The sequence below is a fragment of the Clarias gariepinus genome, chromosome 16 (assembly GCF_024256425.1).
Source record: "Clarias gariepinus isolate MV-2021 ecotype Netherlands chromosome 16, CGAR_prim_01v2, whole genome shotgun sequence".
In the NCBI taxonomy this organism is placed as follows: Eukaryota; Metazoa; Chordata; class Actinopteri; order Siluriformes; family Clariidae; genus Clarias; species Clarias gariepinus.
The window spans coordinates 617,400-688,000 of NC_071115.1; the positions used below are offsets into that span (position 1 = coordinate 617,400).

The 70,601-nt window shown below is 41.7% G+C and overlaps 6 protein-coding genes and 1 pseudogene across 11 annotated transcripts in view; 1 reads left to right on the forward strand and 6 right to left on the reverse strand.

Annotated features, from left to right (window-relative positions):
- Positions 1–5,949, forward strand: part of bcl2l12 (BCL2 like 12) — a 9,332-nt gene extending 3,383 nt beyond the window's left edge. The window contains exons 1-8 of one of the 2 annotated variants that reach the window (XM_053514905.1): positions 1,594–1,799; positions 3,448–3,616; positions 3,739–4,006; positions 4,190–4,382; positions 4,489–4,596; positions 4,749–4,822; positions 5,277–5,537; positions 5,761–5,949. In XM_053514905.1, coding sequence (XP_053370880.1) covers positions 1,778–1,799; positions 3,448–3,616; positions 3,739–4,006; positions 4,190–4,382; positions 4,489–4,596; positions 4,749–4,822; positions 5,277–5,537; positions 5,761–5,799 — 1,134 coding nt within the window. In that variant the 5' untranslated portion in view covers positions 1,594–1,777 and the 3' untranslated portion in view covers positions 5,800–5,949. Of the gene's footprint in view, positions 1–1,593; positions 1,800–3,447; positions 3,617–3,738; positions 4,007–4,189; positions 4,383–4,488; positions 4,597–4,748; positions 4,823–5,276; positions 5,538–5,760 lie in introns of those variants that run through there. The other variant, XM_053514906.1, reaches the window with a different exon arrangement.
- Positions 5,950–6,794: 845 nt separating this feature from the next.
- Positions 6,795–10,616, reverse strand: LOC128544908 (sialidase-4-like; annotated as a pseudogene).
- Positions 10,617–14,519: 3,903 nt separating this feature from the next.
- On the reverse strand, positions 14,520–24,764 carry LOC128544651 (sialidase-4-like). Of its 3 annotated transcripts, none has more exons than XM_053514903.1 (3): positions 24,538–24,764; positions 16,488–16,737; positions 14,520–16,386 (listed from the first exon to the last, which is right to left on the reverse strand). In XM_053514903.1, exons 2-3 carry the CDS (start codon positions 16,713–16,715, stop codon positions 15,484–15,486), a joined length of 1,131 nt encoding a protein of 376 aa, XP_053370878.1. In that variant the 5' UTR covers positions 16,716–16,737; positions 24,538–24,764; the 3' UTR covers positions 14,520–15,483. The 3 variants fall into 3 exon arrangements, with proteins under 3 accessions (XP_053370878.1, XP_053370877.1, XP_053370876.1); XM_053514902.1 differs by lacking the exon at positions 24,538–24,764 and adding an exon at positions 17,147–17,304; XM_053514901.1 differs by lacking the exons at positions 14,520–16,386; positions 16,488–16,737 and adding exons at positions 22,243–23,847; positions 23,947–24,194 and having other exon boundaries at positions 24,538–24,762.
- Positions 24,765–29,671: 4,907 nt separating this feature from the next.
- On the reverse strand, positions 29,672–34,989 carry LOC128544581 (sialidase-3-like). 2 transcript variants are annotated; one of them, XM_053514794.1, is made up of 4 exons: positions 34,743–34,989; positions 33,339–33,392; positions 31,787–32,020; positions 29,672–31,694 (listed from the first exon to the last, which is right to left on the reverse strand). In XM_053514794.1, exons 3-4 carry the CDS (start codon positions 32,003–32,005, stop codon positions 30,804–30,806), a joined length of 1,110 nt encoding a protein of 369 aa, XP_053370769.1. In that variant the 5' UTR covers positions 32,006–32,020; positions 33,339–33,392; positions 34,743–34,989; the 3' UTR covers positions 29,672–30,803. The 2 variants fall into 2 exon arrangements, with proteins under 2 accessions (XP_053370769.1, XP_053370770.1); XM_053514795.1 differs by lacking the exon at positions 33,339–33,392.
- A 7,767-nt stretch (positions 34,990–42,756) lies between these two features.
- Positions 42,757–59,084, reverse strand: tspan4b (tetraspanin 4b). Of its 2 annotated transcripts, none has more exons than XM_053514681.1 (8): positions 58,630–59,084; positions 55,274–55,343; positions 52,655–52,846; positions 52,467–52,541; positions 51,947–52,042; positions 51,750–51,863; positions 43,575–43,658; positions 42,757–43,172 (listed from the first exon to the last, which is right to left on the reverse strand). In XM_053514681.1, the coding sequence occupies exons 2-8, from the start codon at positions 55,340–55,342 to the stop codon at positions 43,104–43,106; spliced, it is 699 nt and encodes a 232-aa protein (XP_053370656.1). In that variant the 5' UTR covers position 55,343; positions 58,630–59,084; the 3' UTR covers positions 42,757–43,103. The 2 variants fall into 2 exon arrangements, with proteins under 2 accessions (XP_053370656.1, XP_053370655.1); XM_053514680.1 differs by lacking the exons at positions 42,757–43,172; positions 43,575–43,658 and adding exons at positions 50,549–50,964; positions 51,358–51,441.
- Positions 59,085–62,469: 3,385 nt separating this feature from the next.
- si:ch73-248e21.7 (mucin-5AC) lies at positions 62,470–66,006 on the reverse strand. The gene is made up of 2 exons (XM_053514072.1): positions 65,724–66,006; positions 62,470–64,640 (listed from the first exon to the last, which is right to left on the reverse strand). Exon 2 carries the CDS (start codon positions 64,282–64,284, stop codon positions 62,983–62,985), a length of 1,302 nt encoding a protein of 433 aa, XP_053370047.1. The 5' UTR covers positions 64,285–64,640; positions 65,724–66,006; the 3' UTR covers positions 62,470–62,982.
- A 4,558-nt stretch (positions 66,007–70,564) lies between these two features.
- Positions 70,565–70,601, reverse strand: part of si:ch73-248e21.5 (uncharacterized) — a 2,692-nt gene continuing 2,655 nt past the window's right edge. The window contains exon 2 of the mRNA XM_053514183.1: positions 70,565–70,601. This exon is cut by the window's right edge and continues 2,178 nt beyond it. The gene's annotated coding sequence lies outside the window, so the exon portion shown is untranslated.

The following is a 70,601-nucleotide window of genomic DNA, read 5'->3' on the forward strand; positions in this document are numbered from 1 at the left end:
GTGAGATTATATTTACATTACAATTATAAACCTTTAACAAAGTTTAATGAGTAATTAAATGTAGCGTGTTCTTATAACATTAATTTTCTCGCTTAAAACCCAAGTGCAGTGTTTAAACACTACAAAGTAACTTCAAATACAAGAGTTTAACATTTAACTTCAAATTAAATTAAACACACAGCTACACTGTTACATTCGCCATCATTATTATTTCTAAACAAACTTAGTAAATAATTCATTCTAAACACACGGGATTGAAATGTGGGATTAGTTCAGAGAGCGCCACCTGTAGGATTATAAAGTAATCGCCTTAAATGCCTCCTTCAGATTCATTCGCTTAAAGAGTTTGTGGAGAAAAGCTGATCAAAGACTCTTAAAGCACACAATATTCTATAACGTAACGCCATGTTCGATTGTTTCAGTTATGTATCCTAATTTGTGTGTGTGTGTGTGTGTGTGTGTGTGTGTGGTGATTCAGGCGCTGCCTCTCTAACTCCAGAATGTATGTTTGTTTTGTTTTGTTTTGTTTAGTTATAAAGAAGAGCGAGCTGTTGTAGAAAAAAGGGGGGCGGGGCTCTGAGTGATATTATGGGATGTTTCGTGACGAGGTTACACGCAGGTAGAAACGCTGGAATGTGAACACGCTGGAGTTTCCACGTCTGATTCAGCACGTGTGACGCGAGCCAAGCGTGAGACGCAGCACTTTTACTTTCACTTCCATCCCCTTCCCCCCTCCACCCCCAGGGCTTTGCTCTCTGAGATTTAGCAATCAGCTGTGTGCAAAAGTTTACACACCCTCCGTAGTAAATAAACACTACAGGTAATATTTAAAACCAAAAAATGACTAATTATTTTGACTTTATTTTACCACGTTAGGTCCATAAGCAGCATTACAGTCATGTTGTTGTTTTTTTACACTTTTTATGCAAACTAGGCGTGGCATTGCGGCATCTCATTGGCTTGACCGATCCTGTGATGTAAAAGGCCGAGCGATACGACTAAAAATAGCATCTTATTATACATGTTTATATCAGACATGACAGACAGGCTTCTGAACAAACAGGCAACAAAAACTCTGTGTGTGTAAATAAAGAAAGTAAGAAAGAAAGAAAGAAATGAGAATATAAACACGTTTAATTTCCTGCCTATGAAAAGATGCCAGTTTTAAGCTGAACACTAAAGTACGGTAAGAGAAATCCACTTCCAGTCTTTTGCGTTCATTAATGTTAAATTCTCTTATGTCATATCTACTGGTTTATTCTGGTACCAGTCCAGGTTTCTTGTGCCCAAACGTTCCTCATGAACATCATCTCACTGCTGTTCCACAGCGTCTCTGTAGCTGCGTCGTCGTCTCCTTCTGTCTCACGTGTTTATGAAGAAATTAGAGAGAGAGTGTTCACTGATCAGTGCATTATGTAATGATGCTTCAGTTCCTCTCTAAAGAAGAAGAAAAAGAAAAAAAAACGCGAAGACAATAGTTTGGACATTTAGCAGGAAAAAAGAGAGGAAGCTGTGGTGGGGAAACCACAGAGTTTATTACTCCTCATTATTACGCAGTATAATCAGTGTTTAGCAGGAGTCAGGCTGGGATTTAATCCAGCGTTGTGCAATCAGTGCTCTGTGTGTGTGTGTGTGTGTGTGTGTGAGAGGAATATCATATACATTTCTGAGAGTAAGAGGAAGCTCAGCAGTGTTGTGTGAGAGAAGTCGTCTCGCTCGGTGTCGAGGTGAGACAGAGAAGGAGAGACTGAACGGAGGAGGAGGAAGAGGAGGAAGAATGGCACCGACATACCGCCTGCGTAAGTTCAGCGTTTAGGAGTGTGTAAGGTTTTCCTTTTGTGTGTGTGTGTGTGTGTGTGTGTGTGAGAGACAGGTGTTACAGAGACGACAGGGAGTTAGTCACATTCCTGAGAGTGAAGAATGAGGACCAACCAGCTGCTGGGTGCACAAGGTTAAACCGGGGCTTTAACCCCCCCCTCACCACTATCTCTGGGGATTAAACTGGTTTAAACTGGATCCTGAGGCTCTTGGTCCACAGGAGTCTCCTCTTATAGTGTAGATTTAATTCTGTAACTTAGACGTGGTGCTGTGATGATGATGTAATCCCTACATCCTGCTCGTTTCTGTCACTCTGACTCTTTGATGTTGTTGATGTATCTGGTTACAGATCGAGTGGTTAGAAGCCGATGCACCGAAAAGTGATGAAAACTATTGACAGACGTCCTGTGTGTGCGTGTGTGTGTGTGAGCTAAGCGTGTGGGACATCATCATATGTGTTGTAGAGAACCTCAGAGCCTCGCAGTGTCGCCACACGCGTCGCCACACGCGTGTAGACCGCACTGTTAAATTCTCACGCACTCTCTTTAATTCAGATGTGTAGGTACACACAGAGGTGAAGGTGTGTGTTTTGTTTATCTGCACACGGACAGAAGATTTAAAGTAAACCGATGATGTTCCATCCTGGTGATCTTTTCATCTGAGCTCGACTTACTGTAAGATGGTTTAATGTGTTCTAGAGGAGGTGAGAATTTGTGTGTCTGATAGAGAGAGAGAGAGAGAGAGAGAGAGAGCAGGAACCCAGAGCGTCTCGCTCTTCATGTTCCTGTCCCGCTGTGAGAGAGAGAGAGAGAGAGAGCAGGAACCCAGAGCGTCCCGCTCTTCATGTTCCTGTCCCGCTGTGAGAGAGAGAGAGAGAGAGAGAGAGAGAGAGAGAGCACTCGAGCCGGTTGTGTAAGTGCTGCGTTTTGATGGGTGTTGGATCAAATCCAGAAGAGTTTCAGTCTAAACACACTCCTGAGTGGAAAAGATAAAAGTCAGATCAAAATCTCACACACACACACACACACACACACACACACACACACACACACACACACACACACACAGAGCTGGAGACTTTGAGTACTTTATGTTTTTGTTCTGAAATGTTTATCAGTTTAATATTTAATACGGTGTGTCATGGTTAGAGTTTTTGTACTTCACTGTAAACTCATCTGGAGTTTGTCCTCTGGACTTTGGCACACACACACACACACACACACACACACACACACACACACACACACACACACACACAGGTAATAAACAGGAAGTGATGTAATTGATCAAAAGTGCGATCCAGCCTTTTCCCATAACTCTTGATTATAATCAGTTATTTCTCTCTCTCTCTCTCTTTTCTCTTTATGTGTCTCACTTCCTTATCTCTCTATACCTGGTCCTTGCCCTCTCTGTCTCTCTCTCCCTCCCTCTCTCTGTCTCTCTCTCTCTCCCTCTCTCTGTCTCTCCCTCCCTCCCTCTCTCTGTCTCTCTCTCCCTCTCTCTGTCTCTCCCTCCCTCTCTCTGTCTCTCTCTCCCTCTCTCTGTCTTTCTCTCCCTCTCTCTGTCTCTCTCTCTCTCTGTCTCTGTCTCTTGCTCTCTCTGTCTCTCTGCCCACCCTTCCCCCCTCAGGGATGTCATTTGAGGCGAATGGTCCGCCATCTCCCACTTTGTCGCTCTTCGAGGTGGAAGAAGAGACGCGTTTGGTGTTAAAGAGTTTCCTCCGTCATGCTCTCTCCATCGCTCCTGGAGATCGGCCAGGGAGAATCGGGGGGGAGTACCACGACTCCAATAAGTTCAGGTACACACACATACACACACACTTTGGCTTGGCCACCTCAATGCCCTTTGTCATTTTTCACATTATTAAACCTGTCTCTCTCTCACACACACACACACACACACACACACACACACACACAGTGTATTGCAGAAGGAGAAGAGAGAGAAGCAGAGGAAGGATGATACTGGATGGGACTCTCTGGATGAGAAGATCAGTGCTGCGGAAGAAAAGAAACACGGCATCAAAAACCTGATAAAGAGGCGTTTGAGGCCACGCCCCTCCCCCGCACGCCCCTCCCAGAAGGATGCAGGCACTGACCAATCACAGAACAGCTCCGTGTCCAGCCAGGGCGACCTGCCTTCTCCAGCAAGGAGACCTGAAGCTCTGGGTTCAGGAGGGAACGCTGAGGTGAGCAGGAACTGACTCACTGACTCACTGTTTCACTGTCTCACTGTTTTACTGACTCACTTTCTCACTGTTTTACTGACTCACTGTCTCACTGACTCAGTGCCTCACTGTCTTACTATCTCACTGCCTGAATTTGACACAGGAGGGTTAATTTATCTGAAATCTGCGTCTGTGTTCTGACAGGATGATAAATCCTCTGCATCGGACGAGGATGGCGAACGGAAGACGAGCGAAAAAAAGAAAAAGAAGAACAAATTGAAGCTGGCGGAGCTTTTTAAAAAAAAAAGTTTCAAGAAAGAAGACTCGCGTCCGCAGCGGCCCGCATCACTTCCTCTGAAAGAGAGGAGGGCGTCGACAAAGCCCCCGCTGTCCCCGAGTGAGTGATCTGAGTGTAATCTGTAGTACATGTGAGTGAGGGAGTTAATCCTAATATAATAACTGATCATTTTTTATATCTCATCCCCCACCCTTCCCCCCTCCAGCACACCGACCTGAGTTCTACGATGGCGTGGCCAAGAAGTTGGACCAAATCGCTCAGAAAAGCGTGAGGAGGAAATCCCCAGTTAAACCCGAGCCTGTCCCGCTCACAGGTACTGAGGAGACGCGTTCTGTCCTCTCTTTGTTCTCCATCAGACCCGCTAGACGAGTCCCGCTGCACTCACACTCCGCACAGGCTTTATGTCCTCGTTTTATTCATAACTCTAGTTCTATATCTGGTTTGATCCTGATTGTTTGTTCACAGAAAACAATAAAGAAGCCATCGTGCAGCAGCTCGTCCAGTTACTGACAGCGGAGGGAGACGCCATTAACGAGAAGGTGAACAGGACAGAGTGTCCGGCTGTGACATCATCACTCACTCACTCACTCATAGATTCACTTTCTGAGCAACTCAATTAATTTTCTTCACCAATTTACTCACTTATTGATTCACTCACTCACTGATCAACTCAGAATTGATTACTGATAACATTTCAGAATAATCTTTGGGATTATTGCGGGGCCAGGGGTAGCTCAGTGGTTAAGGCATTGGACTACGGTTCGGAAAGTCCCAGGTTCAAACCCCACAACCACCAAGTTGCCACTGTTGGGCCCTTGAGCGCGGCCCTTAACCCTCAACTGCTCAGATGTGTAATGAGATAAAAATGTAAGTCGCTCTGGATAAGAGCGTCTGCCAAATGCCTAAATGTAAATGTCAGAGTGGGATTATTTTCAGTGTGGGATTATTGTCAGTGAAGGTGATGTGATGATGATGATTATGATGATTCTCCAGATCCAGGCAAATCCCATGCTGCGGAACTCGCTGAACCGGATGTCCTACACGTCCTTCGCCAAGCTGCTTGACTCCTGTGCCAACGAGGCTGTAGACCCGCCCCTTCCTGTGTCTGAGAGCCCCACCCTGCGGCGTGTAGCCATTACCATGGAGATGACCAGGCGGGTCGTCACGGCGACAGGGGCGACGCAGCGTGTGGAGGGGTTTGCTGAGCGCTACATGGAGACCTTCACTCCCTGGGTGAAGAGTCAGGGAGGATGGGTAAGGACTGGACACTCTCTCTCTCTCTCTCTCTCTCCTTCACTCTTTTCCTTTTGCCTCCTCATGATGTTTGTGTTGTTTTCCCACACTTTGGATCTGTATTTATTTCTTGAATAATCTTTATATAATAATAAATACTTGAATGATCACTTCAGTGTGTAGCTGCTCATCTAACCAGCAGGTGGCAGTAAATGACATGTTTTTATGCTCTGTGTGTTTACAGGAAAGCATTGTGCAGAAAGAGGTGCAGGAGTGTGACTAACTGCGCAGTGAAGATTCTTCTGTACCTGTGTGTGTGTGTGTGTGTGTGAGACCTGTGAATATATGCTGACACATTTTTTATCTCTTGTATACACTCCCATCTATTTATGTTTTTAAAGTGGGATGATTGTTTTTAATGTGGTGGGATTTTTAAAATGTAATTTTTTTATACCAAAATGTAAAAAAAAATATAGATAAGTTTTTTTTGTATATTTAAAGTTTGTCTGGGTTTTTTTTCTTTCTTACATATTATTAGTGCGGTGTAAGTGCACACTGTCGCTGCTTCATCAAGCTCAGTTCTGAACATTTATTTATATTTACTGTAGAGATTTTATTGTGATTAATTCCACAGCAGGTCAGTAAACAGCTCTGACTTCCATGAAACACTAAAACAAGGGTTACAGAGATGTACATTTACTAAACACAGATATATACTGTCGGGTCCATATGTATTTGGACAGCAGTGCTTGGCTCTAATTTGTTTTGTTAGTGCAGTATTTTAGTTAAAGCGTTGAATTAAAGCGAAACGTCGACATTTTGATTACTCAATTTATAGAGATGTCAAATAAAGCTTAAGAGACAGTGGATTTAAAAAATGCACACATCATGTCTTTGTAAATAATAATAATAAAAAAATAAATCATAAATGAACAAAAGCTGAAAAAGGGCTATGATTTAAAAAAAAAAAAAATTCTAAAACTCAGTCAGTTCACTTTATTCTTAATTCTCTTCATAAAGTCCATGGCAGTGTCGTGTGTAAACAGAGCTACAGATTTTTTTTATTATGTAGAGAGAAAACTCAGTAAAGCCTTTTACTTTACTTTTATCGGGTCACTTATCTCTAGCGAGATCAGAGGAGATATCTGGCCTGTCAGAGTTAGAGCACAATGCAGGTTGTATATCTGTGCTTGTTATCCAGGCCTGATATTTAATAAACTACAACAATGTTTTCACATTTAATCTTTAAACTACATGTGCCTTTTAATTGTCTATTTTTATGTCAGAAACAGAAAAATTTAAGGCATAAATGATTTATGATATAAATGATATACAGTGGTGCTCAAAATAATAGCAGTGTGAGTAAAAAGTGATTAAAGCTCCATATCCATATAATAACTTGTAATTTAAGTCAAATTAATGCACTGGACTCCCTGCACGTTCTACTCTGAATCACAACATAAAGAAAAAAAGGGGAAAATGGATTATTAGTTTAATGTAAGTGAAGAAAAACAAATATTAGTCTGTTCCAAAAAATAGCAGTGTCATCATTTATCTTTATAAAGTGATAAACAAAATGCCGTTTAAACAAAAATGCTTGAAGTTTAATCTTTCTTCTGCATCTCTGAACTAATATTTAGTTTTATAACCTGCTTTCTGAGAACTGCTTCATATTTGTGACAATCGTCAGGCCACAGGTTTTCTATTGGATAAGGGTCTGGGGATCGGGCTGGACACTCCATAACGTCAATCCTGTTGGTCTGGAACCAAGATGCTGCTCGCTTACTCGCTTGTCGTTGTCTTGTGGAAACACCCATTTCAAGGACATTTCCTCTTCGGCATAAGGCAACGTGACCTCTTTAAGAATTCTGATGGACTAAAATTGATCCATGATCCCTGAAATGTGATAAATAGACCCAACACCACAGTACGAGAAGCTTCCCCATATCATGATGCTTGTGCCTCCATGCTTCACCGTCTTCACAGTGTACTGTGGCTTAAATTCAGTGTTTGGGGGCCTGACAAACTGTCTGCGTCCTCTAGACCCAAAAAGGATGATCTTGCTTTCATCAGTCCACAAAATATTGCACCATTTCTCTTTAGGCCAGTCAGTGTGTTCTTTGGCGAACTGTAACCTCTTCAGCACGTCTTTTTTTCAACATTGGGACTTTGCGGGGCTTCTTGCTGACAGCTTGACTTCATATAGCCGTCTTCTAATAGTAACAGAACTAACAGGTAACTTTAGATGTTCTGTGAGTCAATGTTGTTATTCTTCGATGCTTTCGAATAATAGTTTTCCGTTTTCTTTCACGTCTTTCTGGTTTTGGTCTCCATTTTATTGCAAAAAAAATAATAATTTGGTATCATTTTAGCAGAGCAGCCGATCATTTTCTGCACTTCTTTGTATGTTTTCCCATCTCTGATCAACTTTTGAATTCTCTTCTGTCTCAGAATAGGTGATTTAAAATGTTAAATTTAGGTTATTGTAGTGTGTGTCCGTGTGTATAGCTCCTAATTTGGCATGATATCTTTAAGAGAAAACTTCACAAAAGCTATTTCTTCGAGTTTACTTGTCCCACGTTCCAGGAGACAAGCAATGTGATCCTCCGTGTCGCTGATCCGAGTCAGATCTGAGTACTTGCTGTGGTTGATGATGTGAGGTTCACTCCAACACTTGTCACTAAAAGGACACCTATTCACATAAACCCCGAGATCTTTTCTCTTATGTCGGTCAGTTGGATGGGAAAAAAGCAGCCAGGTCCTGTCTCCAGGTCCTGTCTCCAGATTTAAAGTTCAGCACACTGCCCTGGGCGGCCACTAGGGGTCTCCACCAGTTTATCTGTACATAGAATTATAATAAAACTTTCTCTACTGTTCTCACTACAGGCCTCGTGTCTATGACCGTCACTGACACTCACCAGACTCGGCACATATTCTATCTCCAGATTTCCATGTCTTCCCACGATCAGCACTATAGAGGGCAAATGAATGGGATTTACCTGCACCGTGCTTGAAGAAAGCATAAGCAGGAGAGATGAGCCTGCTGTCAGTCATCTGAAGGCCGTGTCCAGGACTGACACTGAACGTGGCCCAATGAATAACATCATTTTTAATGTCAAGTCTGTAAAGTCCTCCCAAGTCTCTCCACCGTCTGTCCTAATGTAACATAAACCAGCCATGATATGATTCGTACACATCCGCTCTTGCTCAGTGACCTGTTAGTCTTAGTTTGTTTCTCATAGACTGGACATGGACTCATGGTGCGATGTCCCTTTATAGAAGCTTCTGGAATCCCCTTCCCTGGTGAGCATTGAAACGAAAATGTGAAACATCTGTGACTATTTTTCAAATTCAATTAATACTTAGATGTAAAATAATACTTAGAATAAGAAATTTATTGTCGCTAAACGACGCAGAAAAACTAGTTCATGCTTTTATCACCTCTAGGTTGGACTATTGTAATGCCTTACTGTCTGGTTGTTCAGCTAGATGCATAAATAAGCTTCAGCTAGTCCAAAATGCAGCAGCGAGAGTCCTCACCAGAACCAGAAGATATGAGCACATCACCCCTATCTTATCTTCACTCCATTGGCTCCCTGTGAAATTTCGCATTAATTTTAAAATACTACTCTTGACATATAAAGCATTAAATGGTCTCGCGCCGCAGTACCTGAGCGAACTGCTAGTGTCTTACGATCCGCCACGCCTACTTCGATCAAAGGATGCAGGCTGCTTGTCAGTACCGCGTATTATTAAAACTACAGCTGGGGGCGGAGCTTTTTCTTACAAAGCCCCAAAGTTATGGAATAGTCTTCCAAATAGTGTTCGGGACTCAGACACAGTCTCAGTGTTTAAGTCCAGGCTAAAAACCTATTTATTTAGCCAAGCATTTTTATAAATAGATTTGCCATAGGTAAAGGAGCAGATCTGGGGGACTCATGGACGTAGAGTATTATGGTAAACTGGTATGTTTGGATGCTGTCTTCCTCACTCTCATTGATCACTCAGGTTTGCTGACGGTGAGGTGATTGGTTGCTTTACATGTCAGGAAGCCCTCATGTTTGTGTTTCCTTCTGGCTCTCCCTTTTAGTTATGCTGTCATAGTTAGTCCTGCCGGAGTCTCTGCTTGCACGCTACAGTTAATATACATTCACATTATACATTGTGTGACTGTGACCATACCTAACTGCCATCTCTCCTCTTCTTCTCTTTCCCCCCCTCTTTCTTTTTCCTCTCTCCTCCTGTCCCCCCCTTTCACTCTTTCTCTCTCTCTCTGTCGAGCTACACATGTCGTTCCTGAGCTGCCAGTGATCCAGACTCCCTCTGCCCTCCGGACCTGTCTGACCCATCCTGGTGCCCCGCTTCTGGCTGAAGATCTCGTCACATGGATGCCCCGTGTGTCTCTCTGGGATGCGTCTGGTGTCTGGGGATGATTCTCTCTACCTAGAAAATGGTTCTGGCCTTGACTGGTGTTGGCAACTGTTTCTCTGGGGACTTGACAGTTCGATAGTTCATGACTGGAACTTCTTACAAGTCTACCTGGGTCTTCAATAACTACCTGGACTCCATATTAACATCAATTAACATCAGCTATTATAGCTGAACTGCCTCCCACCCTACACACTGTATAAATGCAGATCATTTACTGCTTTTTGTTTCACCCAAATGAGGATGGGTTCCCTGTTGAGTCTGGTTCCTCTCAAGGTTTCTTCCTCTTACCATCTCAGGGAGTTTTTCCTTGCCACTGTCGCCCTCGGCTTGCTCACCAGGGACAAACTGACCATTTTGATTCATACAAATTCACATTTCATACAAACCTAAATAATTCTTTTGACTATGTAAAGCTGCTTTGCGGCAATGAAAATTGCTAAAAGCGCTATACAAATAAAATTGAATTGAATTGAACTTAGATGTAAAACACTGTTTAATTTTAAGATCTGTCAGCGTTAGTGTCATCGCCTCCGTCTGCTCCCGTGTTCCCCTCCTGATGACCAGGCGTTTGGGGTTAACGTCAGCTGGTCAGGTTCGTTTCTCAGCAAAAGCATGAAGGATTTTTGAATCATTAATGTAGATTAGAGCTGGGATTCTGTAGAATCCAGTTTTTTCATGTTATTTTTGAACACACAATGCAGTTTGTTTTTTGGTTTTGGTGTGCAGATGTCTATTTCTCCAAATTTTCTCTCTATCTGATTAAAATCACAATCAGATCAGATGTAGTGACGTTCCTCCTTCTATTCTTCTATTCAATAAATTACATTCTGATAAAAAATAATACACATGCTCAATAAATACTCTTAATGTGTGTCAGATCGAAGTGTTTCAGGTGCAGGGGTTTGGGAGGAGATCAGGGTCGCTTTCATTCACATCTTCACATCTTAACTAAACCATAGTTTATCCCAGAGCCTGGGGGTTACAGTGGAACCCCAGAAACACACACTCCAGTCTGGATTAATCTGATCCCTCACATAAAATCAGGTATTAAATTGATCTCCTCCTGGTTCAATAAGCTCCATTCTGATACCAAGTGTATTCCTGGATCAGGTCCGGTTCCTGAGATATGGCCAGGGTTTCACCAGCATTCCCCTGCCAGCCCTGAAGACAGCCTCACCAGCAGCACCTTTTAAAATATCTTTCATACTAAACAATGCATGTTTTTCCATCATGACTGGAGAGACCAGGTTAGATAGTGTTCATTAAGGTGTTTTAAAACAGTGTTTAGGACTCAATCTTTCTCAGTTCTGCTAAAAGATCAGGAAGGTAAGGGATTTATCATCTGATTTTTATGAAATTGAAAATCTGATACTTTTCACGTACTGCCCCCTACTGGCCACAACCTCATCTGTGTGATTTAAGCTTTTTCTCCACTTCAAATGATCAGCTCCAGAGAATTAAACCTAGATGTTCCTCACCTGTGACCCTGTGGTTCCTCTGTGGTTCCTCTGCAGTGTGTTTGGTCTGTTGATCCCCTGGACGAACCCCAGAGCTGCTGCAGGACTGATCAGTCACGTTCTGGTCTCACGATCTATTTGCATACTGTTGTATAATCATAACAAACCAAATAAAGCACCAAAATTATTGGAGATGATTTTCTCTAAATATTAATATTCATTAGCGTCACCAGATAAAGGCGTGTATATAGAACCTCACTGTTTTGGTATCAAACAGGCCGAGTGTGTGTGTGTGTGTGTGTGTGTGTGTGTGTGTGAGAGAGAGAGAGAGAGAGAGTTATTCATCAGAGGAATGACCAACACAAAATAAAAGTGAAAATGTAGGTTAATTTAATGAATACACACAGTGCGTGCTCACGTGAGCTCCAGGGCTTTAATTCATCGAAACTCAGGCAGTCAGCATCTTCTCTTCTGCTTTTGAGGAAGATGGCTTTGGTATTTTAAGCTGGCAAAAGGAAAGATATTATAAAAGCATATCATCTTTACTTTCACATCTGTTTTTTAACTTCTATAAATGAGAGTTTGGTAATTTAAACCTCTCGTCCCTCTGTTTTAGATTCAACTGTAAAAATGTCATGAAAACTGACTTTATGTAATGGGTCTGTAACACTCACATTCACAGCACTGGGGAGACGAGTGAGCCACACTGAGTGATCCATAAACACATGGGCCAGGGTACAGCAGCAGTCCAACCCCTCGGTCCAGTACCACGTCGCTGGGGATTAAACCCTTCGACTTTCTGATCAGTGACTTCGAGCCCCAATCAATGAGTGTTTTTGTTCTTTGCCAACTTTGTACGCCTCGATGTTTTAACTGTGATGCAGCAGCTGCAGAAAGCCGGAGGGGAGAGTGGAGCAACTGGGTGAGAGTTAAACACCACTCGCACCTCCTGTGAATTACACTAAACTGTCAGTCGCACTGTCAGACCGTCGCCAGCTCCAGCAGGCGCGGTTCGTAAGTTCCTCCAGGTGCTGAAGGATATGTGGGGGCGGAGCTAAATAACAAATCATAACCTGTTGATCATAAGCAGTATTCATGGAACTGTTGTATAAAAGCCATGTGACACTCGAGGTCGTGCTGATATTCAGCACAACAGCTTCTTTTGGGAAGTAAATTCTGGGAGGTGTTTGTGTGGTTGTTTTGATCTTGTATCCATGGAGGTGAGTTCTAGAGCTTTATTTAATCCAGGATCTGATAGTCAGCGGCTTCTCTTCTGCTTTCAAGGAAAGTATTTTTAGCTGTAAAAAGGGAAGATAAAAGCAGAGTTTTTTTTCCCACTCATTTATTGTTTTTTCCCATTCCAAATGTTATTTCAAATAAAACTTGCAATTATAAGACATTTACCTTAGTGGCATCTGCCAGATGATTTTATTACTGAAGTACGTTTAAGACCTTATCACTCGGTACATCCTCACACTGGGTCAGTAACTCAGAGAAGAAGAAGACCATCAGTCTAACCCTAAACCTTAAGGACTTTATGAAGACATTAGTCTGTATGCATTGTTTAAAGATAAACCCTGTCTATTTATTTAATCCACCAGCAGGACGTGAAGACAGCGGGCGCAGAAACAGTGAGTCAAAACGTCTCTGCTGGCTGACGAGACGAAGTGGACGTGATAATAGTGATGATGAGGAAAGTGATGAAGAGGCAGAGACGTCAAGTGAGCAGGGAGCAGGTGCTGTGTCTCTGAGCACAAGGGTTTAAGAGATTCTATAAAAGAGAGAGAGAGAGAGAGAGAGAGAGAGCAAGAGAGAGAGAGAGCGAGAAAGAGAGCGAGAAAGAGAGAGAGTTTTACACACACTATATTTTAACAATTTAAGACAGGGGACTAGTTTACATTTTCACTAAACACACAGACCCTCACTGTGACATCAGATGGTATTGTGGAGGTCCAGTGATATCTAAAAGGACCAAACCCCCCAGAACAGAGGATCCTCTACACTTCTACATTACCTCCACTTGTTTGAGTTGAAGCAGATGTTTCCGTGTACACCAGCTCTTCATCATTTCCTCTTTGTGAATGTGTTGTTTCTTTAAAGCTGGTGAAATTTCTGTGTACAGAAGGAGCGGCCTCAGCTCCTCCTCTTCTAAAGGAAAAATGTAGAAACTTTTCTCTTGTCCAGAGCCACACACACACACACACACAAACACACACACACACACACACACACACACACACACACATCATTCCTGCATGGTGGCAATAATACTTTATACATTAATAAGTTTATATTATTATAAAAAGCAATTATGTGTGAAAAGTAAAACCATAAAAACAGTCAGGATCTGGAAACCACAGAACCCACAGCACTGTATGGTCTTTATTATTATTTATTGCGGGGAGGTGTCCCAGGGGTTCACTTGAATTTCGGCTAATAAATGTATAAATCTATAAGTCTTCATCTCATCATTACTGGGTGCAGGTGAGGTGAACAGTGTGGGATTCTGTTCAGACAGGCCCGGGTCCAATATAAATCTAGGTGGCGCTGTTGTACAAGCAACCTGGGAGGATGAGCACAGACCCGCTCAGACCCGCACGAACCCGCTCAGACCCGCTCAGACCCGCACGGACCCGCTCAGACCTGCTCAGGCCCGCTCAGGCCCACACAGACCCGCTCAGGCCCACACAGACCCGCACAGACCCGCTCAGACCCGCTCGGACCCGCTCGGACCCGCACGGACCCGCTCAGACCCGCTCGGACCCGCACGGACCCGCTCAGACCCGCTCAGACCCGTTCAGGCAGTAAATATTGTTGTAAGTGCTGTTTGAGTAATAAACTGTCTAATAAACTCAGCTCAAGCCGGCATGTTACTGGGAGTCAATGGGTCCAGAGTGTAACTGCTCATCTCACCAGCACGTGTTTAGTGTGTGTGTGTGTGTGTGTGTGTGTGTGTGTGCGTGCTGCATATCAAACCTCCTGATAGAATCTCAGTTTAAATCTTGTATACACACAAATATTTATTTTCCTTTTAAGTGGAATGTTTTATGTGATAATATTTAAATATTCTTGTGTCAAAATATAATTGGATCCATGAGTCTTTCATTTAGTTCAGTTTTTTAATTGAATTGATATAATATAGGTTTTATTGTCATCATTAGCACAGTTTCCGGCTTTCACTGAGCACGAAGATTATAATTTACATTTACATTTAGGTGTTCGGCAGACGCTCTTATCCAGAGTGACTTACAAAAAGTGCTTTAAGGTTTACATCACTGGATACACACTTACACTGGGTTAACTAGGTTAATAACCAAGTGCCATTAGTCCAACACAACTGGGAAGAGGGTTCAGGTTAGTCCAAGTACTGGATTATAATCAGATAAACCAGGATTAAACAGACATTATAAAATCATTTTGTGTACATTGTGTATAAAGCTGGGATACAAACAGGAGATAAGTAATGAAGACTGAAATAAAGTGAGCTGTGATACAGTCCGGGTCATAAGTATGTGAACAGCCAGCCAGGCAGTGTGTGTGTGTGTGTGTGTGTGTGTGTCTGTGTGTGCCTTCATTATGACTTGCCTGGGCTGCAGACTGAGAGTTCTCATGAACACACACTTTTGATTTAACACTCAATCAACGCTAACAATCTGTTATGAAAACAACTAAAGACAGCCAGAACCGGCTGTTCATCAGTCAGCTGTCCCATTACTTTTGAACATGTCTGTAACTCCAAAACAATTAATGTAATATTTTAGTTAAAGCCTTGAATTAAAGTCGACACTTCAGTCACATCCTGATCGCTTCATCACACACACACACACACACACCAACACTGTCTCACTGTCCACATACTTATGGACCTGACTGTCTCTGAGCGATATAAAGAACACTAAAATAATCTACACAGCTCTGTTCAAATGGCACTTTTCTGTGATTGTAATGTGTTTGTAAGTAAATGAATGTAAATTTCAACCAAACTAAAATGATAAAAGGACGTGTTTCTCTGAAAGCCGATTCTGAATTCTCTTCTGATTTCTGATGGTTTTAAATTCATGTTTTACGTGTACATGCAGCTACTCTTCATAACTTTTCTTGATATCACTGAGTGGAAACTCCACAAAGACTGTTTCTTCAACGGTACTCGTCCCACGTTCCAGGAGACAAGCAAAGTGAAGGTCCGAGCCGCACTGAGTGAGATCTGAGTACCCGCTGTAACCAGGGTTGATGATTCGAGGTTCAATCCAATCGCAGCCACTCACAGGAGACTTGTTCACATAAACCCCAAGATTCTTTCTGTTACATCGGTCAGTCGGTTGGGAAAAGAGCAGCCAGGTCTCGTCTCCGTGTTTAAAGCTCACTACACTGGCTTGGCAGCCGTTACCCGTCTCCACCACTTTCTTCTCACATTGGCTCTTATTAAAGCTCTCTCCACCGTTCTCACTCCAGGCCTCAAATCTATCACCAAAGCCTCCGTGTCTGGCGTTGCAGTACAAGTAGCTTTTACCGTCACTGCTAATGATCTCGGCCATCTGACACTCACCAGACTCGGCACTTATTCTTTGTCCAGACTTCCAAGTGTCCCCACGATCATCACTGTAGAATGCAAAAGCTTGGGGTTTTGGACCAAAAAAATCAACATAATAAGCATAAGCAGGAATGATGAGTCTGCCGTTGGTCATCTGAATGCCGTGCCCAGGACCGACACCGAACGTGGCCCATTTCTTTATCTCATCTCCAATCACCGTGTCTGTCAAATCTGTCGTCTCGCTCCATGTCTGCCCGCTGTCTGCGCTTTTAACAAAACATAAACGAGCCGCGTTCTCACGGCGGTTAATCTGCTCCTGCTCAGTGACCTTATCATACACACAGATAAAGAACAGAAAGACAGTCTTAGTTTGTTTCTCATAGACTGGACACGGGTTCATGGTGCGATATCCATCCAAACCGGCTCCTGTAAGCTCCTGCATGTCTGACCACTGAAAAAGAAAAATAATAATAAAATTATATTTATACTGTATATATTTTAAATACTTTGACTTTAACATGTTTTTAATGGAAGCAGTCTGAGTGTGATCACCTGAACTCTCCCGTCCTCCCGTGTTCCCCTCCTGAGGACCAGGCGAGTGGCGTCAACATCAGCCAGTGAGGTTCGTTTTTCAGCCAAAGCAAGAAAGGTTTCTGAATCATGAATGTAGATCAGAGCTGGGATTCTGTAAAACTCTGTATCAGTATTCGTAAACAAAGCTAGTTTGGATGGTTCTGGGTTGAGTGTGGGGAAAGAGGTTTTCGATACACACTCTCCCATTTTTCACAAAGTTTTGATTGAACTGGAAACACAGAAAAGAAACAGAATCAGATTAATTTAGGTAAAAACTGTTCTGTAATAAGAGCATCTGCCAAATGCCTCAATATAAATGTCTGAACAGTTTGAAATGTTTTTAATTGCAGCAACAATAATTAATAAAAACTGTTTATTATATGGTCCCTCCAAATGAACACACTCCAGGTTGTCGCGGTTCGACCCTGAGCTGAGGGTTATCGTCAGTGATGAGTTTTCATGTAGACGCTGGTTTATGGATTAGCCTTGATAAATAACGCCGGACTGAGTGACTCTGAGTAAATCAGTTTACATGATCCTGGGGCATTGATTCACTCTGAAACACTCTGAAACCTGACTGGGATTTTTCTACACTTCAAATGATCAGCTCCAGAGAAATAAATGTAGATGTTACTCACGTCTGAGTGGGTCTTCCCTCTCCTGTACAGAGTGTTTGGTCTGTTGATCTCCTGGACGAACCCCAGAGCTGCTGCACGAATGAACAGTCAGGTTCCGGTCTGTACTCAAGCGGAGATTTGTTTAGTGAAAGATGCAGAGCTACAGAGAGTGGACAGGAGAAGGCAGAATGTCCTCTGGAGAGACTTCTCTTTTCAGGATAAATATATACCCAAAAAAGGGTGTGGTCTATTTGGATACTGTTGCATAATCTAAAGGAATCAAACAATTATATTCTGGAAATCATAAATATTCATTAACAAGGGTCTCCACAAATCTTCTCCAGCACATCCCAAAGATTCTCACTAGGGTTAATGTCAGGACTCCTGGAATATGGTGAGCCATCAGTGAAGAAGAAACCCTCCATAGATGTGATGACCTGGTGGTTCAGTACATTCAGGTGGTCAGCTGACTTCATTTTATTTCTCCATAACGTTACTGAGTCTAGACCTGAGTAACTGATCAACCCCAGATCATAACACTGTCTCCAGAGGCTTGTACAGTGGACACTATGCATGATGGGAGCATCGCTTCATGTCCTTCCCTTCTCACCCTGACACGCCCATCGGGAAGTAAATAACACTGATGGTTACGGCGCCACCTGGCAGCAAGTGAACAGTGAGTTCTTGGAGTTGTGTTACCGTAAAACCGAGAAAAATTAGGAAGCGTAAGGATCTTGTGACTTTGACAAGAACCAGACTGTGATGTTTAGATGACTGGGTCAGACCAGATCCAAAACTATAGCTCTAGTGGCATGTTCGAAATCTGCAGTGGTCAGGACCTAGCAAAAGTGCTCCAGATGCCAAAGAGACCTGGCAACATGGCCAAGGATCACATGTGGAGTGCAATGAATTTGGGGAATGAAGGGGCTGGCCCACGTAGTTGTGCAAACTTTAAGTGACCGCTGGATCTGATATAAAAGGGTCAGAATCACCAGCGCATGGCAGTTTGTTGGAGCTGCATAGCTGCAGACTGGTCTGGGTGTCAATCCTGACTCGTGTCCTCCACCAAAAGCTCCCACAATGAGCATGTAGGTGGGCAGGAAGGTGGCCTGGTCTGATGAATCAGGTTTTTTTTAATACCATGTGGATGGCTGTGTGTGTGTTTGTGTGTTGTTTACCTGGAGAAGAGCTGGTACCAGAAGGCAACCATGGACTTGTGTGATGCTCTGGGGGATGTTCTGCTGGAAAACCTTGTCCTGTCATTCATGTTGCATAAACACTGTTACCTAAACACTGTTACACACAGTATGAAACCCTCATGGAGACAGTGTTCCCTGGTGGGCGTAGCCTCTTTCAGCAGGATAATGTGCCCTGACACACTGGACACATTTTTCAGGAACGGTTTGAAGAACATGATAATGAGTTTGACATGGTGACTCCGCCTCTAAATTCTCCAGAACTCAACTCAACTCATCAAGCGTCTCTGGGATGTGCTGCTTCGACAGATCAGGGCTGCTTTAGTGGCACAAGAAGCTCTACACTATATATATATATAGGTCTATATAAGGTCCCACAGTTGACAGTTCATGCTAGAAGGATGGGATAATCAGGCCTATAAGGTATATATATATATACACTCAGCAAAAAAAGAAACGCCCCTTTTTCAGGACTGTGTATTTCAACAATAATGTTGTAAAAAATCCAAATAACTTTACAGATCTTCATTGTAAAGGGTTTAAACAATGTTTTCCATGCATGTTCAACTAACCATAATCAATTAATTAACATGCACCTGTGGAATGGTCGTTAAGACCTTAACAGCTTACAGAAAGTAGGCATTTAAGGTCACAGTTCTAAAAACGCAGGACACTAAAGAGACTTGTCTACCGACTGTGAAAAACACCCAAAGAAAGATGCCCAGGGTCCCTGCTCATCTGCGTGAACGTGCATTAGGCATGCTGCAGGGAGGCATGAGGACCGCTGATGTGGCTAGGACGATAAATCGCCATGTCTGCACCGTGAAACGCCTAAGACGGCGCTACAGGGAGACGGGAAGGACGGCCAATCATCCTCGTAGTGGAAGACCACGTGTAACAACACCCGCACAAGATGGGTACATCCGAATATCACACCTGCGTGACAGGTACAGGATGGCCACAACAACTGAGTCACACCAGGAACACACAATCGAGGGATTGTGTGTTCCTGGTGTGACTCAGTTGTTGTGGCCATCCTGTACCTGTCACGCAGGTGTGATATTCGGATGTACCCATCTGTGCTCATTCGGATGTACCCATCAGTGCTCAGACTGTCCGCAATAGGCAGTCCATGAGGAGGAGATGCACTGCAGTACTTCAAGCAGCTGGTGGCCACCAGATACTGACTGGTACTTTTGATTTTGAGCCTCCCTTCATTCAGGGACACATTGGGAAACATTTTTAGTTTATGTCTTATGGTGTCGACTCTCTTAGTGTTCATACAAATATTTACACATTAAGTTTACTGAAAAACAGTTGAAAGTCAGAGGACGTTTCTTTTTTTGCTGAGTGTATATATACACACAAGGCTTTTAATACCAGGTTCTTCTTTCAGGAAGGAAACTTTGGGTGGTTGTTATCAGTTGTTTTGTATTTGTATCCATGTAACTGAGGTTTGGCTTTATTTCAACTAAAATCAGCAATTTCTTTTTTGCCTTTAAAAACCTTTTTGTGTAATGTCAGCTATAAAAGGGAAAATAAAAGGATGTTTTTTCCCGATAATCTACTTTTTAATTTCTTAAACAAAAGTTTCGTAATTTTCTTTCCTCTTCCCTGTTTTAAATAAAACTGTAAGAACTGTCTATATATATATATATATATATATATATATATATATATATATATTGCTTTTGTGACATTTAGATTTTTTCCATAGCACTGTGCAGATGATCTTATGCTGAGTGACTTACAGAAGACGTTATCCATAAGCACATCCTCACTCTGGTTCACCGGCCAGAGAACACCATCAGTCTAAACACACTGTCGAGGGGGTTAGTGTAGTGAGAAGGAGCACAAGACTAGGACTAGAGGATGAGCCTTAGTGAGGAGTATTTATTTATAATGATGATCTGGCCATCATAAAAAAATATAGACACAAATATTCAATGCATTTGAAGTTCTTTATACTAACATAACAAACGCATCCACTAATAATAATTCCTGTCGATTCTGTTAATCATTATTTACAGACCCCAGGGCCTTACCCCCAATTTCTTTGAGAAATTTCTGAAGCCTGTTTGTCTCTTTAGACCAGTGTTCCTCACAGGGTCGGCCGCCCCCCAGTGGGCAGTACAGGCACTGCAAGTGGCACGAGAGGAACAATTTACCAAAAATGAATTTAAAAAGTAATTTTTTTTTAATAAAAAAAATATATATAATTAGGATTGAAATTGGCAAAAATATTGGAATAGTCATTATAATTAATATAACAAATCCACATGATTTAAAGTATGTGTTATTATTTATTTATCTTATTCCGATGGGATTTATCTCATCCACCTCTGATGGGGGGTTTGGATTAAAGGTTTGAGCAGACTGCAGAGATTCTTAGATTTTAAATTCCAACATGTTTATTCCAAGTGTTTATTGTTGGCTGCTGGATTATTTATTTTTTGAATCCAGAAGACCATCTGAGAACAGCAGTTATATCCATTAGACAATCAGTCTATAGTTAATCAGTGTGTAGTAGATCTCACTCAGAGGGCTGATTCTTTACTGATTCAGTTCTTTACTCAGAAATGACTACATATATAAATCCTTTAAACTAGCAGTGGCTAAACAACCAATCAGGAGACCTGATCATGACCCCTGTCAGATGTCCAACTACAGGCCAATATAAACCCTCCCCTTTATCCCCAAGACCCTAGAAAAGCTAGTAGCACAGAAGCTATGCTCATACATGCATAGGAATAACATTTATGAACTGTATCAGTCAGGACTTCGGCCTCATCACAGAACAGAGACAGCACTGGTTAAAGTGGGAAATGTTCTCCTACTGGCCTCGGATCATGTTTGTATCTCTTTGCTTTTGTTACTGGACCTCAGTGCAGCTTTAAGCCAACGATCATCTCCTGGATCAGGTCTTTATTGACTGATTGTTTACTGTTTGTGGATATAAATGGTAACTATTCTATTTGTACTTAATTAAAGTTAGGGTTCAGTTTTAGGCCCAATGCTATTTTAAGACACACAGTTATATGTCTCAGCAAAGCCAGATGATAAAAACAAGCCTAATGAAGTGTGAAGGATATAAAACACTGATGCTAATTAACGTCCTCCTGCATAATAAAACAGAAGTACTGGTACTAGGACCGCATGCTGATAGAAGCAAGCTTCCTGATCACACAGTTACTCTGGATGACCTTTCTGTTTCATCATGTACAGCAATAACATACCTTGGTGCAGGTGTCAGATTACAGGGGAAGTTTCTGACCCCCTAATTAAAACATGGACCTGGACAGCCTGTAGCTTCAGACCAGCTTCAACGCAGGAGGTTAAGTGAGCTGATGGGCGGAGATGGTGATCAAAGGCCTCAAGCTTTTAAGTTCTCTGCTGTGTGTTCTCCACACCTTGATGTATCTACCTAAGCTTTTTACCAACACCCTGGTCCCAGTTTCATTTCCATTGTTGTTCCTTTTCTCATAACTTATGCAGTGTCTAGTTTTTCTTCAGGTTACCTGTTACATGTGTTCTGCTCTTCGGCGTGCCAGACCTCTGTGTTCTGCTCTTCATGCAACGCCTGGTTCGCCTGGAAGCTATATTACAAAAAAAATTATAATACTAGAAATACCACACGTTTTTTATCATTATTTAAGATATGTTGTGTCTTTTCACTGGACGCTGTATGCATTTGGCTGAATTTTAATCCAAGCGGTTTGGTTTGACATGTGAGAAGGCTTCCTTTGTGTGATTAATCATCTGAATGACCAACAATCTGGTGCCGGAATGATCAGATGGATTTCTGGCATGTCAGAGATTTGTCTCGGCTGTCTTGCAGTGTGAGCTAGCTGATAGCGCCCCCTGTTATTTCCAGTTTGTGGAATAAGTTCCCCCTGTAAATTACCACTCAGCAGCCGGTGATGTGCTCAATGTATATTTATTGAAAGTCTACAGAATCACACGTGTCCCGGCAGACGCCCTTACCCCACAGGATGTACAGTAGGTTACCTCGGGGCAGTTACCAGGGACTGATATACAGACATTCATATATACATCACATCATAAAGGACTCCAACATCACACAGCGTGCGTCTTTATCGTCCTGTTTAATCCTCTCTCACCGAGCGCTTCTTACACTGACGCTGTTGGAGGAAATAATCAGCCTAAATGAGTGACATATCAAAAGTACTAACTTCAACTCTTTGGACATATTCAGTTAATTTTAATTAGTTTTTTTTGATTAATTATGATTATTATTAATTGATAATGTGTTGATTAGTAAATTATCACCACACTGGTTTGGTATTTCATTACCAGTATAAAACACAAACTAATGTTAGCTAAGACTGGAGCCCAGTCGCGAGCAGAGAGACAATACAGGGTTAGTAGCTGGTGTAGAGAAACGCTTGCAATAATGAGTTTATACTTTTATTTAGTCTGTTTTAATATTAGCTTTTATGATAAGCACTACCTTTGTTTGTACTCTTAAACAATTCAACAATTTTTTAATTCCTTAGTGCTGAAGGCTGAGTAACGCTGTTTTGTTTCAGATGTTTTGTTTATTCACATGCAGGTTATTATCATGTGTGTCTATAACTAGTTATTTGGCATGATGTCTTTGAGAGTAAACTTCACAAAAGCTATTTCTTCAACCTTACTATTCCCTCGTTCCAGGAGACAAGCAAAGACATCCTCTGTGTCGCTGATCTGAGTCAGATCTGAGTATCCACTGACACCAGAATTGATGATGTGAGGTTTATTCCAACCAGAGCTACTTGAAGGGCTCGTGTTCACATAAACCCCAAGGTCTTTTCTCTTACTGCTGTCAGTTGGATGAGAATAAAGCAGCCAGGTCTTGTCTCCATGTTTAAAGCTCACCACACTGCCCTGGCATCCACCTCTTGTCTCTACCAGTTTTACGTTACATGGACACAGACAAGACGTAGACATACTGAAATCAATCCCATTGTTCTGACTCCAGGCTTCAACTCTAAAACAACAGTTAAACCAATTACAACATTTACTGCGCCTGGCGTTGCAGTATAGGAAGCCATCAGTGATCTCTGCCATCTCACACTCACCAGACTCATCACTTATTCTGTTTCCATATTTCCATGTGTCCCCTCGATCATCACTGTAAAATGCAAATGAATGGGATTTTGGACGACAACAACAAGAAGAACCAATAAAATAAGCATAAGCAGGAATGATGAGTCTGCCGTTAGTCATCTGAATGCCGTGCCCAGGACCGACACTGAATGTGGCCCAGTTCTTTATCTCATCTCCAATCACACTTTTTGTCAAGTCTGTAAAGTCCTTCCAAGTCTGCCCTCTGTCTGTGCTTTTAACGTAGCATAAACAAGCTGCGTTTTTACAGTCATTAATCTGCTGCTGCTCAGTGACGTTTTCAGACACACAGTTAAAGAACAGAAAGACAGTCTTAGTTTGTTTCTCGTAGACTGGACACGGGTTCATGGTGCGATATCCGACCATACTCGCCTCTTCAATCTCCTTCACATCTTCCCACTGAAAAGAAAATGACCTTATGTATGTTTTGTTAAAGTAAAGAACGTTTGGATCTTAATATTTTTTTATTGAAAGTTATGTCTACATTAGTGTGATCACCTGATCGTCCTGCTGCTGCGTTTTCCTCCTGATGACCAGGCATTTGGCGTCAACGTCTTTTTGTGATTTTCGTTTCTCAGCAAAAGCAAGAACGGTTTGTGTGTCTCCGTCTTCAATGTAGATAAGAGCTGGGATTCTGTAGTATTCTGTATTTGTATTTGTGAACACACATGTTTTGGGTAGTTTTACACTAAGTGTGTGGGAAGAGGTTGATGATGTGTTTCCCATTTCTACAAAATAAATCTTATCTGTAAACAGAGATAAGAAACGGAATCAGATGTCCTACTGCAGAAACGTCAGATTATTATATTCACGGAAACACACTCTGGGTAATATGCATACGTGTCTACTAATTAAATATCCTTTATATGTTTCTGATTAAATTCTTGAATCCCAGAACAGGAATTAAAACAGTAGACATGCTCATTCCTTTTATTCTAGGAAATGATAATGTGTGTGTGTAAATCTTTCTACTGCCAACATCTTAATTAAATCATATGAGTGGAAGTTTTTCACAGCTTCTTCACGGCAGACGTGTCCTGGTTTGAACAGATCAGATTTTTTATGGAAATAAATGTAGATGTTACTCACGTCTGATTGGGTCTTCCCTCTCCAGTACAGAGTGTTTGGTCTGTTGATCTCCTGGACGAACCCCAGAGCTGCTGCACGAATGAACAGTCAGGTTCCAGTCTGTACTCAAGCGGAGATTTGTTTAGTGAAAGATGCAGAGCTACAGAGAGTGGACAGGAGAAGGCACAATGTCCTCTGGAGAGACTTCTCTTCTCAGGGTAAATATATACCCCAAAAAAGGGTGTGGTCTATTTGGATACTGTTGAATAATCATAATGATCCGAACATTATGATTATACAACCTTGGGGGGGGGGTCGTGTTTATAAACCGCTGTGTGTGCTCAGAGTGAAACTAACATATTGTGTATGATGTCAGCAGGGTGGTGTGTGTTTTCTTTCCAGGAAAGGCTGGATGTCCCTGTGCTTATCAGGTCATTTAGGGTTCCCTGGTTAGCTAATTTTCCACTTCTCTGGGTTTTATTCTTACGATGTGTTTGGGAGTTTTTCCTCACCACATCTGGCTCATCAGGGACCAAAATCTACATCTGGATTTCTGTGAATCTGCTTTGTGACACAGTGTATGGGTTAAAGTGCTGCACATTACAATTACAGCTTTTAATGTAATAATCCCACAAACTTTATAAAGTTTATATTACATTTATGAACAACAAACAATATAGATAACACCTTGGATTTTCACTTTCTTTTAAACACAGACGCTTCATCTTAACAACAACAAATAAATAAAAACAAACTAATATACAGTAGCCTGCCCTATTTACAAATTATGCATTATTGTTTAAACTTAAAAAACTCTAAACAGCCACAGGAACTGAAATAAAGTCTGTTTGTTTTCATTTGTGGAGAAACAGACTTTCTGACGTCTTGCTTTGAGAAGGTGGATCTCAAGGCTGGCCTCGGTTTGCTGTAGTAAGAGTGATTTGTTGCTCTGCCAGGTTCATGTTTGGCAAAGAAAACTTCTGGCCTCTGTCCTGCATCAGTCACTATCGGCTCTGTCAGTGCATATCCACCTTCTTCCACAGAAACACTGAGATTCCCATTCCCATTAAATTCCATGCAGAGCTGATGAGGTTTAACCTTCTATACTGTCAAGACCCACATTTGTGGAATGTCTGTTCTTGAAGGCCCTTCTTCTCAGTTTGAGATTGTTTAGCCTCAGCATGGTTTTGTGTTGCCCTGGTCTTCAGGTTCTTTCATCTAATTTTCACTTTTGCTCTGCGGTTCTCTACTGGCCAGACCCCATGGCATGATTAATTTCATCCTGAATTACTTTTTCCTTTGTGTTAGTCATTTTGCCCCTTTAATAGAACAAAAACCTGCTCTTATCGAGGCGTAACAGCCCCTTACACTCTGATGCCTCTGTAATGTGCCGTACCTGTGCGGTATTTAGTTAAAAGTAAAAGTACAGATCATCAGAACAAAGGATGGAGCACCTGCTTGCTTCTGACCTTCATGGAGCTTACAGTACTTGAGGCTGTCTTTTAAAATGAGCCACTGGGATGTTCTCTGTTGTGTGTTACAATTATATTTCCTACCAATGGTAGAGGATGAACTTGTTCACTGATTGGAGCTTTATTGTTTTTTTTTTTCATCTCTGTTTCTTCCTCAGTGTCAAATTGGTCAGCCAAATCTTTAAAAAAATTGGGGTTCTGTCACACTAATTAAATACAACAATGGTACAGTACTTATAGTTAGTCACCCAGTAACTAGTGTAAGGATCTATCCAACTTCAAAGCACTTTTGTAAAGCATTAGACACTGGTTCGGAAGGTCCCAGGTTCAAACACCAAACCACCCAACAGTGGTAGTTGGGCCCTGGGTATGAAAAACTACATATAGTGTGATCTTGGATTACGAGCATAATTCGTTTAGAAAGTGGGCTTACATTTTTAAACACTTCAAATCAAATTTTGAATTAATAAATACATAAATAAATAAATAAATACATAAAAATAATTAACACAAAATATTAAGTTAAAATAAAATAAATTAACCTGCACTTTACCCTGCACCCTTCCCCTTCTTGTCCTTCACAGTTACGCTTCCTCCACTCTTTTCACACACGTGCCACACAAACCAGAAACACTGTTTTATCGAAAAAATCTCTCTAATGACACTCTATTGAGCGACACACTAACAGAATCACTGCTGTAAAGTAAAAATAAAACTAATTAACCTGAACTTTACCTAAAAGAATCGCGACAGCAGTGTTTCTGTGTAGAGCAGAGAAAAAGAGTGTGTGTGTGTGTGTGTGTGTGTAAAGGCGAAAGTAGGAGGAGTCTGTGTGTGTGTGTGTGTGTGTGTGTGTGGCACGGTGTCCAATGACGCATGCACATACAGACACAAAGAGCAGGCTGAGCCTTGAGCAAAGAGAGAAAATGGATCTTTAACTTCTCTAATGAGACTTGCTTTTGCTTTACACGCACACTGTACACACACACATACAGACACAAAATAAAATGTTTCACACACACACACACACACACGTAGTCACAGTGTTATAGTAAACAGTACATGTGTGCACGGATGTTGATTATACCAGTAAGAGACGAGCACTAAGACCCAGCAGGGGAGACGATTACCCACAATTCCACAGCGCAAGAGAGAGAAAAACCGTCGGCTCAGTTGTAATCACGTGACGCTCGGCATCAAAACAAGAAGCGTATGCGTGATACATGATACCCGGTACTTGTAAACCAAGACTTCATTTATTAAGTCAACATTTATTAAAAATCTTTGCTTGTCTTGCAGAACACTCGCAAACCGCGTTACTCGCAATTCGAGGTTTCACTGTACGTAAATTGTACACCTTTAGTATAACACAAATCACTTATTTTCTCAATCCACAATATATTAAAATAAATTTTTAAAAAATTCTAATAACATATAATCAATATAAAACTATATGTTATAATAAGTTGAATGCTAAAAACAGCATCCTTACAACAAACTTTAAACAATTACAATTCTACCCAGGTACAAAATAAAACATTTAATGTGATTTGTTGTTTAGGGAAAGTGTCAAAAAATACAAACAGTTGTGTTTTTGATTTTATTCCTAAGCTCTAATTAGTTTAAAGCATAATCTTAATCATTATTATATACTAAATCACACGCAAGCTTAATTTACTGTCAGGATTTGTTTCATTTACATGATTAACACTTGATGAAGATTACCTTTATTTTTAAAATGAAAAAGGCATTTTCTTATTCTCATTTATTTTCATCTCTTATTATACAGTCTATGGCCACCCGCACACCAGGTTACAGCTTTTAGTGTCTACTCACTCACTCACTCACTCACTCGCTCACTTGCTCATCTCCCATACCGCTTTATCCTGTATTCAGGGTCGCGGGGACCTGGAGCCTATCCCAGGAGGCTTAGGGCACAAGGCAGAGTCCACTCTGGACAGGGTGCCAATCCATCGCAGGGCACACACACACACACACGCACACATTCAAACACTACGGTCAATTTGGGAATGCCAATTAACCTAAACCCTGCATATCTTTGGACTGTGGGTGGAAACCAGAGTACCCAAAGGAAATCCACTAAGCACGGGGAGAACATGGGAACTCCATGCAATCCATGGCCAGGAAATCGAACCCGGACCCTGGAGGTGCAAGGCGATAGTGCTACCCACTACACCACCTTTAGTGTCTAATTAAACACTCATCACCTGGGAAATATTTCTTTACCACGATTGTTTTTATGCTCCATTACATACTGGATGTCTCGGATTGCCAGTTTTGGATTAACAGATGTGATTGTTGCTCTATCGTTAGAAGACTGACAATAGTAATAATAGCAAACAATGCATAAGTTTAGGCCCCCTGGTGGCTGAGGGGTCTCCTGTATCTCTGCACAAAGATCACTGATGTTGGAAGCATATTCGGTCAACAGGCTGTGTTCATTACTACAGTACACAGTTTTATAATATAAACACAATCAAGAACTATTTTTAAATAGTCTATTTTATTTATTATGCATTATTTTAAATTGACCAGAACCAGGACAGTCACACACAAGAAAAGTTTTTCCCTCACAGCAATTTCTCCCTTGATCAGTTGAATGTTCTCCTCACTGTGCACTAGAAATATCTGCAATATTAAGATTTTCCCAAACAAATTCCTTATTTGTGCAAATATACTTGGCAATAAAGGTTTTTCTGATTGTGAAATTTCCACCATTACAGTGTTTTGCATTGTGCGCCCCTACAGACAGACTTAAATATGATACTATCTTGTATTATTAGCATTATTCATTAATTTTGGATATCAAATTCTAATGAACAGATGAGGCTGTTAAATTCTCCTTAAAATGTATTTTACACCCGGGAAACCCACCATGGGTGATAGATAACCCTCTCCTGAAACAGTGCAGTGACCAAAGCCGCCATTACTGTCACTGCTGTTGTCAGGAGGAGGACTGTACTTCGGGCTGAAAAGTGTTTTTTTTTATTTTTGCTTTTTTACTAAAAATCTTTGTAATTAAAAAGCTTTTGTTTAAAATCCCTACACAATAAGAATCAAAGCATGAGTTTGCTGTTTTTTATTAAATCACAACCAGCATATTGTTGCATATTACAGCATATATTATATTATTTTAAATTGCATATTAAAATAACCACTAACACAACTGCAGGCTGTTTTTATCCATTGTGATAAACCTGTGAGAGGTGGAGTTACAGCGTTTTGAAAAATCATGCAAAAATCACATTTATAGAACCCAAACAACTTGGACAAAAATATTTTGCCATCTTTGCTTTTAAACACCCAGTGACTTAAAGAAAACACATGCACTAAATATTTAGTTCAGTTTGTGATACTTCTTGCTTTGTTTGTCTTAAAACTGTAAAAATGGACGTATCTCATTTAGCTGTCAAGCAGTTTATATAGAGATTCAAACTCTGCAATGCATTACATCATGCAAAAGACACAGATCAACTTCTATCTGGCTCCAAATGACACTCCAACATCACCTCTATATAGATATACATCTATATCTCGTCCTGTTTTTACATTACAGCGTTCATCTTTATCGTCCTGTTTATTCCTCTCTCGCTACACTGACGCTGTTGGAGGAAATAATCAGCCTGAGTGAGTGACATATAAAAAGCACAACGTTAAACATCTTTTAACATATTCAGTTCATTTTAATTAGTTTATTATGATTAATTCTGATTAGTTTCAGTTAATTTAATGTGTTGATTAGTAAATTATCACCACACTGGTTTGGCATTACATCACCAGTATAAAACACAAATTAATGTTAGCTAAGACTGGAGCTCAGTCGCGAGCAGAGAGACAATACAGGGTTAGTAGCTGGTGTAGAGAAACGCTTTTAATAATGAGTTTATACTTTTAAAATAAAATAAGTTTTACCTGATTGAGTAGTTATATAAGTTTAAATACATGAACAAGAGCAGAGACGATATCCGGCCTTTAAAAATGAAGACTTAAAGATGATAACACAGCCTGTATTTTCTGTCTTTATTTAATTTTACTGTATTATCTGTATTGGTCTTAACGTTAAGCAGGATCGTGTGGGTGAATTTTACATTTAGCATTTACGTGATGTTGTATCAGGGCAGGAGAGGGAGGAGGTCAGGAGGACAGCGGGACGGCAGGGCCTAGTAGCAGAGAGGAGAGTGGAGAGACAAGACTGCCTCCTGGTGGTAAAGGATGCATTACACCATCATGGGAGGCTTATCATTACGTGTCTTTACTACGTAAGAATATCAACATCTTTCTGAAGATCAAGTGAGCTGGAGATCCACCGCCATCACCTGATCTACCGGACACGACAGAACAACTAACACTGATCACTGGACAAGACAGGAGAGGGACAGGAATAAATAAAGTCAACAGTAGGATATAGAGTCAGGTCCATAAGTATATGGACAGTGAGGCGGTGTTGGTGTGTGTGCTTCTGTACTCTACCACGGTGCGTGTGTGTGTGTGTGTGTGTGTGTGTGTGTGTGTATATATTGAAGCAATCAGGATGTCAACTTTCAGCTCCTGCCATTTTCGCAAGCTCAAAAGTAATTGGACCAGCTAATATAACTGTAAATAGTAAAATGATTATTAATACTTTGCAGTCAGTAAAGTCGTAAACAAACTGAAACTGAAGTAGGGTGTGTTTTGTTCCTGGGAGACTCACTGGGTGGTTTATGGCTCTGTTCTGAATTCTCTTATGTTTTAGGTGTGTATTAAATGTTTTTTAAATTCATGTTGGTTGATTTGATGTTGAATTTATGTTTTTTGTTACATAATATTGTCAAGACAAAACTCAGAAAAAGTTATCTCTTCGAGTTGACTTGTCCCACGTTCCAGGAGACAAGCAAATTGATTATCTGTGTCGCTGATCTGAGTCAGATCTGAGTACGCACTGGTGCCGTAATTGATAACGTTAACTTTATTCCATCTGCTGTCACTAAAAGGAGACTCATTCACATAAACCCCAAGATTCCGTCTTTTTTTCTTGTCAGTTGGATGTGAATAAAGCAGCCAGCTCCTATCTCCATGTTTAAAGCTCACCACACTGCCCTGACAGCCACCATGTGTCTCTTCCAGGTTAGTTGGACGTGGTTTAGAATCAAAATCTTCTCCTCTGTTCTGACTGCAAACCTCAACTCTGTAACGACCAGTGTTTCTGGCGTTGCAGTATAAGGAACTTTGACCATTGCTTATAGTGATCTCTGCCATCTCACACTCAAGAGACGTGTGACTTACTTTGTGTCCAAATGTCCAGGTGTCCCCATGATTATCACTACAGAACACAAAAGCATGAGGTGTTGGACTAAGGCACCCTGAAATATAATAAGCATAAGCAGGAATGATGAGTCTGCCGTTAGTCATCTGAATGCCGTGCCCAGGACCGACACTGAATGTGGCCCAGTTTTTTATCTCACTTCCAATCACCGTGTCTGTCAAATCTGTCGTCTCGCTCCATGTCTGCCCGCTGTCTGTGCTTTTAACGAAACATAAACGAGCCTTGTTCTTGCGGCTGTTAATCTGCTGCTGCTCAGTGACCTTATCATACACACAATTAAAGAACAGAAAGACAGTCTTAGTTTGTTTCTCGTAGACTGGACACGGGTTCATGGTGCGATATCCATCCAAAGCGGCTCCTGTAAGCTCCTGCATGTCTGACCACTGAAAAAGAAACTGTGTATTTAGCATATATCTAATAAAATTGCCAAATGAAAGTAAAGCAGAAAAAGTCATATCTGTGTTAGTGTGATGACCTGAACTCTCCCGTGTTCCCATGTTCCCCTCCTGATGACCAGAAATTTAGCATCAACATCATCCAGTGAGGTTCGTTTCTCAGCAAAAGCAAGAAAGGTTTCTGAATCATGAATGTAGATCAGAGCTGGGATTCTGTAGAACTCTTTTTTAGTATTCGTAAACAAAGGTGTTTTAAATGGTTCGTCCTTAAGTGACTTTGTTGAGGTGCTGTTTCCCATTTCTCCACAATGTCTCTTAATTTGGAAACACAGATAAGGAACAGAATCAGATGTAGGGAACGTCCTGCTGCTCAGGCATCTCATTTGTATATTCACAAAAACATGTTGTTGTAAAAGGGTAAATATGTACATGTTTAACTGCCTTTATACAGTGTCAAGAAAAAGTATGTGAACTATTTGGAATGTTATGGTTTTGTGCATTAATTTTTCATAAAAGCCAAGACCACAACCCAGTATAGATACTAAGGAATGACACACACATGAGACTGAAATGAAATATGACAAAGAATGTGACAGAGCTAAAGCAGTTCTGCTGGGAAGATCAGACTAAACTTCCTCCTGAACCATGTGCAGGTCTGATCCACAGCTACAGGATGTGCCTGGTTGAGGTTATCTCTGCCAAGGGGGCGGAGTCAAACAGTTCCAAGGGTTCACTTTTTTACTTTAATAAAGACATGAAAGATTAGGATATTTTGTGTTATTATTTTAGGCAGATTATATTTGTTAATACTGTTGACTTACTCAACTCAACTCAACTTTATTTGTGTAGCGCTTTAAGAACAAGAATGCCCCAAAATGTGTCACATAAATAATAAAGTTGAATAATATAATTAAAAATAATCATGTTGGTTTAAAGACTAAAGAAAACATATGAGTTTTTAGATGGGACTTGAACACCCTCAGTGATGTGGCCTCACAAACATGTGGGTGCAGCAGTAAAGAATGCCCGATCACCCCTGAGCTTGTGGGTTTATCTTAGGGTTTATCTTAGGGGATACTGCTCCAAGGGTCCCAAATCCAGAGGTGGAACTCTACTAAGACCAAACAATCCTTTTAATGATAGTAAAAAAATTCAGGGCTAACCATGCCTTTATGTCATCTAGACATGTTAACAGAGCTTTGATAGAGTAGCCTTCCTTCCGTTTTAACGGAAGATAAATCTAACTGCCATCTGCATAGCAGTAAAAGGCAATGCCATGTTTTCTTAGGATATACCCGAGCGGCAACAAATACAACGAGAAAAGAAGGGGCCCAAGGATAGAACCCTGTGGGACTCCATATGTCAGAGGAGCTAATAAGGACTGAAGATCTTCAAGGCTAACAGAAAATGTTCTATCAATGAGATAGGACCTAAACCAGTCTAGAGCTGTCCCCCTATTTTCCACCCAGTGTTCTAAGCGTGACAGAAGGATATCATGGTCTACTGTATCAAGGGCAGCTGTTAAATCAAGGAGCAGAAGAATCACAGAATTACCAGAATCTGTAATATGATAAATGTCATTTAAGACCTTTAACAGAGCTGTTTTAGTACTGTAAAGAGCTACTACTGTACCTGGATACTGCCTTTTCCAGAATCTTAGACAGAAATGGTAGCTTGGAGATTGGTCTGTAATTAGAAAACATAGACTGATCACAATTAGGATTCTTTAAAAAAGGCGGCAACTGTGGATTTTAACTGTTTAAAATGTCTGAGTACCACCCCAGATCCCAAGCTGCTATTTATAATATTTAAAAATATAGCTCCTAGAATTGGAGCAAACTTCATAAAAAGATGTGGAGGAATGGGATCATAACATAAATAATCTTTGACAACAGAAAATACTTCATCACAGACTTAAATAATAGAAATAGATAATCCATGAGATAAAACAAGATCATGGGTGTGCCCCTTCTCCTGTGTGGGGCCAGACACTCACTGCACAAAACCAAACAAATTGATTAGCTTAAAAAATCTTTGGCCAGCAGATTTTCAGGGCAACAGACATGAACATTAAAATCACCCACAACAAGGACACGATTATATTTAGGCATAATTTCAGCCAAAAAGTCAGACAAGTCAATTAAAAAGTCCTTATTGTACTTAGGTGGACGATTAATTACTCCACATAACACTGTGTGAGAGCGGCCAAGCTCAAATAAGTTCAGCTCAAAGCTGGAAAACAGCAATAATGACAACTGCTTACAATAGAAGTTAGAGGTTACACAGCGGTAGAGGTGAGCAGGTATTCCCGATACCAGTGGAGGGAGATGATTTTGCTTATTATTCTCAAACCGGATTAAATTTTCCGCAAGAGGCCGAAGGTTCAAGAGTTTGACAATCATAAACCAGCAGAGAGTTAACTTCAGTTAACAAGTGACAAAAAAAAAAAAAAATCCTAATAGCAATGTGAGCAGAAAACGGCAGGTCACACACACTGGAGCCATCTTGCTGTGTGACATTTCCATCTTCATCGTGGATGATCAGAACTCATTTCATGACAAACAAATGCAGAAAACCATGAAATTCCTAAAGGTTCACATACTTTTTCTTGCACCTGTATGTTTCTGATTAAAGTGTTACAGTATGTTCCAGCACTTTGGTATAAACAGGACTTAGGTTCAGGGGTTCAGTCACTTCACAGATCACTTATAAAGAGTTTAACCAGCATAAAGCCAACATGTTACCAGCTGAACTGATTCACTCTGAAAGCATTTTATTGGCCACATACATGGTTATACAAGTACAAGAGTAGGAAATGCAACCTCCAGTGGTATACCTCCATTTTGAAGACATAAAAAATAGAAAAAAGAAGAAGAATAAAAAGAATAAAGAATAAGTATGTACAAAATAAAAATAAGACTGATATAAATTATGTACAATATAATATACGTATAGATATAAATTATACAGAATTATGTTGTAATCTATGATACCTGTGCAATATGTGGTAAAGTGACTGTGTTAGATTTTACTGACCTCTTGTTAAATATTTCTTTTTGCTATGTTGATCTCCTCGATGAGCCCCAGAGCTGCTGCAGGAATGAACAGTCAGGTCCCAGTCTGTAAAGCAGAGATTTGTTTAGTGAAGGATGCAGTGGATAGGAAAAGGCACAAAGTCCTCTGGAGAGACTTCTCTTTTCTGGGTAAATATATCCTCATAACTGTTGAATAATCATGAGACTCTAACAAAGGATTTAGTTTATTGCAAATCATATTCTTAAAATCTAAATATTCATTAGTGTCACCAGATAAAGGGGTGTATATAAACCCCTGTGTGTGCTCAAAGTGAAATTAATGTACTGTGTATGATGTCAGCAGGGTGGTGTGGGTTTTCTTTCCAGGAAAGGCCAGATGTCCCTGTGCTTATCAGGTCATTTAAGGCTTCCTGTTTAACTAACTTTCCACTTCTCTGGGTTTTATTCTCATTTTATGTTTGGGAGTTTTACCTTACCATCTCAGGCTCATCAGCAGAAGTGTGTAGTAACGAGTTACATTTACTCCATTTCATTTACTAGAGTAACTTTTATTTTTAAATGTATTTTTTTATTTTTTATTTTTAAATGTACTTCTACGGGTATTTTTACTGCACTGCACTGCACTTTTACTTTAGTAGATTTGTGAAGATGAAACACTACTCTCACTCCGCTACATTCGGCTCCACTCGACTCTTTTCTAACTGTTTATTCTACACATGCAGGTGGTGGATCTACCGCATGACTGTTTCACCAATCAGACGCAGCAACAATAATCACATGTTATTGTGGCTGATTGGTCAGTCTATAAATTCATCCTATCTGGGAATCTTAACTTTTTGTTAAGTTTTTCATACTATTGGACTTTGCCTTTTTTGCGCTTTTTGGAGAAGGCGCGGGTATCTTTGTCTAAGAAAAACAAACGGAATTCAGCTCCAAACAATTAAACTCCGACTCAGGTACGATATCATGTCCAATATTCAGCTTGTTCAGTGTGTAGATTGCAGGATGTTTAGACATTCTTCCTCCGTCGTTAGTGGTAATTTTATTTGTGATAGGTGTGTGTTAGTGAGCACTCTGACAGGGAAGATATCAGCGTTAGAGGAGCGCATCCAGACTTTAGAGAGGGTTAGAGAGTGTGAGAGCAGTGTTATTCCTGTAGCGGACAGTCTGGGTGCCGCAGGCGGAGATAACCAGCCCCCGACTCCGGCATTAGAGCCCTTACAGCGGGGCGAGTGGGTGACGACTCGGCGGCATACTCGTTCAGCCAAAGCTAACGCTAAGGCTAGCCCACCGGAGCACACCTCTTCTGCGCTTCACGTGTCCAACAGGTTTGCTCTCCTCAGTGATGCACCCGCTGAGAAACCTGAAAGAGCTCTGGTTATAGGAGACTCTATACTGAGACACGTGAAATTAGCCAGGCCTTTAGGGGCGCCAGCGGCAGTGGTCAGGTGTATCCCGGGAGCCAGAGCACCGGACATAGCAGGTAATCTTAGGGCTCTAGGACAGCACAGGTTCTCCAAGATAGTAGTACATCCTGGAGCTAACGATATACGCCTTCGTCAGTCAGAGGTTAGTAAGAGTAACTTTACAGAGGTGTTTAAACAAGCGAAGGCGATGTCCGATGATATAATATGCTCTGGTCCCATTCCAATGAGACGTGGTGACATAACTTACAGCAGGTTATGGTTGCTGAACCGCTGGATGTCCAGGTGGTGCTCCGAAAACAACGTGGGCTTCATAGATAATTGGAAGACCTTTGAGGGCAAAACTGGCCTGTTAGGGCGGGACGGTGTCCATCCCACTCGGGAAGGTGCTGCTCTCATTTTCTGTAGTATAGCTCATAGTCTCAGAAGAGGCCTAGTTAATCGGTGACAATCCAGAGCCCAGGCCAGGGAGCAGACAGACAGGCTAAACCAACCGTCTGCTAGCTGCATAGAGTCGTCACCCAGGGTTCACTCTATTGAGACTGTGTCTGTTCCCCGAGCTAAAATCAAATTTAGAAAGACTCAGAAAGTCTGTTTTAGTAATCTAATTAACATAAAGACCACAAACTTGGATCAGACTGAATGCGCAGCCGGCACCTCTGATCTGAAGCTAGGACTGTTAAATATTACATCTCTCGCATCTAAAGCAGTTATTATTAACGAAACTACCACAGACCAGGAGTTTGATATACTCTGTTTAACAGAAACCTGGATTAAACAGGCCGAGTATGTAGCTCTAAATGAAGCTAGTCCTCCTGGATACAGCAAGTCTGACCCCACAGAACTCGATCAGGCGACTGAATATTTAGAGTCGACAGTTCGCTATACCTTAGATAATGTAGCTCCAGTTTAAAGAAAAATTATTAAAGATAAGAAACTCGCTCCCTGGTATAACGATCACACGCGCACTTTAAAACAGACCGCTCGGAAATTAGAACGTAAATGGCGTCAAACTAAATTACTAGTATTTCAAACAGCATGGAAGGAGAGCATCCTGAACTATAGAAAAGCTCTTAGTGTAGCTAGATCAACATATCTCTCCATTCTTATAGAAAATAACAAAAATAATCCTAGATTCTTATTTAATGCTGTAGCCAAATTAACCAGAAATAAGACCACTGCAGAAATCTCCACAACATCATGCAATAGTGAGGACTTCATGAACTTTTTTAATAAAATTTTAAATATTAGGCATAAAATTGAGGTTTTGAAACCGAACAATGTAATTTATGCAGATGTTAATCTAGCCATGTCAGATCAGAACCTAGAATACTTTACTCCTCTTGAAGAGAATGAACTAATTTTACTCATCTCTTCTTCAAATTCATCAACCTGTATATTAGATCCTATACCGACACATTTTCTTAAACAGATAGTACCAGCAATAATAGAACCCCTGTTGAGAATAATTAATTCTTCACTCAGCATTGGTTATGTTCCAAAATCTTTTAAATTAGCAGTTATCAAACCAATAATTAAGAAACCTGACCTCGACCCCTGTCAGCTGTCCAATTACAGGCCGATATCAGACCTCTCCTTTATCTCTAAGATTCTGGAAAAGATAGTAGCGGAGCAGCTATGCTCATATCTACATAGAAATGGCATACATGAACTGTATCAGTCAGGATTTAGGCCTCATCACAGTACAGAGACAGCACTCGTTAAAGTAGTAAATGACATCCTATTGGCCTCTGATCAGGGTTGTGTAACTATGCTTGTATTACTCGACCTCAGTGCAGCTTTTGACACCATTGATCACGCTATTCTTCTTCACAGATTAGAAAATGTAGTAGCAATTAAGGGTACAGCCCTCTCCTGGCTCAGATCCTATCTGACCCATCGTTATCAGTATGTAGACTTAAATGGTGATTATTCTGAATGTTCTCTAGTGGAGTTTGGCGTTCCGCAGGGTTCAGTTTTAGGTCCACTGCTTTTTTCCCTTTACATGCTTCCTCTGGGCAACATAATCCGTAAGCATGGTATTAGTTTTCATTGTTATGCTGACGATACACAGTTATATGTCTCAGCAAAACATGATAAGAAAAAACGGCTTACCAAAGTTGAGCAATGTGTGCAGGACATAAGAAATTGGATGCTAATTAACTTCCTTCTGCTTAATCCGGATAAGACAGAAGTTCTAGTCATAGGACCACATACAGCTAGGAGTAAAATTTTAGATCACACCGTAACTTTAGATGGCCTTTCTGTTCCATCAATTGCAACAGTTAAGAGACCTCGGTGTGATTATAGATTCCAGCCTTTCATTTGAAGCTCATGTAGATAATATTACCAGGATAGCATTCTTTCACCTCAGAAATATTGCCAGGATTAGAAATATAATGTCGCTAAACGATGCAGAAAAACTAGTTCATGCTTTTATCACCTCTAGGTTGGACTATTGTAATGCCTTACTGTCTGGTTGTTCAGCTAGATGCATAAATAAGCTTCAGCTAATCCAGAATGCAGCAGCAAGAGTCCTCACTAGAACCAGAAGATATGAGCACATCACCCCTATCTTATCTTCACTCCATTGGCTCCCTGTGAAATTTCGCATTGATTTTAAAATACTACTTTTGACATATAAAGCATTAAATGGTCTCGCGCCGCAGTACCTGAGCGAACTGCTAGTGTCTTACGATCCGCCACGCCTACTTCGATCGAAGGATGCAGGCTGCTTGTCAGTACCGCGTATTATGAAAAATACAGCTGGGGGCGGAGCTTTTTCTTACAAAGCCCCAAAATTATGGAATAGTCTTCCAAATAGTGTTCGGGACTCAGACACAGTCTCAGTGTTTAAGTCCAGGCTAAAAACCTATTTATTTAGCCAAGCATTTTTATAAATAGATTAGCCTTAGGTAAAGGAGCAGATCTGGGGGACTCATGGACGTAGAGTATTATGGTGAACTGAACATACCTAACTGTTATCTCTCCTCTTCTGCTCTCCCTTCTTCTGTTCTCTCTCCCCCCCTCTCTCTTCCCTCTTTCTGTCGAGCTACACATGTTGTTCCTGAGTTGCCAGTGATCAAGACTCCCTCTGCCCCCCGGACCTGTCTGACCCATCCTGGTGCCCCGCTTCTGGTTGGATCCCCCTTGTGTCTCTTTGGAATGCGTCTGGTGTCTGGGGATGGTTTTACTTTACCATAAAGACGGTTCTGGCCTTGACTGGTGTTGACAGCTGTTTCTCTGAGGACTTGACTTGGCTGCAGTTGCTCGATAGTTCAAGATTGCAATTGTCTCCAATAACTAACTGGACTCCATATTAACATCAATTAACATCAATTGTTATGCTGAACTGCCTGCCAACTAACACACAGTATGAATGCAGATCAATTCCTGCTTTTGAGTCTGGTTCCTCTCAAGGTTTCTTCCTATTACCATCTCAGGGAGTTTTTCCTTGCCACTGTCGCCCTCAGCTTGCTCACCAGGGACAAACTGACCATCTTGATTCATGCACACTTACATTCCATACAGGCTTAAATAATTCTTTTGATTGTGTAAAGCTGCTTTGCGACAATGACAATTGTTAAAAGCGCTATACAAATAAAATTTTATTGAATTAAAATTGAAAAGTTTCCGGATCTTTCTCTCATTTCGCGGAATGCCCATAAATCCACGCTGCTCCTAGTAGGATCTTGCGGTTAGTGTACAATCTTTCGGTGAGTATAGAATGCTTTTTTATATGTTAACTTAAATTGTACATATAATCTTACTTTAATAGTCTATAAATATATATTTATATTTTAGTACAAAAGTAATCGCCAACACGTGTTATACATTTATATGCACCCTGAGTAATATGATGCATCCCTGGCATCATATACAAGGTTTCACTTGCAAAAGAAGGGTTTCATACTGCGGTGTCTTCTCTATCTGCCAATATATATAATATATAATTATTATAATTTCTAAAAATTGGACATTACAATTGAAACAGTTACTCAGTACTTGATTATGTTTTCACTGAATACTTTTTTACTTTTACTTAGGTAATATTTTGGATGACTACTACTTCTACTTGTGTAATATTATTTTGAAGTACAGCTATTCTTACTTGAGTACATTTTTTGGCTACTATACTCACATCTGCTCATCAGGGATCAAAATCTACATCTGGATTTCTGTAAAGCTGATAATTACTAACTAGCTAATTACTGCCAAAAGCTACTAATCTACTGATGTGATTTCAGCATGGGAGGAAATTTTTTTTTATCAGGAATGGAGGATGCTTCTGTGTTCAAAGGTCATTTGGGGATCTATATAAAGATCCAGATTTCTCAAGAAAAAGACTGTTTCACAACATCGAGAAATAAAGAAAGAAGCAGTTTCACATCTTCATCTCAGATGGTGTAAATCAGCAAGCAACTCTCTTAAATAGGGAGAAAAGTCAGTTTCACAACACCCTGAAAGTTGCTGACCACCAGAACGCCCTGCTTCAGGGACACTTATAATGCCAATCAGTTAAAGTATACCAGTAGGGCAAATATAAAATCATATATGTGTGCTCATATAGGATGTTTGATATCTTTGTGTTGTGTTCAATGTGTTTATCCTGAACTAAGGAAGTGTAATCAACATGTATAACCCTTTTCATAGATGAAGGTAGAAATGGGTATGCAAGATATGGGGTGTTTAGTATTAAATGAAAGCTTGATGTATTCAAAGAGCGTTGATGTTATGAAAAGTTAGTCATATGAACCAAACTCATATTAATACACTTTATCTAAATGACTAAAACTCCAATGAGAAGGCCTCCCACGTGACAGACCAAATGCTAGATTAATGTATGCACAAAAAAGAGGAACCGTGCGGGCATGGCTATGCCCACAACCATCTCTGATTGGGATAAATGCTCTGTGGGATCAAAAACCCAAGGTCCGAACAGGTTCAATACTTCTTTTTCTCCACTCTCAACCCTTGACTTCTGACCTGTGCCACCAAGCGATCGAAAAGTCTGCTTTTCTCGCAACAAAACTTGGGGCTCAAACTCCATTGCAATGCCCATTAGCCCATTAGAAGATGTCCCAGAGCCCCGGCATTGGTAAGCAGGCAACCAACACGTCGCCGAGGGCTTTCCCGAAAGCCGTCATGCCAACCAATGATGAGAACAACTCACAACAACATACAATCATACAGTATAACTTTGTATCATAAGTATAACAGTGGAAACTAATATTATGCTTATGAATTATGAGGCACAGAAGAAACATCTAGAGAGAAACTAGCACTGGGCCTAACGCAGAACCCTGTGGAACACCAATCTTTATGATTATTTCCTGCTTGTATTTAACAGGTTTGCTCTTTTCAGTGAAGCGTTGACTGTGAAACCAGAAAGAGTTCTGGTTATAAGAGACTCCTAAAATACAGGTGAAAATAGATTCCACCGATCACAACACCAGAAGCTCATCTGACTGTGGACAACAGTAGGAGCATTTTCAGACAGTGCCCCAGACACAGGCAGAAGAACGTCAGGTGCTCTGAAAATACAGCTGGCCAAAGCTGGCTGCTGGCAAAGGAACATGAAGCTGACTGAAACATTGACTTTGTGGTGTTGGAGCTGTTCATTGGCTGAATGCCAGGTGGAACACTAGAGTTGGTCCAGTGCTACTGTCATGTGCCATTCACAGAGGCAATCTAGCTGACTGAGCACCTCCCCTCTTTTCTCTCTCTCTCACCCTATATGGTCTCCTCCTCTACACTGGTTCTACTCTGTGGAAATAAATGCCCATTCCTCCAAAATCAGCTCACTGAGCCCATGTTTCTTCCCTCTCTCTTACCCTTTGTTCTAATTTTCACATCCCAATGTGGTTATTCCACTAATCCCTTCTCTCTTAACAGGTAGAAGGTGTGAGAGAAACATTTGTGAAACAAGTGTAAAGGTTTTTAGACCATGATGATGATGTGCTTGACTGGCCAGCTAATGCACCTGACCTGAACCCTATAGAGAATCTCTGGGCTATTGTCAAGATGAAGATGAGAAACATCCGACCAGACAATACAGACGAGTTGAAGGCTGCCTTTAAAGCAACCTGGTCTTCAGTAACGCCTTAGCAGCGCTAAGCGCCGACTGTGATGGCGTGTGACTGCAGTCGCTCTGATAGTTCTGAGAGTGAAAGTACCGTAAACAGTTTTGTTCCCGAGTCCTCGGCTCTGGTCTTGGAGGAATGTTTTAGTGTTTTCCCTGCTTCATTACACCCACGTCAATTCACTCAAGTATTTTAAGATAATATTGATTGTAATATGTTGTTAAAATATATTGTGGTCTATTGTTATATATGTTACAGGGAAAATATTAAATGACCACAATTTAGCTCACAATTAAGTAATATAAACAAAGTTGATTAACAGTTAACTGGGGCTTACCATGTTAAATCTGTAGAACAAGAATCAAATTGTTCTTCTTCTTCTTGGTATTATTATTATTATTATTATACAGAATTGAAATTACTTTAAACATACTAAGTGATTAAATTTATTAAAAGTATTTCCTGGCTCTTTCTTTTAAACTCTCGAATCTGAACATTAAAACACTCATTAATATTCGATAACACTTTATTAAACAAAACAACAGCAATCTACAGAGCATCGACAATCTTTCACCTCCTCTCCATCATCGCTCTCGGAAAAATCAAAGTCTTAAATGTGATCAGTACACGCAGATTATTAATGATTAAAATGTGCAGTATCAGAGTGAACCACTTCACCTGCCCTTCACAGACTTTTACATCTGCATGGACACCGATGTTAATATACTTCACGCACAGGTAAGAAAGTTCAGCTGAGAAACCTCTTGGACGTAGATCTAAATGAATAAAACACAGTTTGTGGAGTTTGGAGTGCTGATGGGGTGGAATTTTCTTTTCTGTTATTAAACCGCAGGATCAGTCCGTGTACTTTTCCACTCGGAGGATCTGGCAGTACATCAGCATGGAGAAGGCCAGAGCCAGGATCTGAGGAGGGAACAGAAGGAGAACGTCAGCATGTCTACAAACCACAAATCACGCTGAGGTTTTATGTCTTCATCAGGAAGAGGGAGGCGTGTGGCTTTCAGCAGGAGGGGTGAGGAGCTTGTGTGTTTAATCCACACACACACACATACACACACACACACACACACACACACACTTTGGCTTCTAATGATCTTGTTTAAAACATGCAGTCCTGACATTAAAGACGTAACTTGGACTGGATTTTCAACTCGACAAAATTGAAGAGCGAATTTGCAGCGACTTCGCTCTGACTTTTAACTTTACGTTAAAGGTGTTCAGTGAACACATACATGTGACATTTTGGTTTAAAAATTCACTTGACCGTGACACAGCATTCACTTTCATTTTCCCTGGTCGCGTTACCTGCACAATGACGAGACACACTCCGAAACCCAGGACCCAGGTGATGTTGTCCAGGACCAACGCCTTCGCCTTCTTATAACACGGCTGAGACACAGACACAGGACAAGTTCACTTACAAACCACTGATTCTGTTATTACAAGACAAACTATAACTTTAAAACATAAATTAAATACCTAAATCATAAATAAAGAGTAAATAAGTTTTGATTATATATATATACCCGGACATAGCAGGTAATCTTAGGGCTCTAGGACAGCACAGGTTCTCCAAGATAGTGGTACATGCTGGAGCTAACGATATACGCCTTCGTCAGTCAGAGGTTAGTAAGAATAACTTTATAGAGGTGTTTAAACAAGCGAAGGCGATGTCCGATGATATAATATGCTCTGGTCCCATTCCAATGAGACGTGGCGACATAACTTACAGCAGGTTATGGTTGCTGAACCGCTGGATGTCCAGGTGGTGCTCCGAAAACAACGTGGGCTTCATAGATAATTGGAAGACCTTTGAGGGCAAAACTGGCCTGTTAGGGCGGGACGGTGTCCATCCCACTCGGGAAGGTGCTGCTCTCATTTTCTGTAGTATAGCTCATAGTCTCAGAAGAGGCCTAGTTAATCGGTGACAATCCAGAGCCCAGGCCAGGGAGCAGACAGACAGGCTAAACCAACCGTCTGCTAGCTGCATAGAGTCGTCACTCAGGGTTCATCATATTGAGATTGTGTCTGTTCCCCGAGCTAAAATCAAATTTAGAAAGACTCAGAAAGTCTGTTTTAGTAATCTAATTAACATGAAGACCACAAACTTGGATCAGACTGAATGCGCAGCCGGCACCTCTGATCTGAAGCTAGGACTGTTAAATATTACATCTCTCGCATCTAAAGCAGTTATTATTAACGAAACTACCACAGACCAGGAGTTTGATATACTCTGTTTAACAGAAACCTGGATTAAACAGGACGAGTATGTAGCTCTAAATGAAGCTAGTCCTCCTGGATACAGCAAGTCTGACCCCACAGAACTCGATCAGGCGACTGAATATTTAGAGTCGACAGTTCGCTATACCTTAGATAATGTAGCTCCAGTTTAAAGAAAAATTATTAAAGATAAGAAACTCGCTCCCTGGTATAACGATCACACGCGCACTTTAAAACAGACCGCTCGGAAATTAGAACGTAAATGGCGTCAAACTAAATTACTAGTATTTCAAATAGCATGGAAGGAGAGCATCCTGAACTATAGAAAAGCTCTTAGTGTAGCTAGATCAACATATCTCTCCACTCTTATAGAAAATAACAAAAATAATCCTAGATTCTTATTTAATGCTGTAGCCAAATTAACCAGAAATAAGACCACTGCAGAAATCTCCACAACAACATCATGCAATAGTGAGGACTTCATGAACTTTTTTAATAATAAAATTGTAAATATTAGGCATAAAATTGAGGTTTTGAAACCGAACAATGTAATTTATGCAGATGTTAATCTAGCCATGTCAGATCAGAACCTAGAATACTTTACTCCCCTTGAAGAGAATGAACTAATTTTACTCATCTCTTCTTCAAATTCATCAACCTGTATATTAGATCCTATACAGACACATTTTCTTAAACAGATACCAGCAATAACAGAACCCCTGTTGAGAATAATTAATTCTTCACTCAGCATTGGTTATGTTCCAAAATCTTTTAAATTAGCAGTTATTAAACCGATCATTAAGAAACCTGACCTCGACCCCTGTCAGCTGTCCAATTACAGGCCGATATCAAACCTCTCCTTTATCTCTAAGATTCTGGAAAAGATAGTAGCGGAGCAGCTATGCTCATATCTACATAGAAATGGCATACATGAACTGTATCAGTCAGGATTTAGGCCTCATCACAGTACAGAGACAGCGCTTGTTAAAGTAGTAAATGACATTCTATTGGCCTCTAATCAGGGTTGTGTAACTATGCTTGTATTACTCGACCTCAGTGCAGCTTTTGACACCATTGATCACGCTATTCTTCTTCACAGATTAGAAAATGTAGTAGCAATTAAGGGTACAGCCCTCTCCTGGCTCAGATCCTATCTGACCCATCGTTATCAGTATGTAGACTTAAATGGTGATTATTCTGAATGTTCTCTAGTGGAGTTTGGCGTTCCGCAGGGTTCAGTTTTAGGTCCACTGCTTTTTTCCCTTTACATGCTTCCTCTGGGCAACATAATCCGTAAGCATGGTATTAGTTTTCATTGTTATGCTGACGATACACAGTTATATGTCTCAGCAAAACATGATGAGAAAAAACGGCTTACCAAAGTTGAGCAATGTGTGCAGGACATAAGAAATTGGATGCTAATTAACTTCCTTCTGCTTAATCCGGATAAGACAGAAGTTCTAGTCATAGGACCACATACAGCTAGGAATAAAATTTTAGATCACACCGTAACTTTAGATGGTCTTTCTGTTCCATCAAGTGCAACAGTTAAGAGACCTCGGTGTGATTATAGATTCCAGCCTTTCATTTGAAGCTTATGTAGATAATATTACCAGGATAGCATTCTTTCACCTCAGAAATATTGCCAGGATTAGAAATATAATGTCGCTAAACGATGCAGAAAAACTAGTTCATGCTTTTATCACCTCTAGGTTGGACTATTGTAATGCCTTACTGTCTGGTTGTTCAGCTAGATGCATAAATAAGCTTCAGCTAATCCAGAATGCAGCAGCAAGAGTTCTCACTAGAACCAGAAGATATGAGCACATCACCCCTATCTTATCTTTACTGCATTGGCTCCCTGTGAAATTTCGCATTGATTTTAAAATACTACTTTTGACATATAAAGCATTAAATGGTCTCGCGCCGCAGTACCTGAGCGAACTGCTAGTGTCTTACAATCCGCCACGCCTACTTCGATCAAAGGATGCAGGCTGCTTGTCAGTACCGCGTATTATGAAAAATACAGCTGGGGGCGGAGCTTTTTCTTACAAAGCCCCAAAATTATGGAATAATCTTCCAAATAGTGTTCGGGACTCAGACACAGTCTCAGTGTTTAAGTCCAGGCTAAAAACCTATTTATTTAGCCAAGCATTTTTATAAATAGATTAGCCTTAGGTAAAGGAGCAGATCTGGGGGACTCATGGACGTAGAGTATTATGGTGAACTGGTATGTTTGGATGCTGTCCTCCCCACTCTCATTCATCACTCAGGTTTGTTGACGGTGAGGTGATTGGTCGCTTTACATCTTAGTTCCCCCTCATGTTTGTGTTTCCTTCTGGCTCTCCCTTTTAGTTATGATGTCATAGTTAGTCCTGCCGGAGTCTCTGCTTGCACTCTACAGTTAATATACGTTCACATTATACATTGTGTGACTGCGACCATACCTAACTGTTATCTCTCCTCTTCTGCTCTCCCTTCTTCTGTTCTCTCTCCCCCCCTCTCTCTTCCCTCTTTCTGTCGAGCTACACATGTTGTTCCTGAGTTGCCAGTGATCAAGACTCCCTCTGCCCCCCGGACCTGTCTGACCCATCCTGGTGCCCCGCTTCTGGTTGGATCCCCCTTGTGTCTCTTTGGAATGCGTCTGGTGTCTGGGGATGGTTTTACTTTACCATAAAGACGGTTCTGGCCTTGACTGGTGTTGACAGCTGTTTCTCTGAGGACTTGACTTGGCTGCAGTTGCTCGATAGTTCAAGATTGCAATTGTCTCCAATAACTAACTGGACTCCATATTAACATCAATTAACATCAATTGTTATGCTGAACTGCCTGCCAACTAACACACAGTATGAATGCAGATCAATTCCTGCTTTTGAGTCTGGTTCCTCTCAAGGTTTCTTCCTATTACCATCTCAGGGAGTTTTTCCTTGCCACTGTCGCCCTCAGCTTGCTCACCAGGGACAAACTGACCATCTTGATTCATGCACACTTACATTCCATACAGGCTTAAATAATTCTTTTGATTGTGTAAAGCTGCTTTGCGACAATGACAATTGTTAAAAGCGCTATACAAATAAAATTTTATTGAATTAAAATTGAAAAGTTTCCGGATCTTTCTCTCATTTCGCGGAATGCCCATAAATCCACGCTGCTCCTAGTAGGATCTTGCGGTTAGTGTACAATTTTTCGGTGAGTATAGAATGCTTTTTTATATGTTAACTTGAATTGTACATATAATCTTACTTTAAGAGTCTATAAATATATATGTATATTTAAAAAAAATAATCGCCAACACGTGTTATACATTTATATGCACCCTGAGTAATATGATGCATCCCTGGCATCATATACAAGGTTTCACTTGCAAAAGAAGGGTTTCATACTGCGGTGTCTTCTCTATCTGCCAATATATATAATATATAATTATTATAATTTCTAAAAATTGGACATTACAATTGAAACAGTTACTCAGTACTTGATTATGTTTTCACTAAATACTTTTTTACTTTTACTTAGGTAATATTTTGGATGACTACTACTTCTACTTGAGTAATATTATTTTGAAGTACAGCTATTCTTACTTGAGTACATTTTTTGGCTACTATACCCACATCTGCTCATCAGGGATCAAAATCTACATCTGGATTTCTGTAAAGCTGATAATTACTAACTAGCTAATTACTGCCAAAAGCTACTAATCTACTGATGTGATTTCAGCATGGGAGGATATTTTTTTATCAGGAATGGAGGATGCTTCTGTGTTCAAAGGTCATTTGGGGATCTATATAAAGATCCAGATTTCTCAAGAAAAAGACTGTTTCACAACATCGAGAAATAAAGAAAGAAGCAGTTTCACATCTTCATCTCAGATGGTGTAAATCAGCAAGCAACTCTCTTAAATAGGGAGAAAAGTCAGTTTCACAACACCCTGGAAGTTGCTGACCACCAGAACGCCCTGCTTCAGGGACACTTATAATGCCAATCAGTTAAAGTATACCAGTAGGGCAAATATAAAATCATATATGTGTGCTCATATAGGATGTTTGATATCTTTGTGTTGTGTTCAATGTGTTTATCCTGAACTAAGGAAGTGTAATCAACATGTATAACCCTTTTCATAGATGAAGGTAGAAATGGGTATGCAAGATATGGGGTGTTTAGTATTAAATGAAAGCTTGATGTATTCAAAGAGCGTTGATGTTATGAAAAGTTAGTCATATGAACCAAACTCATATTAATACACTTTATCTAAATGACTAAAACTCCAATGAGAAGGCCTTCCACGTGACAGACCAAATGCTAGATTAATGTATGCACAAAAAAGAGGAACCGTGCGGGCATGGCTATGCCCACAACCATCTCTGATTGGGATAAATGCTCTGTGGGATCAAAAACCCAAGGTCCGAACAGGTTCAATACTTCTTTTTCTCCACTCTCAACCCTTGACTTCTGATCTGTGCCACCAAGCGATCGAAAAGTCTGCTTTTCTCGCAACAAAACTTGGGGCTCAAACTCCATTGCAATGCCCATTAGCCCATTAGAAGATGTCCCAGAGCCCCGGCATTGGTAAGCAGGCAACCAACACGTCGCCGAGGGCTTTCCCGAAAGCCGTCATGCCAACCAATGATGAGAACAACTCACAACAACATACAATCATACAGTATAACTTTGTATCATAAGTATAACAGTGGAAACTAATATTATGCTTATGAATTATGAGGCACAGAAGAAACATCTAGAGAGAAACTAGCACTGGGCCTAACGCAGAACCCTGTGGAACACCAATCTTTATGATTATTTCCTGCTTGTATTTAACAGGTTTGCTCTTTTCAGTGAAGCGTTGACTGTGAAACCAGAAAGAGTTCTGGTTATAAGAGACTCCTAAAATACAGGTGAAAATAGATTCCACCGATCACAACACCAGAAGCTCATCTGACTGTGGACAACAGTAGGAGCATTTTCAGACAGTGCCCCAGACACAGGCAGAAGAACGTCAGGTGCTCTGAAAATACAGCTGGCCAAAGCTGGCTGCTGGCAAAGGAACATGAAGCTGACTGAAACATTGACTTTGTGGTGTTGGAGCTGTTCATTGGCTGAATGCCAGGTGGAACACTAGAGTTGGTCCAGTGCTACTGTCATGTGCCATTCACAGAGGCAATCTAGCTGACTGAGCACCTCCCCTCTTTTCTCTCTCTCTCACCCTATATGGTCTCCTCCTCTACACTGGTTCTACTCTGTGGAAATAAATGCCCATTCCTCCAAAATCAGCTCACTGAGCCCATGTTTCTTCCCTCTCTCTTACCCTTTGTTCTAATTTTCACATCCCAATGTGGTTATTCCACTAATCCCTTCTCTCTTAACAGGTGGAAGGTGTGAGAGAAACATTTGTGAAACAAGTGTAAAGGTTTTTAGACCATGATGATGATGTGCTTGACTGGCCAGCTAATGCACCTGACCTGAACCCTATAGAGAATCTCTGGGCTATTGTCAAGAGGAAGATGAGAAACATCCGACCAGACAATACAGACGAGTTGAAGGCTGCCTTTAAAGCAACCTGGTCTTCAGTAACGCCTTAGCAGCGCTAAGCGCCGACTGTGATGGCGTGTGACTGCAGTCGCTCTGATAGTTCTGAGAGTGAAAGTACCGTAAACAGTTTTGTTCCCGAGTCCTCGGCTCTGGTCTTGGAGGAATGTTTTAGTGTTTTCCCTGCTTCATTACACCCACGTCAATTCACTCAAGTATTTTGAGATAATATTGATTGTAATATGTTGTTAAAATATATTGTGGTCTATTGTTATATATGTTACAGGGAAAATATTAAATGACCACAATTTAGCTCACAATTAAGTAATATAAACAAAGTTGATTAACAGTTAACTGGGGCTTACCATGTTAAATCTGTAGAACAAGAATCAAATTGTTCTTCTTCTTCTTGGTATTATTATTATTATTATTATACAGAATTGAAATTACTTTAAACATACTAAGTGATTAAATTTATTAAAAGTATTTCCTGGCTCTTTCTTTTAAACTCTCGAATCTGAACATTAAAACACTCATTAATATTCGATAACACTTTATTAAACAAAACAACAGCAATCTACAGAGCATCGACAATCTTTCACCTCCTCTCCATCATCACTCTCGGAAAAATCAAAGTCTTAAATGTGATCAGTACACGCAGATTATTAATGATTAAAATGTGCAGTATCAGAGTGAACCACTTCACCTGCCCTTCACAGACTTTTACATCTGCATGGACACCGATGTTAATATACTTCACGCACAGGTAAGAAAGTTCAGCTGAGAAACCTCTTGGACGTAGATCTAAATGAATAAAACACAGTTTGTGGAGTTTGGAGTGCTGATGGGGTGGAATTTTCTTTTCTGTTATTAAACCGCAGGATCAGTCCGTGTACTTTTCCACTCGGAGGATCTGGCAGTACATCAGCATGGAGAAGGCCAGAGCCAGGATCTGAGGAGGGAACAGAAGGAGAACGTCAGCATGTCTACAAACCACAAATCACGCTTTTATGTCTTCATCAGGAAGAGGGAGGCGTGTGGCTTTCAGCAGGAGGGGTGAGGAGCTTGTGTGTTTAATCCACACACACACACATACACACACACACACACACACACACTTTGGCTTCTAATGATCTTGTTTAAAACATGCAGTCCTGACATTAAAGACGTAACTTGGACTGGATTTTCAACTCGACAAAATTGAAGAGCGAATTTGCAGCGACTTCGCTCTGACTTTTAACTTTACGTTAAAGGTGTTCAGTGAACACATACATGTGACATTTTGGTTTAAAAATTCACTTGACCGTGACACAGCATTCACTTTCATTTTCCCTGGTCGCGTTACCTGCACAATGACGAGACACACTCCGAAACCCAGGACCCAGGTGATGTTGTCCAGGACCAACGCTTTCGCCTTCTTATAACACGGCTGAGACACAGACACAGGACAAGTTCACTTACAAACCACTGATTCTGTTATTACAAGACAAACTATAACTTTAAAACATAAATTAAATACCTAAATCATAAATAAAGAGTAAATAAGTTTTGATTGATTGATTGATTGATTGATTAATAGATTTGGCTAATAAAAGTAGTTTTGCTCTTCATATCTTTGACATCACTCTCTGCTCTCTCTCAGCTATCAGACTCCTAAAGAAAATTGCTCATGCATTAATTTTTTCTTTCCACATTTGACCCCGGAAAACCCCCTGCATTTCAAGCGTGACCTCTGACCTCCTCCCAGCGGTAACATGGGTTTGTGTCCTTTCTGCAGCAGGACTCAGGGTGCGGTCGCTGATTAGTCCAGCGGTTCCAGTCAGTGTGGTTGTTCACGCCGCAGCATTTAAACTGCACGAGACACAAAAACAAACAGATTAAAATCTAACATTTTCTCTTGATGGTGGACGAGGAGAAAAATCAAACCCCCTTACGATCCTCTGCATGTTGTCCCAGGACTTTTTTAGCTCGGTGTTGTTGTCGTATTTCATCATTTCGTTTATCAAGTCCTCTTTCGCTTTTTCGTCGATCTGGATCAAAACAAAACCATTAGTTCATGTTGTTTATTTGTTTGTTTAGTAACTTGTTTTCCTATTTATTTTTGCATCCTTTCTTTATTACCTTACATATTTGTGAGTAGATGCTACTTTGCATATTAATTGATAGATCGATTTATTAACTAAATTGTTTACTTAATTACATTATGCTTATTTATGCATTAACTTAAATACTTATTTGTTGTCATTTATTCAAGTATCAGTTCATTTTAAAATGTAAAAATATGTTTATTTACTGAGTATTAATTATTTGGGAACTGGATTGGTTCTGTGAAGAGCGCGTCCTGATGAGAAGGCAATGATCTGTGAGCACAACATCCTGAAGAACTCTGAATGTTAATGTGGAGGGTTTTATATATGTGTGTGTGTGTGTGCGTGTGTGTGTGTGAGTTCTTACCTCTTTGTGGAAGAGCCCCAGCATGAGGATGAGCGCTGCTTCGGTCAGGAACAGAAGGAGGAGGATCACAAAAAACTGGGAAGAGAACAGAAGAACCGTGAACCCTCTGGGCACCTGATGAGAACCCAACCCTCGCTGTGGCAGCTCCAGTGGCTGTGATGTCATCAGTCCGCCCCCGAGAGTCTCACCGTCATCAGCAGACACCGCTGCTCCTTCAGAGAGCCCAGACAGCCCAGGAACCCCGTCACCATGGTAACGCCCCCGGCAACCAGCAGCAGGTTGGCCGCAGAGAGCGACGGGAAGGACAGCGGGAGGTACGAAATCTCAGACTGGCGGATGGAAAGCCACACCCCTACTCCAAACAGGCCACACCCACCCAGCTGTTCACAAGACAAGCACAGGTAAGGAAGAGGTCAGGAAAATGAAACTAGATTAATAAACTGCTTTAGGAGTCGCAGCATCAGAAGGAGTACTGTAGTACCATGACTATTAGTACTGTATTATTATTAGACGCAGCAGTAGAAGTAGTATTGTTTCTTAATGTTTATTATATACTTTATATGTACTTTTAATGTGCTATAGTTTAATATTTTCATATTAATTACATATTTAACTAGAGGTGGAAGCTAACTGGGTGGATTTACTCCGTTACTCTAGTTAAGTTCGTATGTCAGATATCTGTACTTTGTATTAGAGAGACTTATTACTGTCACTCCACCACGTCCTACAGCAAATATCTGTACTGCTACTTCAGCACATTTCCTCATGGCAGGGGTGGAGTAGTGTTTAAAGCCCCACCTGCTGACTGTTTTATGAATTTGTCTGATTTGCCTTTGAAACTCATGAAACTGAGGATTGACATCAGAAACAGAGATGAAACAAAGAGAGAGGGAGAGGGAAGGAGAGAGGGAGAGGGAGAGGGAGAGGGAAGGAGAGAGGGAGAGGGAGAGGGAAGGAGAGAGGGAGAGGGAGAGGGAAGGAGAGAGAGAGAGAAAGGGAGAGGGAAGGAGAGAGAGAGAGAGAGAGAGAGAGGGAGAGGGAAGGAGAGAGGGGGAGAGGGAGAGGGAGGGAGAGGGAAGGAGAGAGAGAGAGAGGGGGAGAGGGAAGGATAGAGGGAGAGGGAAGGAGAGAGGGAGAGGGAGAGGGAAAGGGAGAGGGAGAGGGAGAGGGAAGGAGAGAGGGAGAGTGAAGGAGAGAGAGGGAGAGGGAGAGGGAAGGAGAGAGAGAGGGAGAGGGAGAGGGAAGGAGAGAGAGGGAGAGGGAGAGGGAAGGAGAGAGAGGGAGAGGGAGAGGGAAGGAGAGAGAGAGAGGGAGAGGGAAGGAGAGAGGGAGAGGGAAGAAGAGAGAGAGGGAGAGGGAGAGGGAAGGAGAGAGGGAGAGGGAGAGGGAGAGGGAAGGAGAGAGAGGGAGAGGGAAGGAGAGAGAGGGAGAGGGAGAGGGAAGGAGGGAGAGGGAGAGGGAGAGGGAAGGAGGGAGAGGGAGAGGGAGAGGGAAGGAGAGAGAGAGAGGGAGAGGGAGAGGGAAGGAGAGAGAGAGAGAGGGAGAGGGAAGGAGAGAGAGGGAGAGGGAGAGGGAAGGAGAGAGAGAGAGAGGGAGAGGGAAGGAGGGAGAGGGAGAGGGAAGGAGAGAGAGAGAGGGAAGGAGAGAGAGGGAGAGGGAGAGGGAAGGAGAGAGAGGGAGAGGAAGAGGGAAGGAGAGAGAGAGAGAGGGAGAGGGAAGGAGGGAGAGGGAGAGGGAGAGGGAGGGAGAGGGAGAGGGAAGGAGAGGGAGAGAGAGGGAGAGGGAGAGGGAAGGAGAGAGAGAGGGAGAGGGAGAGAGAGGGAGAGGGAGAGGGAAGGAGAGGCAGCTCATTCTTTTGTGTCCGATGTCCCTGCACTCAAAACACCTCAGCGGCTCTGTTGTAGCGAAAACAATGTAGCTGACCCCCACTTTACACTTAAAGTTCACTGTGCCTTCCTGGTTAGTGACGGGGCTGACGAACCTCCCGAATCGGGCCAGCTCCCTCATGATCACCTCGTCCTGTATAAACGGAGGCGTTTGATATCACCACTCTCGTCACGGGGACAGACAGACGGGGGACCTGGACCGCAGATCCTCTCACGGTTATTCCGCTCTTTATGAGCGCACTCACGAAGCTCTTCTGTTTTAAATACACCACCACCGCTTTGTTCATCCAGAAAGCTGAGTAGATGTTCTCACACCCGACCTGCTCTCCCACCGCTAACAGTACCTCCTCCACCAGTACCCCATTGTCACCCCGGGACACACCTGACACCATTCCGGAGAGACAGACTTTCCCCACCGGCCTCAGAGGCCATGGTGCCCCGCCCACTCTCTCTCACCATAAACTAAATGTGTTTTAAACAACATTTACTAAAAGATAATTAAGGGGAAATGAAGAAGGGAAATAAATAAAGAAGAATAAATAAATAAATAAATAAATAAATAAATAAGTGGGAAAAAAACGAAAAGTTTTCCAGAAAATCTGGCAAGACGTCAAACAGTCTTCCACACGCTCCCTCACACCCAGCGCATGCGCACAGAGAGATAGAGGGAGAGAGAGAGAGAGAGAGAGAGAGAGACAGAGAGACTCTCACTATGACTTTAAGGCTACAGTGACCTAACACGAGCTCAGCACTTTTGATATTTAATGAAATTTGAAGGTGAGTTCTTTTCTGCTTTCACTCCAGTGTAAATGTAAATAGAGAGTTTTTACTTTTACTTAAGTAACATTTCACCTGGACTACCCCCTCCGGGGACCCCCTATACAGGATAAACCCATCTATATGTATAAACTATGAACTCACCCAGAAGATGAGGTTGAAGATGAACATGAGGTATTTGACGCAGCACAGACAGCCCCGGGACACACCCATCCTACAGGAGACACCAGAGAGAGAGAGAAAGAGAACACAACATTAACACACTTAACTCTTCTGTCTCTTCTCCTGTGTGTGTGTGTGTGTGTGTGTGTGTGTTCACATTCCTCTATGAGGAGAAGAGCATTTTCTCTGTGGTTCCCAGTCCCCCCTCAGTTCCACGCCCACACTCTTGGCCTTGATCTTCACACTCCCTCATTAGTTAACGTCCTCACACCCTCTCGTGCTGCTCAGTGTCCCTCAGTCCTTCTTTGTACACGTGCAGATAACACAAGTTTGTTAAAATGATAATAAACACTAGTGTCCCTGTCAGACGGCGTTGGGGGCGGAGCTCTCAGACCCAGCTGTCACACCAGTTGACTGCCATTTCCCACTGATACACTCACACATCTCAAAACACCACAACATTGTTCTGTAACAGCAGCTCAACCTCTCACACAGATCTCCCATGCCTAAAGGAGCAACAGCAGTGGTCCACCCTTTTCCTTTCCTTTTTGCTCAGACGTAATGACGTCACATATTCCTGCCTTTATTGTGTACTTGTAGAAGTTAAATTTCCTGATCCTGAGCGCCTGCAGGAAGCAGAGTCGCTGATGGCGTCTTGATGTGAGGAGACCTGGACAGGTCATCAGTGAGGAGCACACAGAGAAACCTGGTGCACTTTAGTTTTTCCACAGCCGAGTATAAGGGGCGTGGCCGTGCTCTCACACCCTCCTGGAGTTTATGATCATCTCCATGTTTGATGTTGAGGCAAAAGCTGATTTCACTGTTCCACTCTGTCCTCTCATCTCCATCTGAGAGTGAACACGAGGGGGCTGAGAACACATCCCTGTGGAGCTCAGTGCGGAGGAGACGCAGTTACCAATGTTGACCAGGTGGGGTGTGATCGTCAGGAATTCCAGCACAGTAAGCATAGATGAGTGGTTCTAAACTCTAACAGGGAAATGTTTATTTTATTTAAAGCTTTAAGGTTCTAATAGAGCAAAGAAAAGGCAACAGGTTTCTTCTGTCAGGGCTCAGCTGCACTGCACTGGACACTCATTACAATATACAGGGTGGGTGAAAAGAAACTAGGCAGTGAAAATTGTCAAAATCGTCCCAGACAATGTCCTGGAAGATGCCGGTTTAACCTCGCAGGCACAGTGAGAGCACACAGGGAGAGACCGTCTTCATCATGATCCAGTGACACCACAGGTTCTATACCCACTAAATAACATCATGATCCAGTGACACCGCAGGTTCTATACCCACTAAATAACATCATGATCCAGTGACACCGCAGGTTCTATACCCACTAAATAACATCATGATCCAGTGACACCGCAGGTTCTATACCCACTAAATAACATCATGATCCAGTGACACCGCAGGTTCTATACCCACTAAATAACATCATGATCCAGTGACACCACAGGTTCTATACCCACTAAATAACATCATGATCCAGTGACACCGCAGGTTCTATACCCACTAAATAACATCATGATCCAGTGACACCACAGGTTCTATACCCACTAAATAACATCATGATCCAGTGACACCGCAGGTTCTATACCCACTAAATAACATCATGATCCAGTGACACCGCAGGTTCTATACCCACTAAATAACATCATGATCCAGTGACACCGCAGGTTCTATACCCACTAAATAACATCATGATCCAGTGACACCGCAGGTTCTATACCCACTAAATAACATCATGATCCAGTGACACCGCAGGTTCTATACCCACTAAATAACATCATGATCCAGTGACACCGCAGGTTCTATACCCACTAAATAACGCCGGGTTTATTTTCATCCTGTACAACCCATTATAACATTAAACCTTCTGTTTTTAAAGTCCTACCACCTCCAGCTCACATTCTGTAGAACTTCTTTTAGTCTAAAATAGAGGTGGCAGGTTCTGCAAGTTAAGAAATGTGTTTGTGTATTAGGTGTGTGTGTGTGTGTGTGTGTGTGTGTGTGTGTGTGTGTGTGTGTTAGGTGTGTGTGTGCATTCGATGCATGTATGCATGTTAGATTGTGTGTGTGTGTGTGTGTGTGTGTGTGTGTGTGTGTGTGTGTGTGTGTGAAGTGTCAGCCTTCCCTTTGACTCCAGTGGAATTCTGTGACCTGCTCCAAGAACAGGAAGTGCTTTTTTCCTGACAGGAAGTAACCACCCGGCTCTGTGCCGCTGATAGTGTTCACCACTCAGACAGAACTGATCCGAGTCTCGCTTACAACTTTAACTAAAACCTAAAACACCAGTGTACAGCAGAACCATGAACACACACACACACACACACACACACACACACACACACGCATACACACACTCACACACACACACACACACACACACACACATGCATACACACACTCACACACTCACACTCACACACACACACACACACACACACTCACACACACACGCACACATACACACACACACACAGAACCCCAAACCCCCCCCCCTCACCCCCCCCCCCCCCCCCCCCGCCAATGTTGAGGTTACAGATGTGTCCTGAGGAAATGACCCTGACCTCATGTGCTCAAGAAAAGAACGCGACATGCCACAGAGAGAGGAACGTGAATTCTACATTTAAAAGTGCAAAAGTTTGTATACCCGTCCTTGATATGTGAGTTAAAAAGTTTTAAAAGTGGGCAGTTTTATATTCTAATAAAAACTCTAGTCCTCAGCCGCATTACGAGTTATTGTTATTATTATTATTATTATTGTTGTTGTTTTTGTTGTTACCAAGTCATTAGCGTGTAATTATTTACCGCTCAGGAGTTTGAACCTTGTCTAAAGTCAGCTCTTACACACCCTAATGAAGATGTGCTGCCTTTGTGAAGCTGGAAAAAAAGGTCCAATGATATCAGTGTGGAGTTTCCTGTTAAACTAAACCCAAAACCCAACTATAAACCCAACCTGAAACCCTAAACTCCAACCTTAAGCCCCAAACCCAACCCTAAACCCTATCCCTAACTCCAAACCCTAAAGTCTAGCTCTAAACCCTAAAGCAGAGACTGGAGGGAAAGATAAAAAGTAAACATGCAGCAAAAATTCTAAATGAGTCATGCGCCTGGTCATGGTTACTCTCCCGCTCAGAACCAGAACAAACATCTGCTAAAGGTCTTTGTCCTGAAGGGTGCACAAACTTTTGCATTTCTCCATACTAAAATTGGGAGCAAAGTGTGTGTGGAATCATAAATCATGGCTCCTGCCCTTAGAACCTGGAAGCCATCTTATTACACCTCCATAATGACATGAAGCAGAAGACAGAACTTTAATTTACCTGCTGGAGGACGAGGAGGAGGTGGGGGTTTGGGGGGGGTTGCAGACAGGAACTCAGACCTTTTCCAGGAATCCTTTAGGAATTTCCCGAGGGGTTTCGGTCCGGATCGTCGCCGTTGGTCTTCACCAGCTGCCAGAGGATGAGTTTGTTCAGAGTTGAGGTTCTGGTGCTCTTCGGTTCCTCGGCTCTATCCTGGACTGGTTCCCTCCTTCAGCTCTCTTTAAAATTCCACATGAGACGGAGTTCCTCTCTTTGGTTTATAAGTGAGATTCCTAATGTCTAAAAGATTCCTAGACTTCCATTATGAGAGCAGATGTCTGCTTCGTATTCCACTGTTATTCCGTATTATACTGTTGATCTTTCATTCTTCATGCTCTCTCTCTCTCTCTCTCTCTGTTCCCAATAAATTCCAGATGTAGTTGAGAGCCCTCCTGTCTCTCTCTCTCTCTCTCTCTCTCTCTCTTTCTCTCCTCCCCTCTCCCCCACAGAAGAAGCTATTCCAAGACCCTCCTCCTCCAATTCCCCCTGTCTCTCTCTCTCTCTCTCTCTCTCTGTCCTGTGGTTTGTTTAAAAGCAGTTGTGATGGATTGTGTTTGTCTCCAGCAGTTTTACATGTGATCCACTGCAGTCATCTCTGGTTGTAAACATGTTTCTGGTTGTAAACACACACACACACACACACACACACACACACACACACACACACACACACACAGGGAGGGAGAGAGAGATGAATAAAACAGATATTAAAACTATTCAAGCTGGATGGATGAACAGAACTGTGCTCTGTGTGTGTGTGTGTGTGTGTGTGTGTGTGTGTGTACAGTGTAGTCATGGCGCCATCGTGTAGTTTTTGTGTTCATTACACCCACCCTGGAGTGTGTGCTGAACTGAACTTGGTTCTTCTTTCTGAGGTGACCAGGGGACCCGAACACGGGCGAGTGGGCGGAGCCATTAACAGCGCCGAGCTCTGATTGGTCAAGAGCTACAGTGACGGAATCATGCAGCAGATTTATCTTCCTTTTCTAATCTGCTTAAGAAGAAATGTCACGTTTATTTCCCACACAATTAAGATTTAGATATGAATTCTTTATTGTTTATTTATTTATGTAAATGAGGCAGATCAAAATAAACAGCCTCCTGTTCACTTGTTTCGTTCACTGTGTAGGGCAGAAAGTGATACCCCGGAGCCCACCTGCCCCTAAACCCCCATGTGAGATTCAGACAGAAGAAGCTTGGTAAGATCTCTATCTTCATTGAGATTAAAGTATTGACACCCGTTTAATACACAACAGACAGAGTCATAAACCTGTACACCCAGGACAGGGTGCCAATCCACCACAGGGTACACACACATACACACGCTACGGGCAATTTGGGAATGTTAATTAACCTTACCTACATGTCTTTGGACTGTGGGAGAAAACTGAAGTGCCCGGAGGAAACCCAACAAGCACGGGGAGAACATGAAAACTCCATGCAGAGTCTCTCCACAGAGATGGGAATCGAACCCAGACCCTGCAGATGCAAGGCGACAGTGCTAACCACTACACCACCGTGCCGCGGTATTATATTATATTATTTGAAGAGAGCTTTACACGTTTTGTGTTTGGGGTGTCATGGTATATACTACATTACCCATCAGCCCCAGCACATCACATGTCACTGCCCACTGCAAAATCTGGCAAAAAAAATTTGCCCTGTTTGGCTTCCCTACGTCTTGTTTGTTTCGACACCTTGTCACATGACCGTTGCATTTGCATACTCTTTAATATTTATTATCTTCTGCCCCAGGATCAGCCTTGTCTGTGTTCGATTATTCATACGACACAATGTATTTGCTAAAGTGACTTTATTACATTTTTTTTCTTTTCATATTTCCACATGTGATATATATTTAGTGAGAGCCGTGTATGGTCTGATCTTCTGTCCTACATCGCCAGCAGGGTGCGCTATAGTCAACACAGGTCTTTTATTATCTCTGATAAAAAGTGAGTCATGTCATGTAGTCATGTACATCTGGAGTGATTGACACTTCTTGCCCAATTGGACTCTGGAAGCTCCGCCCATTTCCTTTATCTCACACACTTTGAGGTTTTTTTGTCACTGTTTACAAAGAAAGTTTAATTTACTAGTGTTTATTTGTCTGTAAATAAAAACATAAATAGTGAAGGCTTTACGTTTTGGACTGAAATAAGACAAATTTTATGCTGAGATGAAACTTGGTGAGTGTTTAGTGTTAGCCATAACGTTAATAGTGATGATCATAAGATAGTGAGTTTTTTAAAGGATTATATTTTAAATGTTCTACGGTGGTTAGCACTATTGCCTCGCACCTCCAGGGTCCGGGTTCGATTCCCACCTCAGGGTCTTGTGCATGGAGTTTGCATGTTCTCCCCGTGCTTGGTGGGTTTCCTCCGGGTTCTCTGGTTTCCTCCCACAGTAGCAGTATGCAGATTAGGCTAATTGGTGAGTGTGTGTATGTGTGTGTCCCCTGTGATGGATTGGCACCCTGGCCCAGGGTGTACCTCGCCTCGACCCTAAGTCTCCTGGGATAGGCTCCGCCCCCAAGACCCTGTATACAGGATAAAGCGGGGTGGACGATGAGTGAGAGAGTAATAACGTGCTACAGTGTTTGTTTGTTTGATTTTATGTTTTATTTTTGATTATTGAAGAACTCAAGCACTTAAAAACCCAACACCCGGCTGAGACGTCGAGTCAGGGTGAGTCGCCCTCCTGCTGATGGTCTTATAACACACTCCTCTCCTCTTATTACCGTGATTTTATTTTAAGGATCGATCATTAGGAGGAAGAGACCACACCCTAAAGGTGGAGAGTTCTGTGCAGTGCGGTGAGGAATCCAGCCCTCACTATGGTAAAACAAACACTTCTACAGAGTACGGATGGACAGACTGTGTGTGTGTGTGTGGATATAATACACATGCGCAGAATATGAAAAGGAAGATTTAGAGAAAGAAAGCAAGAGCGAATGATCCCGTCCTGAGTGTTTTCCTGCTCGCTGTAACACATCTGGAGTTGCTGTGCTGCTGTGCTCACCGCTGTGGTCACTTTATGGACTGCAGTCTCATAACCCTCTATATATATAATTCTACAGTTTACACACAACTAATGTTTTTAATACACTTTGGCCTAACCACTAATGAGGCTGTGTGTGTGTGTGTGCGTGTGTGTGTGTGTGTGTAAGAGAGTGGCTAATAACCTACTTTACACTGGATATGTGCTAAAAGCTAACCGCGCCTCTAATCAACACATGAGCACACAGATGTTTGCAGATGTTCGAGCTCTAAGCTACATTCTGCTTTTTTTAGCATTTTTGTTATAAACTTTACATCTGTCTGTTTATCTAACATTAACTGGAAGGAGTCTCCAGTGTCAGAGCGTGTAATGTTAACACAGAGCTTACACTTCCCTGCGGTTTCTCAGTAACATGATGTAACAAGCTGTGTGTCTTATAAACCTAAAGAGAGAGAAAATAAAGATGAGGGAATGACAGTTTATAGCTGCTGTAACGTCAGCGAGAACTCGTGTAAATGGATAGAACAAACACTGTCACATCTGCCAGTTACTATTTAAACTAGTGTTAAAATTATAAGAGTACACACACTATACGAAAGCCAATGGCTAATAGATTCCAAATATCGAGCCAGAGACCTGCCCATGTTCTCATCTATAGTCTTTAAGACACGCCCACATTGCTCTTATTTTAACATACAAGGTCAAAGACCACATCTTCTGCACAAAACGTCTGTATTGCAAGTTAAATACACACCTTATTTTTTAGTACATCACACAAATGTAGCTCTGTATTAGTTTTAAATGTTTAATGAAATAATTAATGGACATAATTAAAACAGCAGATGTGACGCTGGATCAAACAGCTGTATCTGATGAATAAAAATGACATAAAGACACAAACGCCCTCAGCTTGTGTTACTGCTGTGAGTGACAGCGCGGGCGTTACTCAGGTCTGATAGAGGACAGCTGTTTATTATATACAGGGGTATTTTCAAAAGTACAAAAACAAAAAAAACAGTTCAATATGAAATTTATCTCTAAAAGTCTGTGTGTGTGTGTGTGTGTGTGTGTGTGTGGAGCAGAACACGAGTCTTGGCATTTACTAACACAAATAAACAAGAGAATACAAAAATATACTTTTTTTAGTTTTTAGACATTTTTTCAAGTTTTGTATGAAAAAGTGGAATTTAAAAGAACATCATATTTATATAATATATATAAAACTTATAATTATGAATTGTTTTATAGCAATACAATATTATTATTATTATTATTATTAATTATTCCTCCTGAGTCTGTGTCCACATGGATCAGATTTCACACAGCGGTCGTGAGACAGAACGTTTCTCCTCCGTTAAGCTCCGCCTCTTTGGCGTCTGTCTTTTCCGCTCCTCCTGTAGCGTCTGCGTCCTCGCTCTTTTCCGCTCCTCCTTTAGCGTCTGCGTCCTCGCTCTTTCCCGCCTCTTTTGCTTTCTCCTTCCCTTCCTGGTCGATGAACAGAAGAGGTTCTTTCTCCTCCCACTTCTCGGCCTCAGGTGACCCTGGCCGGCCCACACCTCCGTTCTCCTCCACAGCCACGAACGTGCTGAGCCCCGTCACCTCCGCCCCGTCCGTCTTCTTCTCTTCTCCTTGTGCGTCACCTTCCTCCATACCCTCACAATCCCCGCCTCCTAATGGCATAGGCCCCGCCCAGACATCATCATCCGTGCCTTTCTTTTTCTTGGACCTCTGTCCGTTCGCGTTTCCGAAGCTCTGCTTGCCGCTTCTCTTCCTGCGTTTCATGATAATGGCCATGACACAAAGCGTTGTTGCTATGCAGAAAGCGACGAGTGCTATGATCGCGATGATTAGCCAGTTACTTTCCTTTTTGGTATCTTCAGGGCTTTGACTGTTGCTCGTGTCATGTCCAGTGTTGATGCTACTGAAGCTGATACCAGTGCTACTGTTGGTGGGTGACGACGTCTCCTCAGGTGATGGTGTTGTAGTCTCCTCCTGGGTGGTGGTGATGATGGTGGTGGTGGTGATGATGGTGGTAGTGCTAGGTGTGGGGATGGGCGTGGTTGTTTGTGCAGTGACAGTGGTCTCTACCTTGTCATGACTAGCAGGTGTAGATGTAACATCTGGTGAAAGTGTGGTTATGGCTGTTGGCTCAGGAATGGTTGGAGGTGGTGATGAGGTCTGAGGATCCTCAGTGCTGATTGTTTCCTCCACAGGCTGTAATGTGGGTTCAGCAGGAGCAGCTAACGTGGAGGGGTTGTACGTTGTTATGTCTACCTGAAGGGCTGTAGTCTCCGGAATGGTCGGAGCTTTTGTCGTGGTTGGAAGCTCTGAAGTTGTCATTTGTTCTTTTGATGTTTGTGTCACTTCTTCAACCTCAGTATTAATATTTTCCATGGTAGAGAACTTGTCTTCAACAAGGGTAGTGCTCCTAACGGTCGTTTCCTTAGCAACTGTATGGACATGGCTCATACCAGTGCTGGATTCTGTCACCTGTGAGAAGACCGTGTTCTGATCGGCTGGCATGCTCGCGGGCCCTGTACTCGCCTCCTCTGCGTTCAGGAGCATAACGTCTGGTCCGAAGACCAGCGAGAAGACCAACGTGATGAAGATAAGGTTCATCCTGTTTCACTGCAGCTCCTTGCTCAAGATTCTTGTATTTCTATGTTTAGCTGAATCACAGTGAGATACGATGGTTTCGGGGACGTGAGTTGAGCTTCAGGATTTCCAGAAGATCACATCTGTAGCCTGAGGGTTTTTTTTCTGCAGAGATTTAAATACGTTGAGGTTTTATTAATAACCGTTGCATTTCTTTGCCTCATTCAAGGTTTAGTTCCCTTCTCCGCGCTCTGAGGTTAAACTTGCATTAATCTAGGCCGGAAAGACACAACTCTTCTCTTCCTCTTTCTCCCTCCGTCTGTCTCTCTCGTTTTCTTCGTTAGTGCAGCTGGGGTGTGGTGCAGAAGGTAAAAGAGTTTCTTAAGAAAGAGAAAGAAAGTGAGGATTAATCAGAGCACCGGTGTGAAGATATAAAACTGGAATTCTTTAAATGAATAACTACATTACGCATCACATCACAAAAAACGACTCCTGAAGCTCTTTGTGCTGTTAGAGTTTAAACGAGGAGATGTTCAGAATCAGCACATAAGCAAACGAAGAAATGAAATCTCTTTGATCTTTTGGTTCATAACCAAAGCCATGTTCAGTTCAGTAAAAACTCAGCAAGATCCAAAAAGAACGTTCATACAGTGTTCTAATAATGATCCAAGCACAACCCCCTGTGGACGTTACGGCAGCGTTGTGAGGACGTTCCTAAGGGTTATTTAAAACGCTTCTAACATTTAAACAGTGAATCTTAAAGACTTGATGCAACACGTGCTTCAGACCAAAAGTTTAAACAGGAAATCTTTTTTTTTTAGTTTCATCTAGAACATCATGCTCCTTTGTTTGGATCAGATCAGATGATTATCAGGGTATTAAGCACAATATTACAGATTAAAAGTTACTTAAAAAAAAAAAAAATATATATATATATATATATATATATGTGTGTGTGTGTGTGTGTGTGTGTGTATGAGAAAATAAAGGCCAGGTTGTGTGTTCCAGACCCAGGCACCTGAGGAGCATGCTTCACAGCTCATCCTCACACCTAAACACTCTCTCACGTTTGATTCAGGAAACGTGCGTTAAAATGAAGCGGGTCGAGTCCCTGAGCTGATTATCGTCGGTATTGTTGGCGGCCGTCAGACCAACACTTCTCCTCCTCGTGTTTCATAACAGTTCTTCGAAACCAGATTCTTCTTCCTCAATTTACTTGAAACGTTCTGCGTGTAACGGACAGTTTCTTCTCGCGTCGAAGCGCGTGCAGGATGGAGCCGCCCGCGCGGTCCTCAGGAAGCTCGCGGGTTCGTTACAAAGGAAATGTCGAGCTTTCAGCATCGGTTGCGTTCCAGAGCTCGTGCTCTCCACCTGGTACACGTTTCTCACACGTGCACACGTCACCTGATCCTGTCACAGGTGCTACAGCATCGGCGGTTTATCGTCTTGAACGTGTTTCTTACCTGCATGAGTGAGACGTGGCTCCGCCGCCGCTGCCGAGTCCGACACGCTTCTGTCACTTAACGAGTCTCACACGTCTATCGATTAGCCATATCCTCCTCCTGCTCCTCCTCTCGGCCTCTAACGTCTAACTCTCTCTGTCTATCTGTGTGTGTGTGTGTGTGTGTTTTCCTGTAGCTCTGTGCCTTAGTATGTGTTCTGCCCCTGACACACAGCACTGAACACACACTCTTCTGTATTGTGATGAAGTTTAGAGAAAAAAGAGAAGCTGGATGGGAAGCTGGGTGTGTTGAAACACGTGAGGTTTTGTGTGTGTGTGTGTGTATGGATGGGTGTGTGTGTGTGTTTTAAACGTCTATTTTTTTGCTTCATGTGCAAAAGTCTGGGAGGATCAATACAGACACACACACACACACACAGGGTGGAGTGCAAAGTGTGAAAATGTGCACTTGATCTCGGAGACTCGTCCTCATCCTGCATCCTCACTTGATGCATGATCCATCAAAGTGCAAATCAAAAAAGCTAATGTGTGTGTGCGTGTGTGTGTTTGTGTGTTTGTGTGTGTGTGGTGGGGGGGGGGGGGGTGTTCGTGTGTGTATCAGTCTGTGTTTTTCACACTGACCACAAATGACTCAGTGGTAACCCGGGTCTCAACCAGTGGAACATTTTTACCTTCCTGTAATGCTGTCTGATGTTCGCAGTGTGTATCAATTACATCAAGACAAAGATATATAGACAAAGATGTGTGTATCACAATGAAGCAGTGTGTGTGTGTGTGTCTTGGTGGGGGCCTGTGGAACCTGTTGGACATTACTGGGGACTCTCTGGAGGAGTTCTGTCGCCAGCACTTTCACATCTCCACTCAGAACCGTTCCGAGCGATCGCGCGGTGCGGCAGGAAGCCGTCAGGACCCTGACCAGCATGGTGTGATTTTCTCACGCCCCTGATGTGTAGCGTTACACCCTGGAGTGACTTCAGTCTCAGATCAGATATAGAATGTTGAAATGTCAGACGTGTTCTTTGTCCATTACATCATCATCTAAAGAGAGAAGTGCGCACTCACACTCTGTACATTTGTAAGTGTTTGACTAAGAGAACAAAAACCAGCTGTGCTCTCGCTCTGCAAGGGGCAAAAGTCTCTCGTACACTCTCTCCCGTCAATCACAGGGACACTAACCAATCCCGCGCATCTGTGAGCTCGCGCATGCAGAAGAGGGCGGATAGCGCTTTCCTCTGCTCCGCCTTGTGACGCAGCCCGAGCAGCAGATCCATAAACGAGGCATCTCAGAGGAATTCTGTATTAACTTTCATCTTTCATCTCAGGGCGGAGCCAGGAAGGAGACAGGAACCGAGTAAATTAGAGAGAAAATTTGGGAAAGTTTTCATTGACCGACAAGAAGTGCGTGAGGGATTATTTTTGGCTAATATGTTAGCATAATCTGATATCAGCAGAGAGATCAGATACGATGAGGTTTTTCCTCATGTGGATGCGAGCGAGAACTCATTCCCTGTCATCACATCGAAATTACAATTTTTACATATACTATACATTATTTTTCTCCCTTTCCACTTTATCCCGTTAACGTTTTCCTGAACTTTCTGATAGAGCACATTTTGAGTCTTTCTATCATATTGAAAACGTGTTAAAAAAAACCTCACCTGAGTGAGCCATCTCTACCAATCGGTCGATGTACAGTATGTTATGGTAAAAACAGACAAAAAAAAAAACAGTAGATGATGTTGTGCCTTTACACAGGATTCCTTTTCAATTGTTTTGGATTATACCAGAACATATGTGCTGCTGCAATACAACACAAAAGGGTAGCATTTTTATGTGGCTTTTTGGTACTTGTAAACATTTTTGTACTTTTACCATGAAGAAACATCTTAACCGTTTGGAAGAGGCCAATACTTGGGTGTGGTTAAATGCAGAGGTGGAAAGTAATGAAAGACATTTACTCATATTACTGTGATTGAGTAGATTTTTTGTGTAATTCTACTTTTTAAAGTAGTTTTTTAAAATTTGTAATTTTACTTTTACTTAAGTATGTTTTGTTTAAAGTATTGTACGTCACTACATTTTAAATCATATTCATTACTGAGTAAAAAATAAATAAATGTAAATGAAAAATAATACAAATAATACAACGGGGAAGGAAAAAAATTGCACCCCGGAAACCACTGCACTGATTGATTGATGGGCGTGGAGAACAAACGCGCTAAATTCACAAGAACCATGGAGACGGACAAAACAGATGCCAGTGATGCAGAACCAGCTGAAAGTGAAATGGCAACAAATTCCTATGAAGCAAACCCCTGGTCATATTTAAGCCACCACTTTGATTTCAAGCACAACAAAGGAAACAGATTTATTATGCAGGGGTGTTCCATTACCACAACCCCCCCCCCCCCCACACACACACACACACACACTCCCCACCCCCGCTGTTAAAAAAAAAAAAAAAAAACTCAGTAACTTTTAGTCTGAGTAAATTTTTAATGAGCCACTTTTTACTTTTACTTGAGTAGATCTTTATAAGGGTAACTTTACTTGTACTTCAGTAAAAGTTCACTAAAGTAACAGTACTTTTACTTAAGTACAACAGTTTATTACTCTTTCCACCTCTGCTTAAATTAATAAATAAATAAAATTCATTACTTTTATTGTTGCACCAAAACACACATTTAGCTTTTTTCCTTAGAAACAATGTTTATCGAGTTGAGGACTAGAACTTTCCTACTTCTGTATAAGAACTGTGCAAAAACGTCGCAGGTGTTCCATGAAGCACTTTATATCCCAGTGTAACCTGATGATTAAACTCAGACTCAACCTTTTCATGACCCAAAGTGATGTTAGCATTGTCCCCTGTGTTACCTGAGCGATGTTTGTGTTAGCGTAGCTCACTGATGTTTTAGATGTGATAGAGAGACCGGACTTAACTCTAATGATTTCACAGGGGCTTTGATTAGCGATTAGCTCATCGCGTGCTGTTTGAGACATGCTGGTAATTTTACAGCTCCAGTGTGTCTTCCTCTTAATTCATCAGCACAAAATAAGAGAAACATGCAACTCGGCCATTTCCTCTTTTTCGAGTTCCTTTTGCACACACACACACACACACACACACACACACTTACTGTAACGCTCTAACGGCCCTGATGTAAAGTAAATATAATCTGCCCGTGTCTGCTGCAGTGTCACTGCTGACGGATGGAGGTATAAGTTTCAGGCCTCTTATTACTTGTTCCTGCATGGAAGGAGTCTCCAGTTGCAGTTGTTTGTAGCAGTCAGATGTAAAACAGACATCCTCAGAACAGAAAGGTTTATGCTGGAAAAAGAATCAACTTTCATTGAATGTTTCCTGTAACAGCGTGTCAGAGCATCCGTTACGATGTAAGATCAGACATCAGACTGCAGAAAAAAGTGATCTACGTGACTACGAGTGTTAAGTGTTTGTTGGTGCGAGACGTGAGTTTCAGAAACTGTTAATCCCCCGAGAGTTTCACAGATTAGTGTCTAGAATTTACACAGAATGATGTGGAAAAAAAACCACCCACCTGGTGAGAGGGGAAGCACCTCGTTCCTCAGAACAGTCAGAAGAGAACCAGCTTTCGAATGGATTTACTCAGATTTATGAAGGGGCTGTTAATCATTACATCTTCAGTCTAACCCGTAACATTTACAGAAACCACAGCGATCCCACGTACACAAGCTCTCCTGACGTCCACGTGGGCGTGATGCCTCACCGAGCAGGGTGCGTTTAAGATAATCCTGAAGAACATGCCCTCAACTTTAGCTTTAAAGCCCAATCATGTCAGTTATACACCAAGGTATTGATGATGTGAGTAATTCCACGACCTTTGACCTTATGCAAAAGAGCTGCTTAGCAGTGACCGGGCAATAACAGGTCAATAACTCTGTCTGGACGTCTCTCTGAGTGTTTTTCTCTGTTAAGGATTTTGCAGGATTGTTTTTTTTTTTTAATAGTACAAATGAGCAGAAATGTTTATCATTATACATGTTGATGTAAAAAGATATAATAATATTACGAATAATAATTTAAACTCCTGACGCACAGGCTCTAATTTTGTTTAATTTTAAACCTAATCAATTTCTATAAACAGGAAGGAGTTTGGCGAGAGTAATACCCTACAAAGAGATCCACTCACTGTGGTTGGGACAAACTGTGATGTCATCATACAGAGACACCGGGGTCACGTGAGGTTAAAGATGATCTCTATGTTCATGAAATAGGGAAGCGTAAAATTATTTCAGGACTGTAATAGTATAAAATAAATACAGTGTAGGCGAAAAACAAAAGTGACATTCTTGTTTTGAAATGTGCCGGATGCATCATGTACATGTACCCTGAAATACTGAAGATTAATTTAAGCAAATTTAAAAGAAAATTTAAAAAATGTATTTAAATTGCATTAAAAAACACACACCCTGTGTGCTTGTGCTTCTTTAAGTTCAGCTCTGCATCAGCCCAGATTTTTCCAAAACTATTAAAATGATAGGAATTACCTAAAGGAATGTTCTTATCATCGTTATATAAGAACACAGAGCTGTGAGAAGTCTTCAATAAGATGAAAGTTACACTTCCCTTAATCACACACCCCCTAATCACACACCCTATAAAAAACAAACCCTCTAAACACACACCCCATAAATAACATGCCCCATAATCACACACCCTATAAAAAACAAACCCTCTAAACACACACCCCATAAATAACATGCCCCCTAATCACACACCCCTTATTAAAAAATACAATTATGTAACACACAGGTATTTACATACAGTTTATTGAGCAAAACACACAAATATAGTGTGTGTGTGGGTGTGTGGGTGTGTGGGTGTGTGTGTGTGGGGGGG

Bases quoted from the DNA above. Each gene is read 5' to 3' on its own strand.
- LOC128544651 (XM_053514901.1), bottom strand. From the start codon at position 24,174: ATGGGAAACACATCATCAACCTCTTCCCACACACTTAGTGTAAAACTA. The intron at 23,848-23,946 runs GTGATCACACTA...TTTTCTTTTCAG, and splicing joins CGCAGCAGCAGGACGATCAG to TGGGAAGATGTGAAGGAGAT.
- LOC128544581 (XM_053514795.1), bottom strand. From the start codon at position 32,005: ATGGGAAACAGCACCTCAACAAAGTCACTTAAGGACGAACCATTTAAA. The intron at 31,695-31,786 runs GTCATCACACTA...TTTCTTTTTCAG, and splicing joins GGGAACACGGGAGAGTTCAG to TGGTCAGACATGCAGGAGCT.
- tspan4b (XM_053514681.1), bottom strand. From the start codon at position 55,342: ATGGGTGTGTCCCGGGGCTGTCTGTGCTGCGTCAAATACCTCATGTTC. The intron at 52,542-52,654 runs GTGAGACTCTCG...TTCTCTTCCCAG, and splicing joins AGCGGTGTCTGCTGATGACG to TTTTTTGTGATCCTCCTCCT. The intron at 52,043-52,466 runs GTAAGAACTCAC...GTTTTGATCCAG, and splicing joins TGGGGCTCTTCCACAAAGAG to ATCGACGAAAAAGCGAAAGA.
- si:ch73-248e21.7 (XM_053514072.1), bottom strand. From the start codon at position 64,284: ATGAACCTTATCTTCATCACGTTGGTCTTCTCGCTGGTCTTCGGACCA.